The 63,498-nt window shown below is 35.1% G+C and overlaps 2 protein-coding genes and 2 pseudogenes across 2 annotated transcripts; 1 reads left to right on the top strand and 3 right to left on the bottom strand.

The window, feature by feature from the left end:
- Nucleotides 1–14,446: 14,446 nt before the first annotated feature.
- Nucleotides 14,447–27,007, bottom strand: LOC120196201 (bifunctional aspartate aminotransferase and glutamate/aspartate-prephenate aminotransferase-like). Its single transcript, XM_039198062.1, has 11 exons — nt 26,951–27,007; nt 26,760–26,786; nt 19,489–19,701; nt 19,252–19,345; nt 19,009–19,112; nt 17,729–17,977; nt 17,534–17,647; nt 17,315–17,398; nt 15,251–15,421; nt 14,832–14,945; nt 14,447–14,680 (listed from the first exon to the last, which is right to left on the bottom strand). The coding sequence occupies exons 1-11, from the start codon at nt 27,005–27,007 to the stop codon at nt 14,540–14,542; spliced, it is 1,368 nt and encodes a 455-aa protein (XP_039053993.1). The 3' UTR covers nt 14,447–14,539.
- Nucleotides 27,008–40,343: 13,336 nt separating this feature from the next.
- Nucleotides 40,344–46,714, bottom strand: LOC120196192 (annotated as a pseudogene).
- Nucleotides 46,715–48,488: 1,774 nt separating this feature from the next.
- On the bottom strand, nt 48,489–56,503 carry LOC120196180 (annotated as a pseudogene).
- A 382-nt stretch (nt 56,504–56,885) lies between these two features.
- Nucleotides 56,886–62,563, top strand: LOC120196171. Its single transcript, XM_039198043.1, has 7 exons — nt 56,886–56,891; nt 57,890–58,036; nt 58,134–58,242; nt 59,049–59,172; nt 60,847–61,123; nt 61,754–61,857; nt 62,476–62,563. Exons 1-7 carry the CDS (start codon nt 56,886–56,888, stop codon nt 62,561–62,563), a joined length of 855 nt encoding a protein of 284 aa, XP_039053974.1.
- Nucleotides 62,564–63,498: the final 935 nt, after the last annotated feature.

Raw genomic sequence — 63,498 nt, 5'->3', positions numbered from 1 at the left:
AAGCTGTTTTAACATCTAGCTGCTCTAGATGGAAGTTCAATGTAGCACACATTGCCAAGACTACTCGAACTATTGTTAGTCGAACCCATGAGAAAAATTTCATTGAAATCAATATCTTCTTTTTGAGCATATCCTTTGACCACCAGTCTTGCACGATACCTCTCAACTTGATCGTTACCATTTTGCTTGATTTTAAATACCCATTTGTTACCAATTGGCTTCATTCCTTGTGGTACTGACACAAGGTCTCATGTATTATTTTTATGAAGGGCTTCAATTTCTTCTTGCATCGCCATCGTCCACAATGAAGCATCTGAGCTGTTTATTGCCTCCTGGTATGTTTATGGCTCACCGTCCTCTGTTAAAAGACAATATGCAATATTTCCTTCTATAACATAATCTGAGTGCCAATTGGGACGTCTTTTCACACGATCTGATTGACAAGTTGTTGGAGCTTCAGAACTCTCTGGTTCTTGTTCATCATGTGCTGGTTCTGCTTCAGAAGAATCTCCTTGTTCAACCTCCTTTTCCACATGTATCTGTGTAGTCTCTGACTTTTCAGCGCTATCTTCTTCTTTTTTTCTTTGTAGCTTATATTATACAAAGATAATATCCCTACTGATGATCACTTTGCGGGCAGTGGAATCCCATAAGTGATACCATTTACACCATCAGCATACCCCAAGCATTTGCATTTCATGGATTTTGAATCCAGCTTTGAAATTTCTTGCAATTTGTACATCACGTACACAACACTTCCAAATACATGGAGGTTTGAATAATCAGTTGGTTTACCAGTCCACATCTCCATTGGTGTCTTCAGCTCTATTACAGTTGATGGAGCTCGATTCACCAAATAACAACCGGTATTGACTGCTTCTACCCAAAATGATTTTTCTAGGCCTACAGCCCTCAACATTGCTCTTATTCTTTCTAACAAGGTTCTGTTCATCCGCCCTGCCACTCCATTTTGTTGAGGAGTGTTCGCCATTGTGAGCTGTCTTTTGATGCATTCTTTCCTGCAAAAGTCATCAAATTTTTCACTTGTGTATTCTCCTCCATATCTGTTCTGAAACACTTGATCTTATTTCAGAATCAAGTTCCACCCTCTCTTTGAAGTTTTTGAAAGTTGAAAACATGTTTGACTTCTTATTAATAGGGTACACCTAGCATTCCTGGAGTAGTCATTAATAAATGAGACAAAATATTTTGCTCCACCTAGGGATGTAACTGGTGCTTGCCATATGTCAGAATGAACCAAATCTAGAATACTTTTACCACTAGAATTTGAACTGTTGAATTTCAACCGGTGCTGCTTCAATGCTCACACAAAGTAAGTGATACATTTGTTAAGTCTAGAAGTTGCTTTTGCTCCACAAGGACTTTCATTCCTTGTTCTGACATGTTTCCAAGTTTCTAATGCCATATTATTGCAGAATCTAAACAACATGAGGCAACATAAGCTTCTACTTCTAGCAAAGTCTATCCCTTCAGCTTGTACAAGTTTGTTGTTATCTTTTCGCCTTTTATCACCATAAGTGCTCCACGGAACACCTTCATGATCCCTTTCCGTGTTTCAATCTTACTTGCATTATTATCCAACAATTCGTAGGATAATAAATTTTTCTTCAGGGCTTTCAAATATCACACATCTCGAACAACTTTAATTATTCCATCATACATCTTTAATTTGATGGTTCCAACGCCAACAATCTCTAAGACATGATTATTGTAACTATACACATATCCTCCTGAGACAGGTTCATAATGATGAAACCATTATCTTCTCGAGGTCATGTGATATGTTTCTCCCGAATCAATGAGCCATATATCTGCAAATCTTTTTCTGCCTTCCACGGTGGTTGACACTTCATAACATAGAGCATCTCCATCATCTGAAGTGTTTGCGGTATTGCCCTATGGATTGGAGTTTTTACTAAGACTCCAATAATCCTTCTTCAAGTGACCATTCTTTCTACAGTTGTGTCACTTTAAATTCTTTTTGCTTCTCGACTTTGATCTACCATGTTTGAGACTGCTGCTTTGGCCACGTTCTATTGATCTCCCTCTCATCGTTGTCAACGCTTCTGTTTATTACAGATTTACTTATCTGTCTTCATTGTTCTTGCGCCAATTTTCTTCTTGTAGAACATCAACTGCAACGTCATCGAAGACTAGACTGGTGACATTACTGTTTGTGAAGTTGATGATGAGTTGATCATACGAATCAGGTAGACTTTGAAGTAGAAGTTCAACACATTCTTGTTCTCTTATTGTACATCTAAAGGATGTAAGATGAGAAAATAAAGTGTTCAGCGTGTTTAAGTGCTTTGTCACTAAAGTAGATTATGGCATCCGGCGAGTGTACAATTTCCTCTTAAGGAAAATTTTATTGTACAACGATGTGGCATCGTAAAGTTTAGTGAGATAATCCCATATCTCCTTAGTTGTATTCTTCTCCTTGATGCTTGACAATACTTTATCTGCTAATGCTAGATGAAAGTTTGCCATAGTATTCCTTTCCATTTCGATCCATTTGTTGTTATCTGTGAAATCTATCGGCCTTTCACTGATAGCTGCTAGACAACCGTCTTTCCTTAGGATGACATTCATCTTTAATTTCCACAATGATAAATTTCTCCCATTGAATTTTTCAATATCAAATTTCGTTGTCATAGCTTCTATTACGGATAGCTCCCACTATTTCACTATCGTAAATAGTTCTCTGGAACCTTAAAAGAATGAGTAATACCTTCTTACTTTCTTATGTTGGAGGATCCACCTTTTGGTGGCAATCTGTTGAATTATGTTTCGATATAACAAATTTAAGGCAAAATGTTTTTAGACTTGAATTGAATTTATTCAAAGTTTTAAAAAAGTTTCAATAATAATTCAAAGTCCATTAAATTCGGATTTGAGCAAAAATGTTAAAGGGTGTCAAAGTGCATCTATGCGCCCTGTAGTACATCCATGCACCTGTAGTGCATCTATGCACTCCATTTCGAATGCAATTAGTGCATCGATGCACCCTGGCTACAACGGCTAGTAACGACAAGTTTATTTGAATTTAATAAAGGAGTACCGATGCACCTTTATGGTTTACCTATGCACCATGTTATGTGCAACCTTTTTTAGTAGAAAAATCATCCCCAAACGACTCTAAAACATCCCCAACGGCTATATATGACTTCAAACACATTCCAAGCTATAAATACAAGCTAAGGACACTTGAAAAAGCAAGAGAGCAACTATCCAAGCAATCAAACACAAGAAAAGAGTTTTTCATTCTTATTTCATCTTTCTCTTGTAAATATTTTGTTCTTGTGAGCTCAATCTTGTAAACACCTACCTTAGAGATGTTTTCTTGTTTATGTTTCTTATCCTTTGTAAAGAGGAAAGGTTCTAGCTAAGCCCGTGTAAAAGCTAGGGAAATGTTATAGTTTAACCCGTAAAAAACTAGGGAGTTGTAAATATTATCTCTTTGTCCTTTAAAAAGAAAGAACAAATTAGTGAATTTGTTAAAAAATCCTTGGTGAGGAGCTAAGGTAGTGGATGTAGACTTGGTTGAGAAGTCGAACCACTATAAATCGTTGTGTAATTCATTATCTTTCAAGCTCCTTACTCCCTAAACACAAAATCGTTTCGACCCCTCTTTACAAACCGTTTCGGTTGTCAATTCGAGCTTCCGAAAATCTCAACAATTAGTATCAGAGTCTAACTCGTTAAGAAGGATTAACCACCTTGAAACGATCCTTGAAGATGCTCTACCAATTCCCGACGCAACCGACTCAACCTCTGGCGATTATTACCTTGAAGATATACCTATTATGGACTCGTGACAGCTCAACAAGCCACCATTCTTCTTTGGAGCAAATTATGCTCATTGGAAGAATAAGATGATGTACTTTATTCAAGCCTATGATATAGGAGCTTGGAACTCAATCATGAACGATTACTCCTCTCTACCTGGCAAGTACAACGATTGGAGTAAAGAAGGGCAAAAAAATTTCCAACTTAATTCTAAGGCTATACATATTCTCTTGTGTACTTTAGGCCCGAATGAATATGGAAGAATATAATCTTGTTCTAGTGCCAAAGAGATTTGGGATAAGCTCCAAGTCACTCATGAAGAAACCGACGAAGTGAGGGAATCAAAGAAAAGTCTTCTCAACCATAGCTACGAGAACTTCAAGATGAAACCCGATGAAGACATCAAAGCTATGACAGATAGATTTTCTGTGATTGTCAACGATCTCAAGGGATATGGAGAAGTAATCCCTAATGAGAAGCTTGTGAGGAAGATGATATACTCTCTTCCAAAGGAGTGACAATCGAAGAAGATGTCCATTATCGAAGCAAGAAACCTAAAGTCTCTCACTCTCGACGAGCTAATTTGTTCCCTTCTCACTCATGAGATGATGGTGAAGGAAGATGAAGAAAGGGAAGATGAAGAAAGGGAAGAGAAGAAAAACAAGAAGAAGAAAATGAATAAGGTAGGCATTGCCTTCAAATCCACCAATGAAAGATATCAAGATTCAAGTGATGAGGTGGATGAAGACGATGATGAACAATAAGATGAGATGGTCAAGCTCTTAAAAGAGTTAAAGAGATTCATGACTTCCAAGGAAGTAAAGTATGAATCTACCAAGAAGAAGAGTCCCCCGATGTGCTTCAATTGTCAAAGAAAGAGGCATGCCAAGTATGAATGTCCCCTTCTAAGAAAGAATGGATCTTCCAAGAAGAACGCATATGTTGCAGCTTGGAGTGATGAAGATGACTCCAATGATGATGAAGTAGTCAACCTATGCCTAATGGCCACTCATAAAGAATTATAGGTATCTTCTAACTCAAATGAATTTAATTCTTTTACTTTTAATGAGTTACAAGATGCTTATAATAGGTTGTATATGGGATTTGAGACCATGAATTCCAAATATACGAAATTAATTTCAAAACTCAAAATTGAAAATAAATCGATTTTGAAAGCTAGAGTTGATTTTGAAAATCAAAATGAAATTTTGAAAATTGATTTAGAGATTTCACAAATCAAAATAAATGATTTAGAAAAGAGAAATTTTGAGTTAAGAGTTAAGCTTGAAAGCTTAACAAAAGAAAAATAATCAATTTCTAAAAATAGCCTATTATGTTTAAAAATGGCAAAATGCTCACATTGCCATTATCATGGTCATTTAGAACATACTTGTCATTTGAAGAAAGGAAAACATTTTAAAATTAGGCAAATATAGGTTCCGAAAGAAACAAGGGACATTCACTACAAGAAAATATACCTTTAATGACACACTAACGATGATACACGGTAATTTATGACTTGCAAAACATGTGTGTCATTAAAAAATGTCATGTTTTTAAAATCTGAACGATTTATATCTTACAATAATGTGTGTCATATTTAATAGTCATAATCCAAAAAATTTACAAAAAACGGAGTATAGTTTTAATTGTGTGTCATCTTTAGGAGTCGTATTTTAATTTCCCCCCCATTATTTTCATCCTTCCGCTTCTTCCCCCCTCAATAATCAGTTTAACCTTGAAATTATTTCAGGTTTAAAAAATGACTCAAGATGTGGAGATGAAAGAACAACCAGCTCCTTCCAATTCCGTTACTTCCTCTTCTCCATCCACTTTGCACCGTAAGCTCACTCCATCTATACATCTATAACACCCATATTCCCCCTCTCGTACGCATATTTTTTACGCTTGGTGGTAGAACTTTGATTTGCTACTTTCTAATGTTTCTGAACTGGGAACTTGTGGGATTTCTTGGATTTGAAAAAATTCTTCTGGGTTTATGTTAGATTTGAAGGAAATTGCGTTTTAGACTAGCCAATCAGGATGGTTTCAATCCTGGAGCCATCTAAGGCTGTAAGTTTCCCTTTTTTTTCAAGTCAATCTGTTTAGGGTTTTCGGTTTTCCAGGGAATCTGATCGGATCCTGGTAGATTTGGAAACTAATTCGTTCGTATTCTTTACAAAGTTTTTTCCCAGTAATGACCAAGATAGTGGGAACTTTAGGTCCAAGGTCTCGATCTGTTGATGTTATTTCTGGTTGTCTTAAAGCTGGAAAGTCTGGTACTGTATTTTCGGACTCACTTCTTTTTAGTTACTACTGAGTTATTGGAAGCAATATTTATTTGTTCATTTATTTTTGTTTTTCTTCAGTGGCTAGGTTCAATTTCTCGTGGCATGATCCGAAGTGTCATCAGAAAACTTTAGAAAATTTAAAGGCCATCGTTAAGCTAACTAAAAAGCTTTGTGCCATAGGTTATTTATATCTGGATTGATTTTTGTTCGTTTTTGAACTTACGTTTGTTTCCTTGAAAATTTTATCTGTCTGAATGTTTCCTTGAACCAATGTCCCCTGCCCTTACCTCTATTTGTTCTGAACCTTTTACGATTCGATCCCCCGGTCTGTTTTCTGGTATGGTTATTTGCGTCACTAGCTTATCTAAAGGTTGGTTATTTTTGGTTTCGTTGTTTTGGGGTACTTTTTACAGTGTACTGCTGTCTGAGTTTGATAAAAACTCGTATGATTTTGAGTATGGGTACTTTGAATTTTGATTGAACTCATCATGTTTTTCCATTACATGTCGATGTTTCTCTTTTGCTTGCAGAAGCAAAGAGACAAGTCATGGAGGCAACGAAGAGAGTAGGTGGTTAATACAGTACTAGTTTACATCCTCAATGCACCCATTTGGTGGTCCATATATCCTTTCTCGTATTGTTTGGTTTTAAATCACTTAGATTTTAGCTTAATGTGAGACTTGGCTGGCTTGGGATAAAGAGAATGCAAATGGATATTATGTGTATTGTGATGATAATAAGGTTTCCTATTGTCTTGTCTTTGTATTGTCTCTGTTGCTGCAAGTGCAACTGTTATGATGAACCTTAATATTAGTTACATCGTTAGTGGACGCCCTAACAAAATCACGAATGCGGTGGATACCAGAACTTCATGAAGCCTTTGTTGAAGCTGTCAACCAATTGGGAGGCAGTGAAAGTGTGTTACTTTCATTTCTCATGAAACTTTTTCCAAAATATGTTATGTTTTAATTTGTTTGATATTTTCAACTTACAGGAGCTACTCCAAAGGGCATGTTGAAGCTTATGAAAGTTGAAGGCTTGGCAATTTATCATGTTAAAAGTCATTTGCAGGTGCATAGACTTTTCTATTAGTTATATATATATATATATATATATATATATATATATATATATATTAAATGTGCGCACAAAGCCTTGGATTTGATTACCCTTTAATCGATCTCTTCACTGCAGAAATACAGAACAACTAGATACAGACCAGAGCCATCCGAAGGTATATGTTAATCTCCCTTTAAGTTTCTTCCTTTTCCTTAGCTGTGTTACTTCTCTGCAAGCATGCATCTATTGCCTTTGTTTCTTTATTGGAACATATATATTTTTTAAAAGGGTGTTCATTCCTTGATATTTGTTCAATGTTTTCTCTTTGTGACTTATATTGGGGTTGAGATGGATAGTTTGGAGCTATATAGTCCAACTTGGCCTCATCAATGAAGTGGATATCAGTTTTTAAAATCAGTTAATTGGTTCTAGAATCTTTAGCTATCCAGTGAAGATTTATGATGCATGTTTAGCTTGCACTCGATAATCTCCCATCCCATACTGATATAATGAAAGTTATTGCAGTCTATGTGAATGTTGATATTTAAAAAGGAGTTTATTTTTTGGCTTTTTGCTGGACTGTACATGGATGCTTAAGTTATCAAGATATGTGCGCTATTTTTTAGAGATGGGATTTATCTAAATTCAATTAGACCAGGAAAGTTTAGCTGAATGCTCTCCTCTGTTTGATTGATTAAGGATGTTCAGAGTTCAGACCCACTATGTTACTCCTTATAATCATTGGAATCTATAACTAATTTTGGTAAATGGATATCAATCACCTTTTCCTCTGAGCGAAATAAAATTTAGTAGCACGTTTGTTGCAAGTTTGAATGAAAATCATCATTATAACCGAGGAGGATGGGTGAATTACCCATATGTAAATAGAAGTATCCCCTTAAATAACAGTGTTACTGTGAGAAATGAAAAGTAAAGCTTTTAAAGCTTAAGAAACCTTTACCACAAATTTACTTGATTTTTCGTTCTTTTCATATTCCTTAGTGATGAGTGATGACTTGATAACCATAAATAAAAATGTTTGCTCTTTACAAATGTTTGGACTACTTTATGTTTTCACCTGAAGATAGTTGATGCTTGATTAATATATGCAAAGTATTAATTCCTATATGTTATCAGCAGTTGGTTCAAATAAGGAGTGGAAACCAAAGGTGATCAGCTCTAATTTTGGGAAGGGTTCGGGAATAGCTGGTGCATCTGATGTTCCTACTAGTTCAGTTGAAGCCAATGCTCATTCGCAGCATGTTTCAAGAGTTCTCGACTCTAAATAAGCAACTTCAAAATTGCAGAAGAAGCTAGAGGAGTTGCATCTCCCGGAACGTCGACATGTTTGATATTCGCAAAGAATGGGTATCTTATGTGAAAAACTTTATTATGCCGTGATATTTTGTATCGACATATGATTACAATATTTTTGATAACTTAATGTTAATCTATTGTATGCAAATGGATTGCTTATATATATTTAATATTATGAGGCATTAAATGTGATTTAGTTTGATTATTTGTCAATCTACAATATATATATATATATAATTTACGACATACAATCACGACACACGAATATGTGTCATCTTTTCTAATGATGTGTGCTTCAATGACACGCAATGTAAGTCATAAATGCGTGTCATAAATTTATGACACACAAATGTGTGTTGTCTTCATTTATGACGGGGGCTTCAATGACGCGCAATGAGCGTCATAAATGCGTGTCATAAATGTGCATCATAAATTTATGATGCACAGTTGCACGTCATCTTAAATTCATGTCGGTGGCTTCAACGACAGGCAAATATGTGTCATCTGCACCCATAAATGACGCGTAATGCGCGTCATTAAAGGGATTTTTTCTACTAGTGATTGAAACTAACGTTCAAGGATCCAAAGCAATTTGGATACCAAAATCTACTTAAATGTGTCTTGTAGGTGTGTCGGAGCAATGGTGATGAAAGTGATGATATTCAAGATGCTATAACCACACATGAAAAGGAATGTATAACCTCTAAGCTTAATGTTTTTTTAATTTTAGTTATTTGGTTGCTCATTTGATTTTAAGCATGCATGAGTTTTGTTTTTAAATGATTATACATTATTGTTTTAATCTCATGTATGTTAAAATGATTATGATGAACATTTTAATTTTTTAATGATTTTTCATATTTTTAGTTCATCATAATAAATTTTGGTCAAAATTGGTTTTAAATGCAAATGATATCTCTCTAACAATTGATATCAATTTTTCAAATACTTTGATTTTATAAATTTTTAAAATTTTTGACCTAAATTTAAATGTTTATGCATGTGGTTTAAATGAAAATGACATCTCTCTAACAATTGATATAATTTTTTTTTCAAATGCTTAACATTTTTATAAAACTTTATGCATATGCACTTAATTTCAATAATTAATATTGCATAAAGTATTTTAGACTTGAATGTATTAAATTTCATGTGCTACTAACATATTTGTTATTCCTTGTTGAAATTCAATTTTGTTTAAGTGTCATGATCTTAAAAGCTAAATTTTGTTTGGAAAGCTATTATTGAGGGGGAGCTTTGATTTTTCAAATTTTTTTAAATGTCAAATTTACTACTTACTCTCCAAAGTTATTTTGAACTTCAAAGATTGAATTATTTTTGATATAACAAAAAGGGGGAGAAGTTTGTTTTGAAAAATTCAATTTCTTAATGAAAAAGGATAGCTTAACATTTTCATATATTTTCTAACAATTGGTAACAACTGATATCATTTTGTTAACAATATGTATCTTTTTCATTAAAAATTTTATTAAAAGAGAGTTTTGCCAAAAACATTTTTTCAAATGTTTTGTTATATCAGAAAAGGGGAGATTTTTGAATTATGTTTCGATATAACAAATTTAAGGCAAAATGTTTTTGGACTTGAATTGAATTTATTCAAAGTTTTAAAAAGGTTTCAAAATTAATTCAAAGTCCATTAAATTCGGATTTGAGCAAAAATGCTAAAGGGTGTCAAAGTGCATCGATGCACCCTGAGTGCATCCATGCACTCCATTTCGAATGCAATTAGTGCATCGATGCACTCTGTTGTGCATCGATGCACCCTAGCTGCAACGGCTAGTAACAACTAGTTTATTTGAATTTAATGAAGGGGTATCGATGCACCTTAATGATGTACTGATTCACCCTGTAATGGGCAAACTTTTTGAGTAGAAAAATCATCCCCAAACGGTTCCAAAACATCCCCAACGGCTATATATGACTTCAAACACATTCCAAGCTATAAATACAAGCTAAGGACACTTGAAGAAGCAAGAGAACAACTATCCAAGCAATCAAACACAAGAAAATAATTTTTTATTCTTATTTCATCTTTCTCTTGTAAATATTTTGTTCTTGTGAGCTCAATCTTGTAAACACCTACCTTAGAGAGGTTTCCTTGTTTACGTTTTTTATCCTTTGTAAAGGGGAAAGGTTCTAGCTATGCCTGTGTAAAAGCTAGGGAAATGTTATAGTTTAACCCGTAAAAACCTAGGGAGTTGTAAATGTTATCTCTTTGTCCTTTAAAAAGAAAAGAACAAATTAGCGAATTTGTTGGAAAATTCTTGGTGAGGAGCTAAGATAGTGGATGTAGACTTGGTTGAGAAGTCGAACAACTATAAATCGCTGTGCAATTCTCTATCTTTCAATCTCCTTACTCCCTAAACACAAAAACCGTTTCGACCCCTCTTTGCAAACCGTTCCGGTTGTCGATTCGAGCTTCTGAAAATCCCAACACAATCACAAAGACAATAAGTAGATATTACACACTCTAATCTGACTCTTGATACCAATTGTTGAGGAATACGGCTATCGGATAGAGCAAAATCATAACTGATAATTTGAGAAAATAAAAATGAAGATAAAGAAGACACAAATTTTACATGGAAAGCCCCTAAATAATATATGGTAAAAACCATGGGCAATAGTAGAATAATTTCACTATGAGAAAATAGGAATTACAATTTCTCTCGATCTAACAAGGAGAAAATAATAACAATTCTCTCTTGATAAAAAGGAAAAAACAACTCTCAAGAAAACTCTATAAATTCTCTAGTATTGGGAGAAAACTAGAATGATTTGAGATGATTTTTGAAGCAAAATGGGTTAGGATATTTATAGTTGAAACTTAAGGACTAATCTTATAAATATTCTAAAATACAGGAACTAAATTTGAGATTTTAGTATTTCCAATTTTCAACAATTTCGATGCCAATTGTCAATCATTTGCATCGAAAGTAATTTCCATAGAAAGTTTAACAACTTTTGCTTGACTTTTCAACACTCTTGGCCCTTTACGTGACCACACGCTTCATCCTCAAGTTGAAAATCTTAATCTCGGTTTCAACAGTTTACTTGATATTAACAGAAGATGGGATATTGAAGCTCTTGGCACCCTGTTTCCCAGCTAATATCATCTCACATATCCTCGGCATTGTTCCCCATCTAATGATGGCGATGAGAACCGCTGTGTGTGGAAATGGGACGCTATCTATAAATTTCGGATCAGCACTGCCTATAACCTTTTGATAGGTGCTACCTGGGAGAATATTGATCCTTTATGGAAGAGAATTTGGAACCTTCGAATTCCTCAGCGGATCCGTGTTTTCCTGTGGATTACCCTTCGGAACTGTCTCATGACAAACCTTGAGCGTGTTCGTCGTGGACTGGCTTCAAATTCGCTGTGCCCTCTCTGCAACGCCCATCCAGAGTCAACTATCCATGTCCTTCGGGACTGTCAAATAGTTTCAACCTTCTGGAGGCAAAAGTTGTTGTCCTCACATGTTCAGTCGTTCTTCTCGTGGGATCTCCCTGACTGGATTCAATTCAACCTCGGATCCAAGGAGATGGTCCCAAACATGACACTCTCGTGGGGCTCAATTTTCCCTTCCTCTTATGGTACATATGGAAACACAGGAACTCCTTTTTGTTTTTTGATCATTGTTTACAGATTGAGGATGTTCTCTGCCAGAGCCTCGCCTGGACTGCTCATATTACTGCCACCAATCCAAGCTCGGATGCTCCCTCAGCCCGATGTTCCACTGCCATCATGTGGACTCCGCCTCCTATAACGTGGGTGTGCTTGAACACGGATGCCATAGTGGGTGCAAACACTGGACTTAGTTGTGCAGGAGGAGTAATCCGTAACAGGGAAGGTGGCTGGCTTACCGGTTTCAACAAACTAATTGGCATAGTTTCGCCCACTCATGCTGAGCTTTGGGCAATCTATTATGGACTCCAAGTAGCCTGGGATCATGGCTTCGAATCTCTTAAGATTCAATCGAACAATCTGCAAGAAGTCCACCTCCTTAATGATCCTGCTGCTGCAAATGCTGACCTCCCGATCGTCCAAGCCATTTCTTCGCTTCGAAATTGCTGTTGGATGATTGAGCTTATCTGGATCCACTGTGAAGGCAACCTGGTTGCTGACAGTATAGCGAAGATGACACCCGCCGTGAACTACATGCTTCAAGTTTTCCCTGAAGCCCCCACTGCCATCGTGTACTTTCTGGAGGTCCCCCATACACCAAGTCTCGTGCAGAAGTACAAGGCTTTAGGCTTCTTTTCAATTAAAAAAAAGCTTACCTTTTTTTAATAAAATTATTAAACCACTTACTACCCACATTTACTGGATCGAAGACAACTGCGTTTAGTGAACTCGAATCTATAACATTTTAGATTGTTATAAAAAATAATAATATTTTTATTTAAATTAGGTTTAATATAAAAATAAGTGTCCGAACTATATCTTAAGTTGACTTTAGGCGTCTAAATAATTTTTCGTTAAAAATAAGTGTCTAATGTTTTCTTCATTACACTTTTAGGTATATACGCAATAATAATTGTTAAAAAACCGTTAAATAATACATGTCATGTATATATTTTGGCTTAATACAAAAATAAGTGTCTAAACTATACCCTAAGTTAACTTTATATGCCTAAAGAGTTTTTCGCTAAGAATGTGTGTCTAAAGAATTTTTCGATAAGAATACGTGTCTAACGTTTTCGACGTTACATTTTAGGTACCTAGATTGTAACGATAGTTAAATTCAATTATTTTCTAACCCATATCACATTTATTTATATATTTTTTAAAAAATTATTTTAAAAAATAAAATATTATTTAAAAATATTTTTTAATGAAAAAAATTCTTTCCTCCCGCCTGCGCAACCCCCTCGACTGCACAAAATATTTCCCTCCTCCCCAATTGTATTCAAAACCCCCTATATTATCTCATAAATCCCTAAAGTTAATCCTAGGATGAGAATGGTAAATTTAAAATTGGGAATTTGGGTATTAGTTTTAGGGATTTAAATTTGGATGTGTGGGTTTAGAGGAATTAGGATGATAATAAGAGGGATGGTCAGTAGTGGAGGTTGAATGAATAGTAAGTGGTCATTCGATGATGCTCGAAGACAACTAATAATAGGTTAAAATAAGAGATTTTAAGGTTGTAGGTTTTTTGTAATTTTAGAGAAATTTATTTTTTTTTCAAAAAAAAATATAATCATAACACGTGTCACTTAATGGTTTTTTAATGATCATTACTGCGTAGACATATAAAAGTGTAACGTCAGAAACATTAGACACGTTTTTAACAAAAAATTCTTTAGGCCCCTCAAGTTAACTTAGAGTATAGTTTGGACACTTTTTTACATTAAGTCAAAATATAAACATGACACATATCACTTAACGGTCTTTTTTAATAGTCGTTATTGGGTAGGTACCTAAAAGTATAACGTCAAAAATGTTAGACACCTAAAAGTGTAACATCAAAATGTTATACCCCTAAAAGTGTAATATCAAAAATGTTAGACACCTAAAAGTGTAACATCAAAAATGTTAAACACTTATTTTTTACGAAATATTCTTTAAATATCTAAAATGAACTTAGAATATAATTTAGACACATTTTTGTATTAATCCTTTGAATTATTTTTAAATTCAAATACCAATTGGTATAATAGATACTAACATTCAGGCTGTAGATTAAAAGTGATGGTGATATTTTGTAATAAAAGTTTGTTATAGTGGCAGATCCTTTCGTATATTTGATTGGCACATTACCAGTTATGTTACAAGCCCAAGCAAAGATGGCAATTGTATGAAGTGGCCAGAAATAACAAAATCGTTTAGCATTCAATTTCAACATTACATATTCAACATTGGAGTTATGGAGTATAAGCGCATGAGACTAAAATCATATTTCCTTTCTCACAACCACTGGAGATTGGGTTCGACGGGAAAATGAAGGACGAACAACCCAGAATTCTATTGAAAATTCCAATCCCAGATAAAGTACAACAACAACGATTACAGGCAAATGATGATAATTCATGTGTTAAACAGCGACAGCAGGCCGGAGGAAAATGATTGCTTTCTTAATCCTCTCAAAAGCAGCTTGTAAGGTTGTGTGGGATGCTGCATATGATATCCGAATGCAGCTATCGTCCCCAAAAGCATCTCCAGGGACTAGTGCAACCTGTCCATCATTACAAGCAGTCTTTAATATTTTGATCTTCCATATTCATCAGTGGATTCGATCACTTCCATAAATATCAACATAACACACCCTAGCACTTCCTAGTCTCTCTAAATAGAAGAGCTTTGAAACAGCATTCAATGACGCGTACCTGAGCATTGTCCAGGAAGTAACGACAAAGTGATTCTGAATTTTCAATTTTACCGAAACCTTCAGCTTCTACTCCGTAGTAAGAACTGAAATCAATGAAGAGATAGAAAGCTCCCTGCAGCCAAAAGGAAGTGCAAGCAAGTAGGTTAAACGAAGATCTAAAATCTTGAGAAATTGAAGAAACTTGGACATGCATGCACCAATTTATCTAGCAAGATGAGGGGCTAGGTCCTTAAGTAAAGTCAAGAGTTTGAATCATGGCATTGTGAATAGAGCAAATTGAGTTGGGAGGGTCACCCCATAATGAGTCTTTATAGTACTCGATTCGGATTAGTGGCCAATGGGTTAAATACCGGTGGTTATATCAAAAATAAAAATATGGTTTGTCCAATAAGAGATTCTGCGACCAATATGAGGTACCTGAGGTTCTGATATCTTAACACCTTCCAGTTCCCCAAAGCTTTTAACCAAGAAATCTCGCCGTTCCCTGAATGCTTTCACCATGGTGGAAATTGCTTCCCCACCAGCATAGCCCAAACCTAATGCGGCAACTCCAGCTTTTTGTGCTATACTGCTGGCTCCTGAAGTGGACTGAAATATATATACCAAATTTAGGTTTAGATTTCTGTATATAAACTTAAACTACCAAAGCTACAGATTTAACTAGTACATTAATCTCTGAATATGCATAACATACATAAGTGCATTATTGCCACTAATTGACATATTGGTACTCCGCCCCCTTATATTGTACCATGAGATCAGCAAAAAGAGTCCTCAATGTATCAGTTTCAATTGGTTAGTCATCTACAGCCGCTTACTCTGAATTACTCTTCATAAACATTCACAAACCAGGATAAGCAAAATGTGGTCATTATGTTAATGACACAAGTTCCGATTTTCAGCAAACAAAAGGAATTTTAGTTTTTCAAGCACAGTCCAACTATCTTATTCCCATGAAATCCCAGGACGTTTCTAACCCCCACCTCCCACCCTAATCTGGCTCAAATTTTCTCTTCATTCATTGCTTTATGGCTCAAAATTATATATTTCAAAACATGATAATACTTTGCTAACATTTGGTCAACAGATGGTTCAGTATTTTATTGAATCCTACAATCACAATTACATGCAAGTTCATCCAATTGCAGCATCAACCCTCAAGCAAAATACGGTGCATCAAACTTGTCATGTATGAATAAATGTGCACAATGTTCTAAACTGTTGCAATGAGTCTCACCAGCAAATCCACAAAATCCTATATTGTTCATTTTAAAGAACCACATTAACTGCTACATAGCGTGAACTTTAAGTACAAAGAGAATGAATCAAACTAAAGGGTATGTGAGTAAACTTTGGTTCAAAACTCTAGAGCAGCTTGGAGTAGTATTAAAGGTATGAACACTGAACAAACTTGAACAAGTATTGGAGTTAGGATGTTCAAAAGATGCTAACTCGAGATGACTAAGAAAGTACCGCAAAACATTTTAAACCTAAAGTGCACGTCATGTTCTAAGATATACAGTGAGCCTTACCAAGGAAATTAACTATATCCCAAATTGTCCGTTCTTGTAGACAACATTGAAACTAACCACGATATTTAACTTTCAGAATGATGTAGAATTGATTTAGGAAAGATTTAGATTAAACCTTTCCAGAACAGTAGAAATACCACAAGTACTAATGTTGACTAGCTTGTCTAAAATAGGTGTTTCAAAGAAGGATGCTGAGAAATGACAAAAAAAATCTCAAACAAGGTATAAGCCCCAACAAAGAACGTTAGTCCAAGCTAATTCAGATACTTGACCAGAATATTTCAAAGATTAGTACTGGCCAAGGTAGTCAGTACCAATGGACATACTGTTTTTTCTCTAGTACTGGTACATACCACTACCAGTGTGTTCCGTTGTACCTTTTCGAGTTTATCAGTATGCTTTCAATATTGTTCATATGTAATATATACATGCAAATATACCTCAATTAGATACATATAAATATATTTATATGAAATATATATTTTAAAATTACTAATTCAGTTCAATAACTTAATTAAATAATTATATTTGATTTAAAATAAATGTAATTATAAAAATAGAAATAGTTAAGAGAATAAATTAAATCTTGTACTACTCGGTAGAGTTTGTTGGTACACCATTACAACCCGGTATTGACCAAAATGGACCAAACACACTGAAATTTTGTGAAGGAACTTAAACTACTTGGAACCAGTTTAAGAATGGAACGGCCGGTACTGTACCAACTACCATGCTGGTAGCCGGCCGCATCTGGTCCCCAATATACCACACAGCCAATCCAAGAAAAAAGTGCCAAATCTTCTGATCATTCCCCATATCAGACTAGCAGCAAATTCCAATTGATCTCCAATGAAGTATTATAGGCAAAGTCCATAGCATTGCTGCACCAGTGCATGCAGGACACAGTTTTCTTGGACAAAAATGAAAATGGTAACTAAATGCAACATACCTGACTCTGGATTTTATTACATGCCGCAACAAAGTGCTTAGGTCCGGCAATGTATCCAAGTCGCCAACCAGTCATTGCAAAAGCCTACAAATATCATCTTCAAAATGTCAATCCTCAAAATGACCACCACTAAAAGAACTATACCAATGTTGAGCATGGAAAATCCATCAATTGTGTAGAGAAGACTACTTAAACAAGGTTTAAATGCAATTGAGTTACCTTGGAAAAGCCATTGACTGTTAGAGTCCGCTCCCACATACCTGGCAATGATGCAAAACTTGTGTGAGTTGCTGGTGCGTAAATTATATGTTCGTATGTTTCATCAGATAGCACCTGAATAAGTCAATAACAAAAGTCTCAGTGTTGGAGCATCAGCATAGTATATTTCTGAGATTTCAGGTTATGTAATAAGACCAGAAGCCTTGGATGCTTAGCTACAATTTCTGCAATTTTTTCAAGCAGTTTCTTAGGGTAAACAGATCCAGTTGGATTAGATGGAGAGCATAGAATCAGCAATCTTGTCTTTTCAGTGATTTTAGACTCAAGGAGCTCTGGATCCAATAGAAAATCATCAGAGATAAGTGTGGGAAGAATAACAGGTGCTGCATCAGCCAGCCTTGCCATTTCCGGGTAACTCACCCAATATGGAGCAGGAATTATTACCTGAAATAAATTATGTAGTCATAATCAAGCCACCTCTCATAACTTTACTTACTGGAAGCATGACGTTGAGTACCTAATTAATGCTACTAACAGATAATACATTTGGAAGGAAGATCTAACAACATGAACAGGAAATAACCATTCTACCATGCAGGAAAATATTGTATAATATTTACAAACTTATATTATGTTCTAATTTATAGGTTATTTTAATTCATTTGGTTTTCTATCCCCACTTTCTTGACAAAGCTAGGCTAATACTTGATCTATTTTATGCCGAGCATTTCAAATCCATATGGTATTCTCATTACCTAAATTTGTACCCTGGCAACTGGAAGTTAAATATGTATGGTGTAACTGAAATTCAGTCTATAACTACCACTACAAGGTAGCATATAAAAAAATCTCTTGTTTGAGACCAGATACTGTAATCAACTCAACAGATAATCACACACAACCACATGTTATTGTAAAAGAAAACTGTAGTTTTAACAAAGGTTGAGTTTGGGAACATGAGCTCATTGGGTATTTGAATTTGATTAATTCTGCAAATAGCTGATGGGTGCATTAAATATACAAAAAAGTAAATAAGTTCTCAAGTAGAAGAAGGCACCTTTGATATTCTTAGACGGGTATAGTTTTTAGACTCACCTCAATATGCAATCAGAAACAATGGTATTTGAATGTAAACTTTTCTTACATAATAAAAACTAATTCATGAAATTTGTGTCCACATTTTATTCTTGTTTTGATAGAATAATCAATCAATGGAAAGGGTTCCATAATCCAAAGAATATTCACTAAATTCAAAGGTAAACATGCCATCACTAGAAAGTCTCCAGTTCTAGGAACTTAAGTGATTTGTTCAAAGATATAGGAAGGAAGAAAGACAACGTGTAGCATTGGGTGAAGAAAGGAAATGCATCTGCAACAACATGTTCACGACTAGGTCAAAAAAGGGTGGGGAGGATTTCTTAAAGCATATTCTTAGCATGCTCTATGGTAAAGATTGTCAAATAGAAAAACTATACCTCATCCTCGGGAGAACAAACAGCAAGAACTGCTTGAAGGATACTCTGTTTAGCACTATTACTGACAACAATTTGATCAGGCGTATAAGAGACTCCATTCTCCTCTGCAACAATTTAAAGGAAATACGTAAAATGAACTAGAAAAACATGATCAAACATGCCTCATCCTACTCCAAAGGTAAACATGCATCAAATTTACACTTTTCTATATCAGAAAAGCACTGGCATTAAATATACACTTACCTTTTAGCTTATGACAGATTGCAGTACGAAGTTCCAAAGTACCAGCATTGGGTGTGTACCTTGTGTAACCTTCACGAATAGCATTTATCCCAGCCTTATTTTTCCAGAAACAACAGAAGTACACTAAATTAAATTACAAGTTATGGGAAGAACAGAGTCTAAACTAAAAGATGCCACACAACTTAAACAGAGAAAACAACAAGAAGGACCCAAAATGAACAAGAAAAAGAAAAGAACCTCCACTATAATGGTAGGCGTATCAAAATCAGGCTCTCCGGCAGCCAATCGAATAACAGGGACACCAGCTTGTGCAAGAGCAGTTGCATGATCAGCTATAGCCACTGTCTTTGAAGGTTTCACAGAGTTAACCCTGGGGCTCAAAGAGATATCAACTTTCACTTGATCAGAGCTGCTACTCTCTGCCTTGGACATTGCATTTATTTTAGATGACTGTTGCTCAGAAGCCCCAATCAATCTGCCAAGAAGTACATATAACTAACAATGAAATTCTCCAGTATATCTAGCCCTTCCACCCCTTGGGGGATAATAAGAATTTTGAGACAACTTGTCTGCAATTTTAACACAAATGAGAAAATGCTTGCACTATATTTATTTTAATCTTTAAGTTGATAGATATCATTGCTTGTGATAGTGTCACAACAAAAGTAAGTTTCTTAAACTAAAATAGCTCTACAACTTCAATGAATCAGCTTAAGGAATGAAGTAACTAAGAGTAACGATGTTTTTCTTTACACTGCCATAAAAGAGACAATACTAAATGAAATCACTTCCAATTTGTCCGTACATAATGTCAACCTACTCGTTTAACTCTGATCTGAACTCTCCTATCGCAGAGAATGAATCTTATATTCATTTCCAGCTGCAACTCAAAAGGATTGAAAAAGATGCCTGTAGACACTAATTTCCGTCCATTTTTTTTTATTTTATACATATATACACATATATATTATATAGTTTGCAAATTGTGATTGAAAATACATATATAATATATAGTTTAAAACATTTTTTGAAAATATGTATATTATATAGTTTTTAAAATATTTTTGAAAATTATATAATATATAGTTTTTGAAAACGTTTTTAAAATATATATAATGTATACTTTTGAAAACGTTATGAAAACATTTATATAATATATAATTTTTTAAAAACCATTTTGAAAATATATTTTTTTGAAAATATATAATACATAGTTTTGAAAACGTTTTTAAAATATATAATAGATACTTTTGAAAACATTATAAAAACATTTATATATATAATTTTTAAAAATCATTTTGAAAATATATATAATATAGTTTTTAAAAACATTTTAAAAAATTTATATATTATATGTTTTTGAAAACGTTATATATATATTATTATTATTATCATTTATTATTATTTTTTATCACTTATTTTTTTTTTTTTTCCCATGTCAGGTCCAAATGGGTCAACTGTCCAATCCAACAAGTCACGGTCAGAGTCCAAACACAGATGGGCCTGATCCAGTATGGTAAGTTTAGGGTTTGGAAACCCTGAATGATATCAGTTTCAACGGCGCCGCAAAACCGGGGAGATGAACGGTCAACAGTGCCAACAACCGGCCGAAATCCCCGGGACTGACCCATCCCGGGGTGACCGGCCACAACGGCCACGAGCACCCTTATTTCGGAACCGACAGGCCTCCGATGGGGGGGTATAAATACCCCCACCAAGCCTGTCACAGGGGAGGAGAGGATCATCGGTACCACAACAGATCATCCACAGAAAACCAGAATCATTAAACCACATGACCAGCACGGTCAAAAACATCAACCATCACTGAACTCACGAGAGAACCAACAAGCATAGTAACAAAACAAGACTCCATCGAGTCAACAGCACATAAAAAACCTGAAAACAACCCAAAATAACCAAACACAAAACCAACCAAACCCAAGTCATACACACAACAGCCATCACACAAACGACACCATCAAATCGACCAACAACAAGGTCGAAACAACCAAATACACAAAGCCGAAGTACCAACCAAAGGCCTCGGAGAAGCTATCGGAAAACCAGAAGGCGTAGGTTTTAAGGTAAAAAAAAAAAAAAAAAAACCCGAACTTTAGGCGTAGATCTACGCCGTTTGGGGTCCCTTTAGGGGAAACAAGCTTCGGATCGGGGTTTAGAGTGACAGGCGAGTGTTTCGGGCTAAATGGTTTTTTTCGGCCACCGCCGGCGGTGGCCGGCATGGTGGCCGGTGCGACGGGGAGACCACCGGAGCTGTGGCCTGATATCTCCCATTTGAGAGAGTTTGAGAGACGAGAGAGAGCGCAGAGAGAGAGCGCAGAGAGACCAAATGAGAGAAATGAAGAAATAGAACCCTATTTTCGGCTTTAAATACGAAATTCAAAACGGCGTCGTTTTACTAAGGATTGATCTGCAATAGAAGATTTTTAATCCTCTCCGCAGTCCCTGGTATTTTGGATCGGTTTTCATTTTGGTCACTATTGTAATTTTGACCCCGAATTTGCAATTTAATCAATTTGGTCCCTATTTATATTTTTTATATTCTGTGAATTGGTCCCCTAACTTTTTATTTGTTCTTTTGCAGTTCATTTTCTAATTCATTAAGCTCAATTTGTTCCAATTTGATCCTAAATTTTATCTTTATTTTTTATTTTACTTTTTAAATATTTTTTTAAATTTAACCTTTTATTATTATTTATTATTTCTTTCTTTCATTATTATTATTTTTTATATTTTTTTATTTATTAGCATTGTTTTCGCTTTTATCTAACGTATTTTGTTTCAGTCATGATTTCAGCCGATCAAATGGTAGTAATTCGGATCGAATGAATTTAATTTTAATTTAAATTAATTTTCGCAATTAAAGACAACCGACAAATTATTGGTACCGAAAGGGCGGTTCAAGGGTCTAATCCTTCCTTGACCGTAACCGACTCCCGAACCCGACGTTTCTGGTACGACGCAGATCAGGTAAATGGTATCCGGCCCACCTAAATTCGTTTTAAAGTGGTCGGTGGCGACTCCAATTCATTTAATCCAAGTCGAAGCCCAATTCCGGGGCACAACCGAAAGACGGTTCCGACAGCTTGGCGACTCCGCTGGGGACAGGTAAGTGAGTCAGGCCAGAATTAATTTCTGGTTGTCTTTTTATGCGAAAATTGTAAATTTAAATTTTAATTTATTTATTCAGTTCCGATTATTTACCTTTGATTCTTTTTCAAATAAATAGTTGTACTAATATTTTTTCAATGATTTCAGATTTTTGAAAAGTTTCTATCTCAGGCTCTATACCCGAGCTCCGAACCCTTTTAAGTGGGGGCGAAAGCGACGCCTTCGTGTGAATTTATTCTCCGTATGGGCCTAGCAAGTAACCTTCGGGATTCATATACCTTATGCCTTCGTGTGAATTTATTCTCCGTATGGGCATAAGGGAATGTTTCCTCTCGAGTTTAACTTAGTCCACACAAGCCTGTGATGGGTTTAGGACTAAGGGTCTGGCAAGCCCAAGGGGGCACCAGCAAGGAGAACTCGAGTACCTTTTTAGAACCTAAACCGGGAGAGTACAGGGAATTAGAGCCCACCCCGAAACCTCATTCCAAACCCTAGGCTGTTTTATTTCCTGCTTTATTTTCTGTTCAAAGCATGCGAACTAGACAAATGCGGCTAGGATTTGTTTGAAATTAGCATGCGGGATAGAAATCATGTCTGTGTAGGAATATTAAGCATGTTAGGGTGATATCATGTGGGGTAGGATTTTTTTCATTTATTATTGTTTGATTTACCTCACCTCTTTTATTTTTTGTCTTCTTTATTATGTTTTATCACTCGCATCATTTAAAACGGGGTGTTGATCCACCAAAAATGTGTTTGTTAACGTAAATAATCTGCATTAATAGGCAAAGGGTTATAATACAAGAGATAAAAGCTCAGAAGTCCAACCGTGATCAAAGAATACTCAAAGGCAAAGTTGCAGGGGCAATACGAGGAAAAGGTCACTGACTCGGTCGCTCATTTCGAAAATACAAGAACAAGATAGTGAAATACTAGCTGAGCTAGATGCCATTACTGATGAATTCAAGAAGCAAGCTTTGGATAGTTTCTCTCGATGGAGGGCTCCAATGACACTTTCGTTAGAAACAAGCTCGGTAGAAAGTGAAAGTCGAAGATGCAGTCCTTCGAGATCTTTTTTGGGGCAAGCATCTCATTATTTGCACATTTTAGCCAAAGGAGCCGGAATGGTTCGACAGGATATTCAACTAGTGGAAAAGACGAATCAACTTGTCAGAAGCTGTACAGGATTCGTACCATCAAAAAGAGTTTTTTGTCTCTTCAGACGTAACACTTTTGTCACCAATAAGGGTTATTCAGAATAACAGGCACATTTTTGGATCAATGTCGAACATTCATGCATCATATTTAGACATTTTACATTTTTTATTTTCTTTGCATCTTATTATTTTCTCTCATTCACATTAACTAACATAAACATGTCTCATCAAAGGAGCAAATACTGGATACACCGCCTCAAGTATTGGACACACCCCATCCACATAACACTCGTTTGAAGAAGAAGAGGATGGAAGCCAGAATTACACAAATCGAGGAGAATATGTTAAAACTACAGAAAGAGCTAGAAGACAAGATAAGCCAGAACAGTCGAAATACTCTAGAAAAACAATCACAAAGAACCAAGAGTCCTTGGTTGATCAGATCGTTGCCAAGTTAATTGGCCTACAACAGACCAGTGTGCCTGGGGCAGGTTCATCGGAAGGGGTAACTATACAACCTACCCCACGAGTGGTTATCTCACCTGAAATCTTACCAGAACTTCGAGGGGACTCATCTGCTGCAAAAGCAAAGCCCTCGTCCTCTGTATTTAACCCTAAGAACAATCCGGGTTATTATCATACCGGATTTGGACGAAGAGGAAAAGCGAGGAAGATGGAAGAAAAATCAAACAATTGGAGGACCAAATGAATATAGTCAAAGGAGACCGTGACTACCATGAAATCGATGCAACAGAACTTAGTCTAGTCCCGGACTTGGTTCTTCCCCCGAAATTTAAGTCCCCGGAGTTCGAGAAGTTTGACGGGAACAGTTGCCCATCCGCTCACATCACCATGTTTTGCCGAAAGATGACAGGATATGGAGGAAATGACCAACTCCTGATCCACTGTTTTCAGGATAGTCTGTCGGGTTCAGCCATTCGGTGGTACAACCAGCTAAGCCGATCAAATATCAAGACCTGGAAGGACCTGGCAAAGTCATTTCTGGAACAATACAAGCATAACAATGACATAAGGCCAGATCGAGTTATGCTACAAAACATGGAAAAGAAGCATAACGAGAGTTTCAGGCAGTACGCACAAAAATGGAGGACTTGGCTGTGCAAGTTCATCCACCGTTAGATGAAAAGGAAACCCGGAAATTTTCGTGCAGACTCTGAAGGCTCCATACTTCGGGCATTTGGTGGCGATCACATCAGAAGCTTTTCAGACTTGGTTATGGCCGGAGAAATGATTGAGTCGGCCATAAAGCAAGGCAAGATTAAGGATGGGGAAGCCAGTAAAAGCCTCCTATGAGGGAGAGGGATGGAGAGGTTAACAACATCAAACCACTCCAGCAAAGGTGTTACAATCTCCAGCCCAAAATCAACTGCAGCTGTACCGTTAGGTACTTCTAAACAAGATTCCAGGAGGGAAAGGGAACATTTCGACCCAATTCCCATACCTACAAAGAGCTTTACCAGCAACTCTTGACACCCATGTGGTGTCACCATATCCAAGAACCCATGAAGCCCCCATACCCCAAATGGTATGACGAGAATGCGTATTGTGAATATCACGGCGGAGTCCCAGGGCACACAATTGAGAACTGTTACGCATTTAAGAGGGTCGTACAAAAGATGCGTAACCAGAACTGGATCGACTTCAACAACTTGGGGGCATCCAAGTGATCATTTGAGGCATTCTGTTTGACTTTGTTTTTCTTCCATTTTTTCTCAAAGTTCTTGTAAGAACATTTTAATCAATTTATGTTACTTTAAAAGATGTCAAGCAATGGATCATATTTGCAAATTTGTATTCTTTGAATATCATTTGAGTTAAGAACTCTGTAAACGGTTCAAAGTTACGAATCTTTGACAAAGTAACATGATTTAAAACAAGGACTTTGACCTTATCCAAATATACCCTCAAACACCATACCCTCCTCTTGTAATTAACCAATATACCCTTTTCCTTTCATAAGGTGCGGACAACACGGGGCATCATTTGCATATGACAATTACTATGTTTTTTAAAGACGTTCAATGACGATGATGATCTTTCAAATGAAAGAGTCGAGTAGGTGAATCCAGTTTAGGTCATTTGCTTGAAAATTGAACTATAAAGATGAGATTCCTTGACTTTCAAAAACACTAGGCTATAACAGGTTCTTCTTGACAATCTTAGGAAATTAAATCCGTAAAACTGAGCTATTCCGCTAAGGCAATTGGTTATAGAGGAAACTTGAAAGCCCTGGCCTTATGAGTAGATTACGTTCAAACCATGACATTGCTCGGACACTTGGCAATTCGGTGTTTGCTCACTGCTCTGTCAGGCTGAAGACTCCGTGATGAGATGAACCTTTCAGTTAACTTGATAACTGTGATTATAATATTAAGTTGTCCCTCTAAGCAATTGGTTAAAAGCCCCGGCTTTATGGATTCAGCTAGTCAGATAATGCCAATTAAATCAAATTTATCTAAGCAAGATATTTCGGTAAAATGGACTAAGGGAGTTAAGGAAACACCTGTTATAGTTGACTACACACAAGCACTCTAGAATTTCATTTTTAGACCGTATTTTTTCGCGCTGCCTTTGTTGGAAGAGCCTACAAAGCTTAAACAAATGAAAGATTTCAGAGGACTGAGATAAAAGGTCTAGTAATTGATAAAGTGCCAAAGCATGTTGCGATATTTAAAAAAGAATGACATTTTTTACCAAAAAAAAACCTTAGAAAGGAGGCCAACCTAAAGCCGACTCGTCCCTTTGAACATTTGTCAAAGATTTGTAACTCTGAAAGCATTAAAAGAGCTCTTGATTCCTTTGATATTTTTGAACTCACATTTGCAATTTGATTCAGGTACGAACAATACTTTACAACATTTTATCATTTCTCTCTCCTGAAACAAGAAAAAGGAGAAAAAACGTTTTCAAACGGAATAATCTCAGATATGAAATGTCTGTAAAGCCAAGCTCGAGAAGCAAATGGGGCACGATCGATTCCATGGACCTGATTGACAGACAAAGCACGAGACTCCATCCAAGAAATAACACATAATTTATTCATGTTGCATGCATCTTAGACATACTTAGGTGCATCACATCCATTTTAGCATGCATAATTTTGCAGCTTTCAGAGTCAAGCTTCGACTTCAGGATGAAGGCTACTCGACTTGCAAGCACCTTTAAAGAACGATGGTGTAACTCAGCAGCAAGAAGCTACACCTCAACCGACTTAACATATCTACGGATCTCAGAACCAATTTCAGATGGGTTCGAGAACCAATTCAGATCAAATTCAGTTCAGCTCAACTCAACAATGAGCAACATGTTTCCAGTTAACACTTTCAAGCCAGATTTCAATTCCACGACGGAAGATATCCGGCTGTCAGAATTATCAGTAGGTTTTCCCAGACCAGCTTAGGGGAACCACTTGAAGAATCATGACGTTTCGACCCGTAAAGGGAAGCCATTTTAAACAAACTATTTGCAGCTTAGCTCAAGGCCATAAGGGCTATCTGCCCACCAAGACCTTCGAGTTCGACTATGCTCAGCTTCGAGGGCACATCATTTGCAGCATAACTTAAGCGAGAAGGGTTATCTGCCAACCAAAGACCTTCGAGTTCGACTACGCTCAGCTCCAAGGCACATCATTTGCAGCATAGCTTAAGTCGAGAAGGGCTATCTGCCAAAGACCCCCAAGTTCGATTACACTCAGCTTCGAGGGCACATCATTTGCAGCATAACTTAAGTCGAGAAGGGTTATCTGCCAACCAAAGACCTTCGAGTTCGACTACGCTCAGCTCCAAGGCATATCATTTGCAATACAACTTAAGTCTAGAAGGGTTGTTTGCCAACAAAGACCTTTGAGTTCGACTACGCTCAGCTCAACGGCACATCATTTACAGCATACTCAAGGCTAGAAGGGTTATCTGTGACCAAAGACCTTCGAGTTCGACTCCGCTCAGCTCCAAGGCACATCAATTGCAGCATAGCTTAAGTCAAGAAGGGTTATCTGCCAAAGACTCACGAGTTCGATTACACTCAACTTCGAGGTCATATCATTTACAACATAACTCATGGCAAGAAAGGTTATTTGTCAATAAAATTGTCGAGTTCGACTCTATTCAGCTCGACGATACCTCAATCACTACTGTTCGGCTGCAATCAAGGTTTTCAAATCGAGAGAAGACATGGGTCAGCCGTGACTTAGTGACAGTCAATCGTTTTCCAGCAGCATAGTTTAAGTCGAGAAAACTATATGTCAGTGAAGACCTTTCGAGTTCGTTTCGTTCAGCTCAAGGGCATGGTGGAATCAAAGAACTACTTTCCAGTCAATTTTTAACCAAGGTCCTTAAACTGAGGAAAAGACCGAGGTTGACTACAATTGGGCAACAAGAAGTCGCATTCTGATTCAATTCCATATCATTTCAAGATTGACTTGACTTCACGACGGAGGGGTCATCCGCAGCTCAATCCGACAGGGGGTTTTTCTTCAACCCCACTGAACGAAAAATTGTGTCTTTTTATCTTTGTCCTATTTTTCGTTCCACGAAAAAGGACAAAGAGGGCAGCTGTAGACACTAATTTCGTCCATTTTTTTTTATTTTACATATATACACATATATATTATATAGTTTGCAAATTGTGATTGAAAATACATATATAATATAGTTTAAAACATTTTTGAAAATATGTATATTATATAGTTTTTAAAATATTTTTGAAAATTATATATATATAGTTTTTGAAAACGTTTTTAAAATATATATAATGTATACTTTGAAAACGTTATGAAACATTTATATATATATAATTTTTTAAAAACCATTTTGAAAATATATTTTTGAAAATTATATAATACATAGTTTTTGAAAACGTTTTAAAATATATAATAGATACTTTTGAAAACATTAAAAACATTTATAATATATAATTTTTAAAAATCATTTTGAAATATATATAATATATAGTTTTTTAAAAACATTTAAAAAATTTATATATTATATGTTTTGAAAACGTTTATATATATATTATTATATTTATCATTATTTATTATTATTTTATCACTTATTTATTTTATTTTTTCCCATGTCAGGTCCAAATGGGTCAACTGTCCAATCCAACAAGTCACGGTCAGATCCAAACACAGATGGGCTGATCCAGTATATAATGTATAGGTAGTTGTAAAGTATCTATCATTTTTATAAAAGTGTCCATACTTTTTTCACTGTGGAAAACATTAATTTAAGGTTATCTTTTGAGTGAGTTTTAAGATATTAATTTAGTAATTATAGGCGTCTAATGATTTATTTTTTACGTTACGATATATATTATATTAAATTAAAAACAATAAACATATATCATTTTATTATCTTTGGTTAATATTGTTAAATTTAAATTCTAAATATTATTTTATAAAAGATCAAAACAATCAAAATAATTTTGTGTAAATGAAATATTAAATTAATATTGTAGGTGGAAAAACATGAAACACTATTAAAAAAATTGAAACATAAATTAAATAACTTTAAAAAAGTATCGATCTTTTTTTTATAAAAATATGGACACTTTCAATATAATAGGTAAAAATATAATAGGTAGCGTTTATATAATGTAATATGTATCGTTATATAATGTAATAGGTAGTTGTAAAGTATCTATCCTTTTATAAAAGTGTCCATACTTTTTTCACTGTGGAAACATTAATTTAAGGTTATCTTTTGAGTGAGTTTAAGATATTAATTTAGTAATTATAGGCGTCTAATGATTTATTTTTACGTTACAATATATTATTATTAAATTAAAAACAATAAACATGTATTACATATTATTATATCTTTGGTTAATATTATTAAATTTAAATTCTAAATATTATTTTATAAAATATCAAAACATCAAATAATTTTTTGTGTAAATAAAATTATTAATATTGTAGGTGGAAAACATGAAACATTATTAAAAAAAATTGAAACATAAATTACATAACTTTAAAAAAGTATCGATCATTTTTATAAAAAGTATGAACACTTTCAATATAATAGGTAAAAATATGATGTAATAGGTAGCGCTTATATAATGTAGGTATCGTTTATAATGTAATAGGTAGTTGTAAAGTATCTATCCTTTTTATAAAAGTGTCCATACTTTTTTCACTGTAGAAAACATTAATTCAAGGTTCTTTTGAGTGAGTTTAATATATTAATTTAGTAATTATAGGCGTCTAATGATTTATTTTTACGTTACGATATATATTATTATTAAATAAAACAATAAACATATATATTACATATTTATTATTATCTTTGGTTAATATGTTAAATTTAAATTCTAAATATTATTATAAAAGATCAAAACAATCAAATAATTTTTGTGTAAATGAAATTATTAAATTAATATTGTAGGTGGAAAACATGAAACACTATTAAAAAAATTGAAACATAATTACATAACTTTAAAAAAAGTATCGATCCTTTTTATAAAAAGTATGGATACTTTCAATATAATAGGTAAAAATATGATGTAATAGGTAGCCTTATATAATGTAATAGGTATCGTTTATATAATGTAATAGGTAGTTGTAAAGTATCTATCCTTTTTATAAAAGTGTCCATACTTTTTCACTGTGGAAACATTAATTTAAGGTTATCTTTTGAGTGAGTTTTAAGATATTAATTTAGTAATTATAGGCGTCTAATGATTTATTTTTTACGTTACGATATATTATTATTAAATTAAAACAATAACATATATTACATATTATTATTATCTTTGGGTTAATATTGTTAAATTTAAATTCTAAATATTATTTTATAAAATATCAAAACAATTAAATAATTTTTTGTGCAAATGAAATTATTAAATAATATTGTAGGTGGAAAACATGAAACACTATTAAAAAAAATGAAACATAAATTACATAACTTTAAAAAAATTATCGATCCTTTTTATAAAAAGTATGGACACTTTCAACATTATAATGTAATAGGTAATTTGCAATGTTATAGGTATAAATATACCGATTTACTTATAAAATAGGTAAATATAAGCCTACTATTACATTATATAAGCGCTACCTAGTATGTTATTGTACTTTATATTTTCGGGTAAATAATATAACATAACCGGTCTAAATTTTAACCGGTCACTTGTTTAACCGGTCACGCCTTATTAGCCATTTTTTAGGCGCCGCACCGCAGAACTACCCGCTTTATGTTGGTTCTTGGGGCGCTAGGATGTTAGTTTATACAAGTTGTTGCCTAAAAATAGCAATATAAATCACTAATCAGGGGAACTTTGGAGTACTTAGTCAAATATTTTAATTAATTAATCATAAACTTTAATATTTAGATCCATTTAAATTTTATGTTAGGGATAATTATATTTAGATTCCAGTTACGAGTTCACATTTATATTAAAACAAACAAACAAAATACTAAAGATTATTTATACTTTGTTCAAGTTTTATGTTTTGATGGAGTGGATTAATCCAATACAAGGGAGTCAAAGGTCACAGCCATGGAAAATCATTCAACTATTATAAAATTAGGGGGCAAGACTTAGTTTGTCTATCTTCAAAACAAAGTAAGAATCTAAAAAAATAATGGATAAAGTATACAAATGAAGCAGATGATGTAATAGAATCAAGCGAAGAATTTTTCATCTTAAGTGATTTCTTAGGTTAATATTTTGTTTTTACTAGTGAACAATGGTCAATTACATTACATTTCAATTGAATGTTTGTAAACTTTGTTTTATTCATATTTTTATATATTTTTATTTGAATGGAATCGTAATTACATTTGGGTAACACATTTAGATTGTTATTGGATATTGTTACAGGTTAAATTTAGGTAATACAGAGTAGGAGAAAAATATTTTTAAAATAAGTTGTCATTAGCGGCGTTTTAGGATTAAAAATGTCACTAAAGGAATACATAAATTCACGACGTTTGTGCATAGAAAACGCCGCTACAGATCATGACATTTTGCGGCGTTTGAATGCAAACGCCGTTAAAGATCAGATTTTTGTGGCGTTTTTTCTTCATAAAACACCGTTAACACTTGCAGCGTTCGTTTAGCCAACACTTATGGCAGTTTTTTTCTCGTTAGGAGTGTTTTTTGCGGCATTTTAAAACGCCACTATAGGACTAAAAACGTCACTATAGACCTATTCTGTTATAGTGTGGGTAACCTTTGTAACGTTATGAACCTGAATGAGCCGAAAAATACTGTAGATACCTATTCGTGAAAATAGGTATAGTATGAGCACTTTTTTATACTTAAGCCTAAATATAAGGATCTTATTGTGTTGGAGTCTAATCTTTGGTTAAAAAAATACTGTCAATGAAAAACTAAAAAAATTTATTGTATCAAAAATTATTTTTCTCTATCTTATTGATGTGATTTTAGATTTTGGTCTAAATCTATGTTTTTCATTTAATATTTTTTTTATTGTTAATTCTATCCATTTATTTTCACTTATTTAATTATTGTAAATTTACATAAAATTAAAAGGTTTTATTTTGTATAATTAAATCTCAATCAATATACTTACAAGGATGGATTGAAGGGCTATGTGTGGATAATCGTCTATTAAAAATTTAAAATTATTATATATTTTATATTTAATTAAAGTGATTATAAAATAGTATATGTTCTGGGAGTATTCTAGATACTCTCAATTATTTGACAATGAACACTCAATCACTCTGTTGCAGTCATCGGTGCTCAAAGTCATGAGTTCTAGAAACAATAATGATTCTTTAACCACTAAAATAAATTAATTCATGTTAAATTTATCACTATAAAATTTTAAATCCGTGCCTTTAATATAAAATTATATGTGCGTTCGTGTAGGGATTGGTGGGAGAACAAGAAATGGTTGTTGGAAAGTGAGGGGTGGACTGGAGTGGTGTTAATGTTTGAAGGTGGATTTACATGAAGGGCGATTATTGGAGCATATGTAGGACTTTACCTAATTTTCTCCATTCCGTCCTCCTTACTTATCAATATCTACCCCTTTGTATAACCTAAACTGGGTTAAAAAATATAATAACATTTGAATTCATTTCAACAAATGGCAATTGCAAATCTGCTAAGCGATGAAACAAAGCACACGAGATTTTCCAGTAAAAAAATCAAATAAATTTGATTTGATATTTTTTCGACTAATGATTACCTGAAAAGGGAATATTATTGTAATATTGTATTCCTTTAAACTAGTTTTCAAAATATATAAGTATTTCGACATATAAATTTAATTTATATTGATTTGATTATCAAAACCCTTTCAATTCATAAACTAAGGTTTAATTCATTCCAAAGAAAAACGTAACTCATACAAACATAATTAAACCATTTTTTTATTGATTTCATTCCTTGGGGACTTGCTAGCTACTGGATGACATAAACACAAAAAACTGGTCCCATAAACAATTGGTTTTCGGGGGTTAGCAGTGGGAGTGAAGGTATTTATGCTACTTAAGAACAATCCTACACCACACAAATAAATTAATTTAAACCATTAAAAAATTAGACATGCCTAACTCTCACCTGACTAAATTGATGTAAGCAATGACATCTTCACCTAATTGATGTAAGCAATGACATCTTCACCTAATTGATGTAAGTAATGACATCAACTTAGTTTGAGTTTAGGCTCTCATAATGGATCAAGTTTATGATCCAACACCCCCTTTAAACTTGATCTTGTGACCCCTAGTAAGTTCCTTAATCTTATGAAGTCTTCGCTTGTCAGTGGCTTGGTAAAAATATCGGCAAATTGATCTTGTGACTTCACGTATTCAACTTCCACATCTTTTCTTGCAACACACTCCCTTATAAAGTGGTAGCGAATATCGATGTGCTTGCTTCGATCATGGAATACTAGATTCTCTGCTAAGGCAATGGCTGAATTGTTGTTGACACAAACCTTGGTAGGCTCTTCTTGTATCAAACCTATCTCCTTCAATAGATTTATAAGCCAAATTGCATGACAAACGCATGAGGTAGCAGCAACATATTCCGCTTCATAAGTGGACAATGTGACAATTGGTTGTTTCTTTGACATCCATGTGAAAGCAATATCTCCTATGAAAAATACGAATCCAGTAATGCTCATTCGATTATCTATGTCTCCACCCCAATCACTATCGCTATACCCATAAGCTTGTAATCATTAGAAACTGAATAGAACAAGCCAAAGTCAATTGTACCTTTCAGATAGTGAAGAATTCTCTTTGCGATTTTAAAATGGGTGGTTGTTGGAGATTCCATGTAGCGACTAACCAATCCAACAGCGTGAAAAATATCAGACCTCGTGCAAGTTAGATGGCGTAGATTTCCCACCAAAATTTTAAAGAATGTTGGATCTACACTTTCGCCTTCTTCATGTTTGGACATCTTGATCCCGTATTCTGTCGGTGTGCTTATTGACTTACAGTTCTCCATCTTGAACTTTTTCAGTATCTCCTTTGCATAGCTTTCCTGTGAAATGAAAATTCCACGCTTTTGTTGCTTAACTTCAATGCCAAGGTAGTACGTCATGAGCCCATGTCTGTCATCTCGAATTCCTTCATCATCATATCCTTGAATTCATTAAACATGCTTGGGTTACTTCCGGTAAAGATCAAATAGTCCACGTAGAGGTACACGATCAAAATATCTCCATATTTGATCTTGATATATAGAGCGTGCTCATAGGGACATTTTTTGAAGCTATTCTCTTAGAAGTACTTGTCGATTCGGCTATTCCATGCCCTTGGTGCTTGTTTTAGCCCGTAAAGAGCCTTCTTCAACTTCAACACCTTGTCTTCGTGCCCTTTGACTTTGTAGCCTAATGGTTGCTGAATGTAGACTTCCTCTTCAAGAACTCCATTTAGGAAAGCAGACTTTACATCCATCTGATGTATCTTCCATTTATTTTGAGCTGCCAAAGAAATGATTAGTCTGATAGTATCCAATCGAGCAACAGGAGCAAATACCTCATCATAGTCAATTGCAGCCTTTTGACTATAGCCTTTAGCAACTAGCCTCGTCTCGTGCCTTTGAATCTCTCCTTTGGCATTTTGCTTTGTTTTGTACACCCATTTGACACCTATCACCTTATGTCCCTTGGGAAGTGAGGTAAGTTCCCATGTGTTATTCTTCTCGATGGCCTTGATTTCTTCGTCCATCGCATTTCTCCATTTCTTTTCTTGTACTGCTTCTTGAAAGCTCACTGGTTCACAATCGACAAACAAATAAAATAATGTAAGATTATCTTGTCTTTCAGTTACCTCATAGAGATCTCTAAGGCTTCTTGTACGTTGTACAAATCTTTCACTTTGACTTGCACTTGACGATGACGAATGTGATGAGTCTTCTTGAGTGGTTGATGTTGGTGAAGTGGTTGGAGTTTCAAGTTTTTGTTGAAGTTCACCTAGTTGTTCCCACATTGCCTGCTCATCTTCTTCAAACTGAGGAAAAAAATTGAAGTCATCTACATGAGAATTAAAATCCCATTCTCCTTCTTCATTGAAGACCACATCTTGACTAATCACAATCTTCTTATTGTCTGGATTGTACAACTTGTAGCCCTTCAAATTTGCATTATAGCCGATGAAGATAAAACTCTCATTTTTATCATCAAGCTTCATTCTTCCACTCCATGCCTCTTGCGGTGTCTTTCCCTTATACACTTTTTATTGGAGATCGGTTTATCAAGTATACTACACACGCTACTGCTTCTGCCCAAAATTCCTTGGGTAGTTTCTTGCTTTTGAGCATGCTTCATGCATGTCGAGGATTGTTCTATTCTTTCTTTTTGCCACACCATTTTACTAGGGGATCTAGGAACTGTCATTGGTCGACGAATTCCATTGCTTCACAGAAATCTTGAAACTCCTGGAAGTAAATTCTCCACCTCGGTTGGATCTCATGGCTTTGATCTTTCTATAGCTTTCTCTCTCCACTGCTGCTTTAAACTTCTTGAAGACTTCGAAAACTTTTGACTTTTGTTTCAAGAAATATACTCAGGTTTTTCTTGAAAAATCATAAATGAAGAGAACAAAATAGTTATTTTTACTGAGAGAGCTTGGCTTGATCGGTCCACACATCGGTATGGATGAGCTCAAGCAGTTTCTTGGCTCTTATCTCTGACTCCTTTGGAAAGCTTTTCCTGAATTATTTCCCGACTAGAAACCCTTCACAAAGCTAATCAGGATGGTTGATGCGAGGTAGTCCATTCACCATCTCCTTCTTAGATAGCAGCTCTAGACCTCCAAAATTGAGATGCCCAAATCGAAGATGCCAAAGCCATGATGCATCTTTGTAGCAAGCTGTCATGCACTTTGCAACATCATTTTGTATGTTGATCAAGAACATTTATTCTTTGACATCGACATTTAGCAATGAAGTTATTCTTATAATCTTTTATAGAAAGATTATAATTATTTATATGAATATCATAACCTTTCTCTACCAGTTGCCCTAAACTTAAGATGTTACTTTTCATATTGGGCACATAGTAGACATTTGAAATAAATTGATGTCTCCCATCTTTCAAACGAATAAGAATGTTACCTCTCCCTTTCACTGCTATTGTGGAATCATCTCCAAATGAAACATTTCCGCTTACTGACTCGTCTAGCTCCACGAACATGTTTTTCCTTCCACACATGCGATTAGTTGCACCACTGTCAAGATACTATGAATTTGCTTGGCCACCATAAGTTTCTTTTCGTGCTAGAAGAAGAGTTCTTTACCATCTGTCTTTTCCTCCACGTAGTTGGCTTCTCCTCAATTTTTTTGTTGTGAGCTCTACATTCTGAAGCATAATGCCCAAATTTTTGACAATTATAACATCGAACTTGAGATTTGTCATACTTTGAGTTTGGATTGCTTCTTCCACGACCTCGTGTTGAGCTTTCTCCTTTCTCATAGTTGTTGTTGGAATTGTTATTGTTGTAATTCCAGCCTCGTCCACGACATCGACTTCCACCTCATCCATGGCCTCTACCTCTACTTAGGCCACGTTGGTTTCTATCATTGCGTTGACTTTCATGCATATCCTTGAGTTGCAGCTTGAGAAGTTGCTCAATAAACCCATTCTTCTTCTTATGCTTCTTTTCGTATTCTTGCAATAATCCTTGGAGTTGCTCGATCGTCTTTTCTTCCAAGTCTTTAGTTTCTTCAATCGATACGATGATGTGCTCAAATTTGGGATCCAACGAACGAAGTGTCTTCTCTATTATCCTCACATCTTCTAACTTTTCACAATTTCTTTTTAATTGATTAGAAACAACTACTACTCTTTATAAGTAATTTAAAATAGACTTAGATGCTTTCATGTGTAAGGATTTGAATTCACCTCTTAATGTTTGGAGACGAACCTTCTTCTCTTGCTTGGATCTTTTGTAAAAGGTTTGCAGCTTCTCCCACGCTTCCTTGCCAGAGCTTGCACTCGATATATTTTCAAAACCATCATTATCTAATGCTTGATAGATGAGGTAGAGAGCCTCCTTGTCTCTATTTCTTGAATCCTTCAAAGTTGTCTTTTGATCTGGTGTAAGAGTAGCAAAAGCATCATCATCTGCAGGCTCGTTATTGCCTTTCTCTATGATATCCCGCACATATTGTGATCCAAGAAGTGCCTTCATTTTGATACTCTAATTGTCATAGTTGTTGTTGAGTGTCGGGACTTGGAATGGTGTCATATCATTTGTCATATCTCTCAATATAATGAGAATTTGCAAAATCCATTTGCACGGATGAATCCAGAACGTCGAAAAACCTTGGGAGGGACTTGGACAACTCGATCAAGGGGCTCGAACTCGGCTGACTCGGCTCAAATCAACTCGGTGAGTCAACTTGATTTTCTGGCAGCAGTCTTCCGACGATGCGTGGCGGTGCATCAGAACTCAGATTGTGAAGATTATGACGGCGTCAGATTCCTCTCGTCGAGACCTTCGATCTTTCCAACTCGCTCTGATACCACTTTGTTGGAAATAAAACACTCACACAAACAACTTTTATTAAAACTCAAATAAATATTACAAGAGCACTCTCACTCAAAAACAAGAACTACAACTCACTTTTATAAGACTTTGCTTCTTCACTCACTTAGAAGCTCTTAATTTTTCTTGATGTTTAAACTAAAATGGGGAAGGGTATTTATACTACTTAAGAACAATCCTACACAACACAAATAAACTAATTTAAACCATTAAAAAATGAGACATGCCTAACTCTCACCTAACTAAATTGATGTAAGCAATGACATCTTCACCTAATTGATGTAAGCAATGACATCAACTTAGTTTGGGTTTAGGCTCTCATAATGGATCAAGTTTATGATCCAACACTCCTCTCCTTGGACTGTAGTTCTCGTATCTCAGCATCGTAACTCCTTCAAGGCCTTCAATGGACTCTACGATACTTCATAGTCCCACCAGGTCCCCGTTCTCTTTGAGAGACCTCTTGCATGTTGTCGTGCTGGTGGTGGTGGTAATTTTCGAAGTAGCGGCAAAGGTTGTGGTTAAGACGTTGAACTTCTTTAATTTTTTTCTTTGATAAAGTCTCGTGGGTCAACTTCAGACGAATGATGGCGTTTAGTCACCTGAGAGTCTCCTCCACCGGGAGAGCAAGTGAAAAAGTAGTTGAGAAATCAAAAACAAAAAAGAAGAAAGATTGAAGTATCTAGAAGCGGAAGCGAGGATGTCGATAGTTAGTGACTAAAATGAAAAACAATTTAAGTTTAGTGTTGATTTTGAAAGAAAAAATAATTGACTGTCCAAAATAGAATTACAAGAATAATTGAGTGACTAAATATATAATTTTATCTCGTGTTTTTTAACGGATTGGAATAAATAAGATAACGGTTTAAACTTCAATAGATAAAACATCCTAAAAATTTTGAAGGACAACTTTGTACAAATAATATAGTTTAAGGGCCAATAGTGTATTTAAGCCTATTTTTAATTCGAATGAAGTCTGTGTTATGGGCCCTTGGTACAAATAATATAGTTTAAGGGCCAATAGTGTGTTTAAGCCTATTTTTAAATCGAATGAAGTCTGTGTTATGGGCCCTTGGAAGGTGCACTGTTCCGGAAGAACAAAACCCAGATGGAATACTGTGCAACGTATGTAGTGCACTAATATAAAATAAAAGTAACAAGATTGGAAATATGTATAGAGAATATACCTTCCAAAATTTCAAGCATACTTCCATTTTTTATAAAATAAAATATATAAGAAAATAAATAGAGAATATATAAGAAAATTATGCTACAACAATAATAATTATGATGAAATTTTCGCAATGATCATTTGCTTTAAATATCCCCCAGAAACAAAAACAATTTGAAAGCTTTTGTGGGTTCATTATCGTCAATAATAATATGAAGGTCGCTCATTTGATCTATGTGTACCGTATTAATGACGGTAATCAACAATTTACCTCTTTTAATATAGGTGGAGCGCGGTTAGTGTGAAGACATAATATCCCTACTTGGAGATTATTTTAAAAGCGTGTATGGGTGCTCTCGTGTAGGGGGACAAAGAAGAAAATGGTTCATCCAGCCTCCAATATCAGAAAAGGGAAGTTTTTTTTTTGTTGGGAAAGGAGAGAGAAGTAACTAGGGGTGCTTAACGAGTTGAGCAGCTCGAACTCGACTAGGTCAAAATTCGGTAAACGCTCGACTCGAACTCGACTCGAGACCTTAACGAGCTGAACTGAGCAAAGTTTAACTCAATTCGATAAGTTCGCGAGCAGCTCATTAATTTTTTTAAATATATTTTTAGTAATTACTTCAAATTTATTTCATTCAAAAAATAAATATAAATAATAATTATTAATTTATTAATAAAAAATAATAAATTAACTAATCTATTTTTTTAATAAATAATAAAATTAATATTATTATTTTAATACAAAAAATCCAATCCTAATATCCTCATGTAATATTAGTAAATTTTATTTTTAGTTTAAAAAATAAGGTAAACTTTTTAGTGAGCTTAAAGAGCAACGAGTTGAGTTTAGAAGTAAATTTTTTTAACGAGCACGAGTCGAGTACAATTTCAACGAGCTTAACGAGCAACGAGTTGTGTCGATCAATAAATTTTTTTAACGAACACGACCCAACTCACGATCGACTCACTCGATAAGCACCCTAGAAGTAACCATTTATCCCTGAAATTATAAGATGACATAGAATGTCTGGTGAAAGCTGTTCATATGAGGACAATATATATTTATTATTTATTTATTAGAAATGTAATAATATTGTATAAAATAAATAACCTTTATATATTTATTACTTAAAAACCAAATTTAATTATTAGTACATATTTTAATAAGAAAAAGAGTAATCAAAAGGATTAGAATAGTAAAGTGAGATTAAGAGGGGACCTAAATGATGGGGGAAATCCCCTGTCAGATTCTGTTAAGCTTCTTTTAGCATGACAGAAATTTTAACAACTAATATAAAACTACTCTACTCGGTCTTCCCCCTTTGTGAATACTTTGATTTCAAAAGATTCGACTCACCTTAGCTGTGGCTGTGCTTGAACAAAAAGAAAATACTACATTGAAAACAAACGAATCATACTCATTTATTTGCATGCAACCGTTCACAAAGCGATGATCGTCTCTTCTACAACATTAACCTAAAATTAACAACCACACTTACCTAAGTACATTCCACAACATTTGTTAGCGAAAAAGAAAACTACAGATTATCATGCTAAACACACATAATAAACGTGAACCAAAGCTAGGAAACAACAGGACAAACCGGCACTTCACTCCACACACATCAGCAAAACCCTTCAAAGTCCACGGTCATGGTGGTCTTCAAATTCCAGCAAGTAGGGGTGGGGATTGAGCTGAGTCGCCACGTGATTCACCTTGCTCAATCCGCAACCACCTTGCTCATTCGTAGCTTCACAACCCCCTTTTGTTCCTGCCACAGTCCACCTCTGATCTCCACCTACAGTGCCATCCATCACCGCCGTCACTGAATGAAGATGAGGAAACGGCAAGTAAATGCTATGCACTATAACATTCAATCAGCCACTTTAATCCCCACATAATTAATCCTTAGCTGATTTGGAATAGCCCCTCCGGCCGTCGTCACCACCAAACTTTGCCCTCTGTCCAACGTCGGCAGCGTGGTCCCCGCTAGAAGTCAATAGTCAAAAATTGGTTTGGCATGATATGGAACCTTACACTGTTGATGTAAGAGTAGGATCCAGAGAAGATTGACACGTCATTAAGAGTGAAGATCGTGACATTGACGAGAGTGTTGAAAAGTCAAGGGAAAAAAACGGTGCATTAATGCACCAAATCCATTCGGTGCAATTGTCAACATTGGGTGCAGAGAATGTTGAAAAAGAGAATGGTAGGCACCGAATTATGTGTTTAATATTTTGCATGGGAAAATTGTTTTTAGTCCCTGACTTTAGGGTATTTATAAGATTAGTCCTTAAACTTCAACTATAAATACCCTAACTCATTTAGCTTCAAAACCATCCCAAAACATTCTAGTTTTCTCCTAATACTAGAGAATTTAGAGAGTTTCTTGAGAGTTGTTTTTCTCTTTTTTATCAAGAGAGAATTATCATTGTTTTCTTCTTGTTAGATCGAGAGAGGTTGTAATTCCTATTTTCTCATAGTGAATTTCTTCTACCATTGCTCGTGGTTTTTACCCTATATTATTTAGGGGTTTTCCACGTAAATTTTATGTCCTCTTTATCTCTATTTTTTTATTTTATCAAATTATCAGTTGCGATTTTGCTATATTCGATAGCCGTCTTCAGAAACAATTGGCATCAGAGCCAGATTATAGTGTGTAATATCTACTTATTGTCTTTGTGGTTGCCACCAAAAGGTGGATCCTCCAACATAAGAAAGTAAGAAGGTATTACCCATTCTTTGAAGGTTCCAGAGAACTATTCACGATAGTGAAATAGTGAGAGCTATCCGTAATAGAAGCTATGTCAACAAAATTTGATATTGAAAAGTTCAGTAGGAGAAATTTCTCATTATGGAAATTGAAGATAAAGACCATCCTGAGGAAAGACGGTTGTCTAGCAGCTATCAGTGAAAGGCCGATAGATTTCATAGATGACAACAAATGAATCAAAATGGACAGGAATGCTATGGCAAACTTTCATCTAGCATTAGCAGATGAAGTATTGTCAAGCATCGAGGAGAAGAAGACAACTAAGGAGATATAAAATCATCTCACCAAATTGTATGAGGCCACATCGTTGCACAATAAAATTTTCCATAAGAGGAAATTGTACACTCTCCGGATGCCAAAATCTACTTCAGTGACAGGGCACTTAAACATACTGAACGCTTTATTTTCTCAGCTTACATCCTTAAGATGTACAATAGGAGAACAAGAACGTGTTGAACTTCTACTTCAAAGTCTACCTGATTCGTATGATTAACTCGTCATCAACTTGACAAACAGTAATGTCATCAGTCTAGTCTTCGATGACGTTGCAGCTGCTGTTCTACAAGAAGAAAATCGGCGCAAGAACAAGGAAGACAGACAAGTAAATCTGCAACAAGCAGAAGCGTTGACAACGATGAGAGGGAGATCAACAGAACGTGGCCAAAGCAGCAGTCATAAACATGGTAGATCGAAGTCGAGGAGCAAGAAGAATTTAAAGTGCTACAACTATGGAAAGAAGGGTCACTTGAAGAAGGATTGTTGAAGTCTAAATAAAAACTCCAATCCACAAGGCAATACCGCAAACACTTCATATGATGGAGATGGTCTATGCTGTAAAGCGTCAACCACCGTGGAAGGTAGAAAGAGATTTGCAGATATATGGCTCATTGATTTAGGAGCAACATATCACATGACTTCAAGAAGATAATGGTTCCATCATTATGAACCTGTCTCAGGAGGATCTGTGTATAGTTGTAATGATCATGCCTTAGAGATCGTTGGCGTTGGAACTATCAAATTGAAGATGAATGATGGAACAATTAAAGTAGTTCGAGATGTGCGGCACGTAAAAGGCCAGAAGAAAAATTTATTATCCTACGGATTGTTGGATAATAATGCTAGCAAGATTGAAACACGGAAAGGAATCATGAAGGTGTTCCATGGAGTGCTTGTGGTGATGAAAGGCGAAAAGATAGCTGTAAACTTGTCATGTAGTTTAGATTCTTCAATGCTATGGCATCAGAAACTTGGACACATGTCAGAACAAGGAATAAAAGTCCTTGTAGAGAAAAATATACTTCCAGGCTTAACAAATGTATCACTTACTTTGTATGAGCATTGCATAACAAGTAAGCAACACCGGTTAAAATTTAACACGTCAAATTCTAGAGGTAAAAGTGTTCTAGAATTGGTTCATTTTGACGTATGGTAAGCACCAATTATATCCCTAGGTGGAGCAAAATACTTTGTCTCATTTATTGATGATTATTCCAGGAGATGTTGGGTGTACCCTATTAAGAAGAAGTCAGATGTGTTTTCAACTTTCAAAAACTTCAAAGCGCGGGTGAAACTTGATTCTTGAAATAAGATCAAGTGTTTCAGAACAGATAATGGAGGAGAATACACAAGTGAAGAATTTGATGACTTTTGCATGAAAAAAGGTATCAAAAGACAGTTCACAGTGGCAAACACTCCTCAACAAAATGGAGTGGCAGAGCGGATGAACATAACCTTGTTATAAAGAACAAGAGCAATGTTGAGGGATGCAAGCCTAGAAAAATCATTCTGGGCAGAAGCAATCAATACCACCTGTTATTTGGTGAATCGAGCTCTATCAACTGCAATAGAGCTGAAGACACCAATGGAGATGTGGATTGGTTAACCAGCTGATTATTCAAACCTCCATGTATTTGGAAATATTGTGTACGTGATGTACAACTCCCAAGAAATTTCAAAGTTGGATAAAAAATCCAGGAAATGCAAATTCTTGGGATATGGTGATGGTATAAAGGGGTATCGCTTGTGGGATCCCACTACCGCAAAGTGATCATCAACAGGGATGTTAACTTTGTAGAAGATAAACTACAAAGAAAAGAAGACGATGACAGCGCTGAAAAGTCAGACTACACACATACATGTGGAAAATAAGCTTAAACAATGAGATTCTTCTAAAAAAGAACCAGCACATGATGAACAAGAACAAGAGAGTTCTGAAGCTCCAACAACTCGTCAATCAGATCGTGTGAGAAGATGTCCCAATTGGTACTCAGATTATGTTATAGAAGGAAATATTGCATACTGCCTTTTAACAGAGTACAGTGAGTCATCAACATACTAGGAGGCAATAAACAACTCAGATGCTTCACTGTGGATGATGACGATACAAGAAGAAATTGAAGCCCTTCATAAAAATAATACATGGGACTTTGTGCCACTACCACAAGGAAGGAAACCAATTGGTAACAAATCTGTCTTCAAAATCAAGCGAAATGGTGATGATCAAGTTGAGAGGTATTGTGTAAGACTGGTGGTCAAAAGATATGCTCAAAAAGAAGGTATTGATTTCAATGAAATATTTTCTCTTGTAGTTCAACTAACAACAGTTCGAGTAGTTTTGGCAATGTGTGCTACATTGAACTTACATCTAGAGCAACTAGATGTTAAAATAGCTTTTCTTCATGGAAATCTTGAAGAAGAAATTTATATGCTCCAGCCTGAAGGTTTTGAAGAAGAATAAAAGAAGAACTTGGTTTGCAGATTGAACAAATCTCTGTACTGTCTAAAGTAGGCGTCGAGGTGTTGGTATAAGATATTTAATTCCTTCATTATGTGCCTTGGATAAAACAGACTTAACGCAGACCATTGTGCTTATTTCAAGAGGTTTGGTGATAACGATTTTGTTATATTGCTGTTGTATGTGGATGGCATGTTGGTTGCAGGACCCAACAAAGATCATATTGAAGAATTGAAGGCACAACTGGCTAGGGAGTTTGAAATGAAGAACTTGGGATCAACAAACAAGATTCTAGGGATGCAAATTCACCGAGACAGAAGTAATAGGAAAATTTGGCTTTCATAAAAGAATTACTTGAAGAAGATCTTGTCACGATTCAACATGCAAGATTGTAAGCCAATTTCTACTCTTCTTCCTATTAACTTCAAATTATCCTTCAGTGCCGTATGCATCGGCAGTAGGAAGTTTAATGTTCACTATGATATGCACAAGACCAGACATTGAGCAAGCAGTGGGAGTGATTAGTCGATACATGGAGAATCTAGGCAAAGAGCATTGGAATACAATAAATAGGATCATGAGATACATCAAAGGGACCTCAAATGTTGCATTATGTTAAGGAGGATCAAATTTACTTATCAATGGGTATGTCGATTCTAACTATGCAGGGGATTTGGATAAAAACAAATCTACTACAGAATATGTGTTCAAAATTGCTGGTGGAGCTGTAAATTGAGTTTTAAAATTACAGTCAGATGTGGCTACGTCAACAACAGAAGCAGAATATGTAGCAGCTACACAAGCCAATAAAGAAGCAATTTGGTTGAAGATGCTATTAGAGGAGCTTGGGCACAATCAATAGTATGTCTTTCCTGTTTTGTGATAATCAAAGCGCCTTGCATTTAGCAAGGAATCTAGCATTTTATTCAAGGAAAAAATTCATACGAGTTCAGTACCACTTCATTTGTGAAAAGGTCGCAGAAAGGATGATAGATATGTAGAAAATCCATACCAAAGACAACATAGTAGATTTCATGACGAAGGCAATCAATGCTGATAAATTTATCTGGTGTCGATCCTCTTGTGGTTTATCAGAGACGTAAGCAACAAGATGGTATAAGGTAGAAAGAATGGTGTGAAGATATGATTGTTCCAATAAAATCTTCAAGTGGGAGATTATTGAAAAGTCAAGGGAAAAAACAGTGCATTAATGCACCAGATCCATTCGGTGCAATTGTCAAAATTGGGTGCAGAGAATGTTGAAAAAGGGAATGGTAGGCACCGAATTAGGTGTTGAATATTTTGCATGTGAAAATTGTTTTTAGTCCCTGGACTTTAGGTTATTTACAAGATTAGTCCTTAAGCTTCAACTATAAATACTCTAACCCATTTAGCTTCAAAACCATCCCAAATCATTCTAGCTTTCTCCCAATACTAGAGAATTTAGAGAGTTTCTTGAGAGTTGTTTTTCTCTTTTTTATCAAGAGAGAATTATCATTGTTTTCTCCTTGTTAGATCGAGAAAGTTTGTAATTCCTATTTTCTCATAGTGAATTTCTTTTACCTTTGCCCGTGGTTTTTACCCTATATTATTTAGGGGTTTTCACGTAAATTTTGTGTCCTCTTTATCTCTATTTTTTTATTTTCTCAAATTATCAGTTGCGATTTTGCTCTATCCGATAGCCGTCTTCCACAACAGAGAGGAATGAGATCGGGATACTTTATTTTCATAGCGAGTGAGAGAACGGAGAAGTCGTTGTTCCTCAGCCGTAGCATGGCGTCTCGGATCATAAATCGCATCAGAGCGACGATTTGTTGCGGCTTAAACTGGTTGTTGTGGATACTACGATCATGGTGGCCGAAGGGGAATGAGATTGACTTCATCTGTTCTACGTCACAAGAGAAAGGCGAGAGATGTGAGATGTAGCCTTGAAGGCCATGGATTATGAGTAGCCCGTTGTTGAAGAGATCCGGTTGAGTTATTTGGACTCTACCGATGAAGATCTTATGAACGGTGAAGTTTTTCTGGTTGTTCGCAGTGGAGGTAACGCAACGGCCGGGGCTGAGAGTTTCGATTTTGGTACTGAAGGTGATTTTCCGGAGGTAATCGTTAGTGAAGAGGCCAGGGACCATGTGTTCGCGGAGGAGGGAAGGAATGAAGCAAGAAATACAAGAACGGACAGAGAAATCAGAGGGAGCAAAGATAGTGTAGTGACCGGACCAAGTAGCGGCGGTGGAGGAGTCGCTAAAGAGAGAAGGAGCAGCGGTGGCAAGCTCGTTGAAGCCGAGATGAGAGAGGATTGGTGCGAGGAATGAAGTGTGATGAGAGAGGATGACGTGCTCCGCGTGATCATGAGGTGGCTGAGGCGACAGTGAGATTGTGAAGAAGGGGGACTATTGTGGAGCGCTGATGGTAGCGGTGGAGGAGGTGAAATCAAAGGTGGCGAAAGTGGAGTGGGAGATAACGAGGAAGATGACGAGTTTCAGAGAAAGAATAGCCATTTCAGAGTAAAAATGACTGATTAATTGACGACTGAGAGAAAGTGTTTTTTTTTATAAAGTTGGGTGAAAAGAGGCGTGTGAGATCGCCGTTACTGGAATTGAAGATCTTACACTGACGATTTTTGGGGTTTGTTACTTATTTATGTTATTTTTGGTGGGAATCCAAGAAATGAGGGAAATCATTTTTGTTTTTGTTATTTCAACCTTAGTTATTTATTTTTTGATTTAATGGTATTTAGTCTTCAGAATTGAAATAATAACAATATGGTATTTATTTATCTATAAATTATATTTATCTTTATTTTAAATTTTATATTTATCATCGTATACATTTATACTATAAATAATATGAGAGATACAACTTCGTTAATTGCATTCTTTATTTATTTTTATACATTCTTTATTCTCCTTTTTCTCTTATAAGAAATATGTGAAGTATACCACTTAATAAAACATTTAATTTTTTTTATCAAATTAATAATTTTTTGAAATTCTTTCTTTAATAGAATATTTTAAAAATCATTTATTAAATAAGTAATCGTTTTTGAAAAGTTCTTTGATGATAACAATATTAGCAATAAATGTTACTGTCACTTAGTTTATTTTATATCTTCCTCTAAATAATTATGATTTTCGATTTAATTCCTAAAAAAAAACTTTGATGTGTAATTGCATATGTAAAAAAATAAACGTAAAATGTAATATGCTAATGATAGTGTTTTATTTTATTTTTGAAGCATCAATAATAACATTAATATTGTATAAAAATCAATTAATTAAAATTTATATATTATAGTAAACATTTATCAAATTCAAATAATTTTTTAAAAAATTTCTTTTTAAAATAAATTATGTCGTTTAAATTCAAGATTTTATATTTGAAACACTATCACAAGAATACCCTAATTAAAAAATAATAAAAAGGAAATCCTTATCTTACTATCTGGATTAACCCTTATGGTGTGTTTGGTTGGGGGAATGTGAGATTCCCATGGGAATAGAATCCACATTCCCCGTTTGGTTGGCCGGAAATGTCATTCCCGGTAATATTACATTATTAATAGTGATTTTTTAAGGTATATTACCGGGAATATCATTACCTCCATTTCCTTAGGTATTGTTGGATTACCGGCGTTTTGGACTAAAATGCCCTTAAAAAATTTCTTTCAAAAATATCATTATTTTTGTCCTTGAATAATAAAAATTCTACGAATGTTAAATTACAAATTTATCCTTAAACTATTTTAGATTTACAAAAAAAATCTATAATTAAAATTTTATATGAAGTTCAGGGGTTAAAATAAAATTTTACCCTTTCATTAAACCTTTTTATATTTTCAATTTTGTAAAAAATATATATAAATTTTATGAATTTAAATTTTTTAAATAAAATATATAAATATTTTCCAACTTGTTAAAAAAACAAATATATAATAAGGACAATTTGATCAAATATACATTCTAATAATCTTTTATTCCTTTAACCAAACACTATAATCTTATATTCTTGCTAAACCAACCAAACACAAAATACAACATTCCCAGTAATCTTATTCCCTGATAATCTTTTATTTCCACTGGTAATCTTACATTCCGTGAACCAAACGCACCCTTATGAGTTTACTCATTTACCATTTTAGTCATCTCATCCAGAATCTTTAATAGATCTGAAAATTGATTTGAAGAAAAATGGAATACAATTTTAAGTATAGATAAGAAAAAATTACAGAAGTGCCAGGCCACCCCAAATGAACTAATCTAGGGTGCAATTGAATTAATCTACATTAAGATGTGGAAGGTTGGTTGCACCTTCATCGCACCACGCCATTTGACTCTCAACCTGCTGCCCCTGCTTTGATACTACAGCTTCGGAAATACTTGGATCTGCAATATCCTGTCAGATCATGATCCATTTAATAACAAATCTATAAATAAAATCTTAAGGTAAGTACAATCTCTTATATAACAAAATTCGGATTTTATGATAAATACTTGGAGGAGTTATTTGAATCCACCATAGATCCATTGATGGCAAATTATGATTTATTTGGAGGAGTTAAGGTTTAGAATTTAACGACCTTGATCAGAGGGAACGATGTGGGGGAGGACATGAAGGCGGAGAGGAGCTCGGGGGAAGTGTAGCTGTGGCGCCAAGGTGGAAGACCATCGTTGCTTGAAGTGGTGACTTGGATGTCACTCATGTTTGCTCCGTGTGGCATCGGACAAAAACGGGTTGTTGTTGGGTTTTGTGATTGTCCATTGTTTGGCAACCAACCCATCACCTCATTGCCAAAAGAGCTTGGCATCCCTTCTTGTGCATCCAAGTACATCTACATTTTATGTACCATAATAATAGATTAAAGTCATTTTGATTTTATATAAATCGATATTATTCCGTGTATCGACAGTGAAAAGATATATCATAGAATATTACCATGTATCTTATATAAGGACTTCAAACTCTAAATCCTATGAAAGGGAATCTCAAATCTCAAATATTGTACAAGACACAAGTCCAAAACTTAAAACTTGAAATCTATAATTTTTTTTAAAAGGCACGTGTTCATTTTGAAATCGAATTTTATTGATAATGTTCGTCCTGAAATTTTACCGGTGTTTCAAAAATTTTATGTTGTTAATATATATATATACTCACTCTAAAAAGTATTTTTAAATCCGTCACTAACTTCAAACCCTATATAAAAACACTAAACCTCAAGCCTTATAAATGACTTAAACCCCAAGTTAAACTTATACAAGGACCCAAACCCTAAACTTTATACAAAGACCGTAAATTCACGCCCTAAACTATATTTAAGGATCACAAACCCTATATAAAGACCCAAACCCTAAACTCTATGTAAAAACACTAAATCTTAAATAACACGCATAATAATGTTAAATTTTTACTTGTAGAATATTTTTTGCAAGATAATATTAGAAATAAATCTAAAAACATATTAGTCAATTACCTATACATTGGATGGGTCAGTGAAAGAGGATATATGATTAGTTATGAGATAATTCTGCAACGCCAATAATTCAAAGTCCTACTTAATAAATTAGTCTGAAAAAACCAGTATAAATGAAGTATAGATATGGACCTTTCTCTGAGTAATACGTGTTAAACTCTGTTCAAGGTTTTTCTCGCATGATTCAAACTCGGCCATGGATGTGAGTGTTAAAGGCTCCGGTTCATACACCCTTAACTGTTCTTCTGCCAGTTGAATCTGTTGTTGTAACTCACTGATTTCGCGTTGGAGCTCCCGAGTACAATGCACCTTAAAAACTCAGGTCTAGAATTTTCAAAACAAAATACCATCAAGCTTGGCTTTGCATTGAAATTTTGTACCTCAACATTTGAGTTAATGCTGGTGGTACAAGAGGTAGAACTGCATGCAAACAGCGATTTCAATTAGAGATTTCATATGTCACACCCCAAAGATCTGCTTCACGCAAATGTATTCAGTTCGATTTTTAATAAAACATAAAACCCAACTATATTATGCAGTTTCTAAAATTATGAAACCAAATGGCAGAAATCAATTTTTTTTTTCATGTTTTGCGCATAATTTTTTAAATTCAACCTCTAAAAAAGTAAATTTTAAGTTTAAATCAAAGGTAAGCACACAAGTTTTAATTAATAAAAATAATATTATTATCTTAGGAGTTTATTTATTTAAATGCGTACTTGTGATAAATTTAAAATAAATTTGGTTTAGATCATTTTTTGTTTAACCATCAATGTCTAATCTATTGACCAACTATCATGGATCAGATTTTGTAAAGGCATATTATGAGTATAACACTTCCAACCCAATTTGTTTCATCACAAATGTCAGGATTTGAACTCCTAATATTACTTAAGAGATCTAGTGTCTCAACCCATTAAGTTGACTAGTTGTTGGTATTTTTTATTTTAATTATGTTTGAATTGGAACAATTAACAAGCCTAATTTATAGAGAAAAAATCGTAACCGAATCATGAAATTGTATATCCAAACCGAACCTAAACCAAACCGTAAAAAGAACTCAAACCAAATTAAACCATTTGTCAATTTTTCCGATATAGTTGCTCAACCCTATGCAAGTTGAAGAGCATAATCATTTTCAGCTTGGAGTTTCTTGAGGGTGTTGAGCAAAAACTGAAACAAAAAAGGTACAAGTAGCTTATAATATGCGTCGGTGAACATATTTACTCATTCACTAAAGGTCAAGTTACCTCTTTATTCCGCACCAAGCTGCACTCAAAACAGAAAACACTAGTAAATATGTTCAACTTCTGCAATACCTTCCAGTTTGCATCTGGAAAAAAAGTTAATCATTCGAATCAAATAGCATGTTGAAAGTCCAAGTTAATTGTCAAACTTGGGGGCACCGAAAGTGCACAATTAATGGCACCAAAAAAGTAGCCAGCAATTGTGGAAAATTTGCAAGGGTAAAATTGCACTTTTAGCCCCCTAAACTTTAGGGTATTTACAAATTAGTTCTTATGATTCAACTATAAATACCCTAGCTTATTTAGCTTCAAAACCATCCCAAAGCATTCTAGCTTTCTTCCAATACTAGAGAGATTTTAGAGAGTTTATTGAGAGTTGTTTCCTCCTTTTTATCTAGAGAGAATTATCATTGTTTTCTCCTTGGTAGATCGAGAGAGGTTGTAATTCCTATTTTCTCATAGTGAAATTCTTCTACCGTTGCTCGTGGTTTTTACCCTAAATATTTTAGGGGTTTTCCACGTAAATTTTGTGTCTCTTTTATCTTCATTTTTATTTTCTCAAATTATCAGTTGCAATTTTGCTTTATCCGATAGCCGTCTTTCGCAACAATTGGTATCCAAGCCAGATTGGAGTGTGTAATATCTGCTTATTGTCTTTGTGGTTGCCACCAAAAGGTGGATCCTCCAACATAAGAAAGTAAGAAGGTATTACCCATTCTTTGAAGGTTCCAGAGAACTATTCACGATAGTGAAATAGTGGGAGCTATTCGTAATAGAAGCTATGGCAACGAAATTTGATATTGAAAAGTTCAATGGGAGAAATTTCTCATTGTGGAAATTAAAGATGAAGGCCATCCTGAGGAAAGACGGGTGTCTAGCGGCTATCAATGAAAAGTCGGTGGATTTCACAGATGACATCAAATGGAACGAGATGGACGGGAATGCTATGGTAAACTTTCATCTAGCATTAGCAGATGAAGTATTGTCAAGCATCGAGGAGAAGAAGACAGCTAAGGAGATATGGGATCATCTCACAAAACTGTACGAGGCCACATCGTTGCACAATAAAATTTTCCTTAAGAGGAAATTGTACACTCTCCGTATGCCAGAATCTACTTCAGTGACGGAGCACTTAAATACACTGAACACCTTATTTTCTCAGCTTACATCCTTAAGCTGTAAAATAGGAGAACAAGAACGTGCTGAACTTCTACTTCAAAGTCTACCGGATTCGTATGATCAACTCATCATCAACTTGACAAAAAATAATGTCACTAGTCTAGTCTTCGATGACGTTGCAGCTGCTGTTCTACAAGAAGAAAATTGGCGCAAGAACAAGGAAGACATACAAGTAAATCTGCAACAAGCAGAAGCGTTGACAACGATGAGAGGGAGATCAACAGAACGTGGCCAAAGCAGCAGTCATAAACATGGTAGATCGAAGTCGAGGAGCAAGAAGAATTTAAAGTGCTACCACTGTGGAAATAAGGGTCACTTGAAGAAGGATTGTTGGAGTCTAAATAAAAACTCCAATCCACAAGGCAATACCGCAAACACTTCAGATGATGGAGATGCTCTATGTTGTGAAGCGTCAACCACCGTGGAAGGCAGAAAACATTTTGCAGATATATGGCTCATTGATTCTTGAGCAACATATCACATGACCTCAAGAAGAGAATGGTTTCATCATTATGAATCTGTCTCAGGAGGATCTGTGTATAGTTGCAATGATCATGCCTTAGAGATCGTTGGCGTGGGAACCATCAAATTAAAGATGTATGATGGAACAATTAAAGTTGTTCGAGATGTGCGGCACGTGAAAGGTCTGAAGAAAAATTTATTATCCTACGGATTGTTGGATAATAATGAAAGCAAGATTGAAACATAGAAAGGAATCATGAAGGTGTTCCGTGGAGCGCTTGTGGTGCTGAAAGGCGAAAAGATAGCTGCAAACTTGTACATGCTGAAGGGAGAGACTTTGCTAGAAGCATAAGCCTCTGTTGCCTCATGTAGTTCTGATTCTGCAATGCTATGGCATAAGAAACTTGGACACATGTCAGAACAAGGAATGAAAGTCCTTGTGGAGCAGAAGCTACTTCCCAGCTTAACAAAGGTATCACTTCCTTTGTGTGAGCATTGTATAACAAGTAAGCAACACCGGTTGAAATTCAACACATCAAATTCTAGAGGCAAAAGTGTTCTAGAATTGGTTCACTCTGACGTATGGCAAGCACCGGTCACATCCCTAGGCGGAGCAAAATACTTTGTCTCATTTATTGATGACTACTCCAGGAGATGTTGGGTGTACCCTATTAAGAAGAAGTCAGATGTGTTTGCAACTTTCAAAAACTTCAAAGCGCGGGTGGAACTTGATTCTAGAAATAAGATCAAGTGTTTCAGAACAGATAATGGAGGAGAATACACAAGCGAAGAATTTGATGACTTTTGCAAGAGAGAAGGCATCAAAAGACAGTTCACAGTGGCGAACACTCCTCAACAAAATGGAGTGGCAGAGCGGATGAACAGAACCTTGTTAGAAAGAACACGAGCAATGTTGAGGGATGCATGCCTAGAAAAATCATTCTGGGCAGAAGCAGTCAATACCGCCTGTTATTTGGTGAATCGAGCTCCATCAACTGCAATAGAGCTGAAGACACCAATGGAGATGTGGACTGGTAAACCAGTTGATTATTCAAACCTCCATCTATTTGGAAGTATTGTGTACGTGATGTACAACTCCCAAGAAATTTCGAAGTTGGATCCAAAATCCAGGAAATGCAAATTCTTGGGGTATGCTGATGGAGTAAAGGGGTATCGCTTGTGGGATCCCACTACCCGCAAAGTGATCATTAGCAGGGATGTTATATTTGTAGAAGATAAGCTACAAAGAAAAGAAGACGATGCTAGCACTGAAAAGTCAGAGACTACTCATATACATATGGAAAAGGAGGTTGAACAAGGAGATTCTTCTGAAGCAGAACCAGCTCATGATGAACAAGAACTAGAGAGTTCTGAAGCTCCAATAACTCGTCAATCAGATCGTGTGAGAAGACGTCCCAATTGGCACTCAGATTATGTTATAGAAGGTAATATTGCATATTGCCTTTTAACAGAGGACGGTGAGCCATCAACATACCAGGAGGCAATAAACAGCTCAGATGCTTCATTATGGATGATGGCGATGCAAGAAGAAATCGAAGCCCTTCATAAAAATAATGCATGGGACCTTGTGCCACTACCACAAGGAAGGAAGCCAATAGGTAACAAATGGGTCTTCAAAATCAAGCGAAATATTGACGATCAAGTGGAGAGGTACCGTGCAAGACTGGTGGTCAAAGGATATGCTCAAAAAGAAGGTATTGATTTCAATGAAATTTTTTCTCATGTGGTTCGACTAACAACAGTTCGAGTTCTCTTGGCAATGTGTGCTACATTGAACTTACATCTAGAGCAGCTAGATGTTAAAACAGATTTTCTTCATGGAAATCTTGAAGAAGAGATTTATATGCTCCAGCCTGAAGGTTTTGAAGAAAAAGAAAAGAAGAACTTGGTTTGCAGGTTGAACAAATCTCTGTACGGTCTAAAGCAGGCACCGAGGTGTTGGTATAAGAGATTTGATTCCTTCATTATGTGCCTTGGATACAACAGACTTAATGCAGACCCTTGTGCTTATTTCAAGAGGTCTGAATGATAACGATTTTGTTATATTGCTGTTGTATGTGGATGACATGTTGGTTGCAGGACCCAACAAAGATCATATTGAAGAATTAAAGGCACAATTGGCTAGGGAATTTGAAATGAAGGACTTGGGATCAGAAAACAAGATTCTAGGGATGCAAATTCACCGAGACAGAAGTAATAGGAAGATTTGGCTTTCACAAAAGAATTACTTGAAGAAGATCTTGTCACGATTCAACATGCAAGATTATAAGCCAATTTCTACCCCTCTTCCTATTAACTTCAAATTATCCTCCAGTATGAGTCCTAGCAGTGAAGAAGAGAGGATGAAGATGTCTCGAGTACCGTATGCATCAGCAGTGGGAAGTTTAATGTTCGCTATGATATGCACAAGACCAGACATTGCACAAGCAGTGGGAGTGGTTAGTCGGTACATGGCGAATCCAGGCAAAGAGCATTGGAATACAGTAAAGAGGATCCTGAGATACATCAAAGGGACCTCAAATGTTGCATTATATTACGGAGGATCAAACTTACTAATCAATGGGTATGTAGATTCTGACTATGCAGGGGATTTGGATAAAAGCAAATCTACTACAGGATATGTGTTCAAAATTGCTAGTGGAGCTGTAAGCTGGGTTTCAAAATTGCAGTCAGTTGTGGCTACGTCAACAACAGAAGTAGAATATGTAGCAGCTACACAAGCCAGTAAAGAAGCAATTTGGTTGAAGATGTTATTGGAGGAGCTTGGGCACAATCAAGAGCATGTTTCTCTTTTCTGTGACAGTTCAAAGCGCCTTGCATCTAGCAAGGAATCCAACATTTCATTCAAGGACAAAACACATACGAGTTCAGTACCACTTCATTCGTGAAAAGGTGGAAGAAGGAACAGTAGATATCCAGAAGATCCATACCAAAGACAATATAGCAGATTTCATGACAAAGGCGATTAACGTTGATAAATTTACTTGGTGTCGATCCTCTTGTGGCCTGTCAGAAACGTAAGCAACATGATGATATAAGGTAGAAAGAATGGTGTGAAGATATGATTGTTCCAATCAAATCTTCAAGTGGGAGATTGTTGAAAGTTCAAGTTAATTGTCAAACTTGGGGGCACCGAAAGTGCACAATTAATGGCACCAAAAAAGTAGCCAGCAATTGTGGAAAAATTTGCAAGGGTAAAATTTCACTTTTAGCCCCCTAGACTTTAGGGTATTTACAAATTAGTCCTTATGATTCAACTATAAATACCCTAGCTTATTTAGCTTCAAAACCATCCCAAAGCATTCTAGCTTTCTTCCAATACTGGAGAGATTTTAGAGAGTTTATTGAGAGTTGTTTTCTCCTTTTTATCTAGAGAGAATTATCATTGTTTTCTCCTTGGTAGATCGAGAGAGGTTGTAATTCCTATTTTCTCATAGTGAAATTCTTCTACCGTTGCCCGTGGTTTTTACCCTAAATATTTTAGGGGTTTTCCACGTAAATTTTGTGTCTCTTTTATCTTCATTTTTATTTTCTCAAATTATCAGTTGCAATTTTTGCTTTATCCGATAGCCGTCTTTCGCAACATAGCATACCTTCCTCGATCTCGATCCGGCATATTTATGTATCGACTAAGCACATCTTCGATTCTACAAGGAGACGGTAAAACAAAATTACAAACATGAACACGAACACGACAACTGTGATTCAACTGCATACCTTTTCTTGCCTGAAAAATGGCTGACACGACCAGATGGCGAGAACATGATGAGAGCAATTTCGATGTCGCAAAGGATGGAAAGCTCATAAGCTTTCTTGATCAGTCCATTCCTACGCTTGGAGAAGGTGACTTGTCGATTCGTATCGTTCTCTATCCTTTTGATCTGAAGTTTAACACGACCCATGATTTCTATTTTTTCAAAAACAAAAGAGGGTGATGCTAATGTTTTCGTATATTAAATTGAGGCCTTTGCTTTGATATGTTTAGTTTTAAAGGGTAATTTTTCTTTTTGAAGAGGTCAAAACGGACTTGGCGCAAAGAGAGGGTTGTTGGGGTTAATTTCAAAAGGTTATAGTCATAGTCTTTTACCTTGAAGAGTGGAAGAGTTTGTTTTCGAGATATTTAGTGAACGAACCTGACTCCCACTTTTCATATCCTTTATTGATCAAAACTCATTTTTCTTAGGCTTCTCGTAGGGAATTGTTAGAGTTAGCAATCTAAATACATAGTCTCTTATAAGTGGAGAAGGTTTGTCTTAACTATCGAAACAAGATTTATTTCCAAATAAAGATATGGATGTATTACTCTGATATTATATTTGACTGGATGCAAGATGTATTAAATTTAAATTTATCCATATATTAATACACTTGCGACTTTATTGTGTGTTCATCTTCAAAAAAAGTAAAAGAGAATTGTGCATAAGGAAATCATGCATATTGGCCAACAAGAGTAAAAGGGAATTGTGCATGTTTATAAAGATAAGCTGGCCATTTTATAGAGTTTTTTTAATCATAATTATATATCTGAAGCCTATTTTATACACATGCATAGAGGGACACATATGAAAAAGCATGCATACATTTGTGCCTTACTTCACTTAGGCAATCACGTTTTTGCATCTTAGGCAATATAAGGGTTCTAGTGCCTGGAGTGCACCTTATGCCCTCAACAACATTGGCTGGTTATGCATGCCTGTGACCACACTTGAATAGGATGATGATAAGCTATCAGATAGGAATTAGATATCATTTTTAGTTTATCTATGTGTGCTTTCATCTAGGGGTGAGTATGTGGTTGAGTCGAATTGACTACAAAAAATCTGGAGTTAGTTGTTTTAACAAGTCTTATTTTGTCAACCAAACTTGATTTGAAATTGTATTGATGAATCATATAAAAAGAAAATTCGAGTTGAGTTGAACAAATCTATTTGAGTTGGAACAAATATTCAATTAGACTTAAGCATGATAAAACAAGTCATAAAATTTTATGCAACTTTAAGAGTCCACTAAAAATTTCAAATCGCTAATAATCCAAGACACATTTTAAGTGGAAAATTGGTTAATAAAAAATATAAAAACCTCGGAACCTTAAAGTCCACTTAAAAAGTTTCACCGTAATCACAAAATCACAAGCATAACTCTAGTCTTAGCAATGAACAGTGATATGAAAAAGAATTAGAGAAAGTTCAAAATTTTCACAAATAATATGACTTTTGTTTAGGCTATATATCGTCATCACATTGGTCTCCTTTTTCTAGCTACTATATCTCGTAATGTCATTTTTTTTTTGGCAGGAAGGGTTTGCATTTGCTCATTGCACAACTTGTAAAGCTCCTTATCATTTGAGAGTTCATGTTGCTGCTGATAGGAAATGGCGGACTTTGAAATTTTGTTTTTTTGTGACTAGAGACATTTTATCCATATTTATGGCGGTTCAACTAGTATGTAGTCTGTTCTTGATAGTCTCCTGTTGTTATTCATCTATTGTAAATATTTTGCTTATTTATGATACTTGGTTCTTTTGTTAATTGTGTTCAGGTCATTGCTTCACTTGCATATTTGGTTTATCTAATTGATGGTTACCAGAAGTCATGTCTCCGTCTTGCTTGGGGTTTTGATAATGAGCTTAGTTTCTATTGCATATGTGGTAAAATCTCAAGAATCTGAAGTGACATTTTGATTACGTGTCTTAAAAATAATAAATGTTTAACCTATGAAGCTTTTCCTTGGTTAAAAAATTCACGTATAAAGAGTTCATTGATTGAAAACACTGAACATACTTTTTCTTGGTTAGAAACCACAACCTATAAAGCTTTCCATCTTGCTCAATCTATAAAGGTTCTTCTTTGGTTGAGACATAAACTTATAAAATTTCTTTGGTCTAAATACTTGACCTATAACGTTTCCTTTTTTTGTTAAATTGTCTAACCAAGGACAAAGATTAACTGGTTTTGACACCACCTCACTACATTAATCAAAGATTTGAACTAACTCCATGTTATTTTAATCAAACCTTATAGATGAAAGTATAATTCAACTTTAAAATTCACAACTTATATTATATAGATTGGTTTTATGTCGTAACCGATTAAAATTTTAACTGATTAATTTTCTCCATCTTGATATTGGTACTCAACACCATGTTAAATCACTGTAGTCATGATGTATAGTGCTGAAAACTTTGAGTTCAGTGCATACATGGAAAAATCACTGTAGTCCCGTGCATGTTGTTTTCATTGTCTTTCATGTTACACAAGTTATTTCCCAAATTTACTCTGTATTTGTTTCTTTGAATTTTACCAAACATCGATGGATAAATTGACTAGATTGCTTGAAGAAAACTTTTATGTATCTGGTTTTTTTTTGTATTTTTTTGCTTGTGCAAAATATTCATTATCCCACTTGGATACTGTCACATTTGTTGTTTGTTAACAAAATGTTTGTTTTATACAGGAGCATTACTATCTTTTGCCTTGCTGGGGCTATCAGGGTGCTTTATCACATGCTATGATCGGCAAGTGCGTGATGATTTGGCTCAGCCTTGTCGAGAATTATGCCTCTGTTGCTGTCAGCCTGGGTATAAATCTACTAGTACTTGCAAACTACGATGCATATTGAATGTTACTGTCATTTTGATTTTAGTATTCATCATTACTCTGCTAAAACTTTGTCCTTTACGAATTGATGAGTAGAATGGGTTTATTACTTGTACAGGTCTGTTGCACTGATTTGTCGTCTTCATCTTCTCTTTCTCCCCCGCCCCCTGAAATTTTAATAGCGAGTACATTTATGTTTATCTCTATTGTTGTACCTCCATATATTTCCATCTACGCTTGTGTGCATACGCTAACCTAAAACATGCACAAATATGTGAAAAGTAGGTGACATTTTGCATCTAATTCTTCATAATCGTCACAGTGTGCCAGACTTTTTGTATGTTTTGTACCACTCCCCATCTTTTTACTGAATTCCGTGCATTGTGCAATTTACATGCTCATTACATAGGAACTGCTGATCTTTCTTCAATCTGAAATGAAATGTACACTCAAATTGTCAATCTTCGTGTATATGGAGGCATCAAGACTTTTTAAACACCCCCTTCCCCTTTGACCTATTTTTTATTTTCTGATATGACATGTACCGTTTATATGTCCATGAATTCATAACAAAAGGGCATATTAGCAATATTTCTGAAGTTAGCAAATAGCTGTTTACTCCTATGTTACTTGGACTCTGGTGTTAGTGTCAGATATAATTACCCATTCTACATGGGTATTTTTAGAAATTATTTCATGTGCTTCGATGATCCTTGAAGGTTCATATCATCAAACCCATGTCTACATATGTTTCAGACACAGTTACTCCAAGGAAAGTGAAGAGTCAAAGCAACATAAGTTTTCTCCGCTTCAACTCACACATGATTTTATATCTGTATATATATTTATTAACATTCTCTAACTATACTCAATATTTATTGTGCTTCTGTATACATGTTCTGTTGGAGGCTTGGAGCTCCAAAGGATATCTCTAGCTGATGATGTCTTTGAATGTTCTGTAGCTATTACTGTCTATCTGATGCATCTGCACTTGTCACATTTTTGCATCTTTGGGTTGACTTCCTTTTCCTTTTACCAGTGCTATTTGTTTATCATGAACCGTCTGCATAGTTTAGAAGAGTCTCTCCTGTGTTGCACTTCGAGTTTGCAGAATCTATTGGCTTCATATCTGCTCATTCTATTGATTTTACTTCATTTTAAACCTTCCGCCTCTCCTTCTCCTTCCATTCCCAGTGCTCCTCTTATCAGTTAATCCTTGTGTTATAGGGTGCCATTGTCATTTCTGCTGAAACTAGGCTGGTGCTACTGGGGAATTGGAATATAACATAAAATGACCTGGATAAGTTTTCAGTACGGATGCATACTCCCATCTGATTTATTTTAGAACAGTTGTTTTCACTTCTTATTTGCTTTGATATACTAAACTATTTAAGTGGTGCTAATGCTGGGGATGAAATACACAACGTGTTACTTGGAAAATCGTATAACTTCATATCGTCTGTAAGTAGCTTCAACATTTGATGGACTGTAGACTGTAGTTGCTTCTTAAATATTTGATATATTAAGCTATTGAAGAGGTGCAAATCATGGGGATGAAGCACATCAACAGCATTCATTCATTAATCTATGGGAGTATTGGCCTATTGGGCCATACTAATCAAATTATTAATTTGTTTGTTCGTCAACTTGTGCAGAATGTGTGCTGACTGCCACTTACCTGGTACTCTTTGTATCTGGACTGACTGTACTACATGCTTTGAAAGCTGTGCTAGTGCTGCTACTGAATGTGGTTGCCTAGGAGGTGCTGGTGAAGCAGGGCTGCCATTGTTGTTCATTATGGCATTGATTGTGCTCGGATTATTTACTGTGATTGAAATATTTTACAGTGTTTTGGTCGCTACAATGGTTGGGCAAAGGATTTGGCAGCGGAACTATCACATACTGGCAAAAAGAATGTTGACAATTTTTTCAGTTTTTGTTCATGTAGCTGTGCCATTAAGTACAATTTTTCAAGGTCGACTAGGTCCAACCGAACTAGTTGAGGAAGTTAATTTCTAGGTGCTAGCTTTTAGATGAGTAAGCCACCTCTATATGACATGGAATGAAAAGGACTGAAAATTACCACCTTGTCCCTGTTTGCTTTAATGGTTAAATTTTTTCCCTTTACCTTATCAGCTTCTATGTTAGATGGGAGAAACTTTAACTTAGGTTTTATTTAAGTACTTCCAGGAAATTCAGTGTTTAAAATAAGCATGTTAATTGTGCTGATAGATGGTATATTACATGTCTATGCACCTGGCTAGGAATCTCATATAATTCAGGTGTCTTTCTACATTTGCTTGTTCCCCCATTTCATGTCCAATATGCCAACAATTCTTATAGGTCCACCTGTGGTGGTTGCTTATGTACTGTTCGTGTTGCAAAACTTAGATAAACTAGATTCTGCTAGGATGATGTTCTCCATTCAAACAAATCTCAACATATTAGCTCCCAAACTGTCGTTTGAGTATGGGGCATCACTCTTTGTTTCTTTTGGAACATGGACTTCCTTTGAATAGCTGTACGGTTTAACGTTATTCAGTTTCATGCATGCTGTAACAGGAACATGTTGTTGAGGATGTGGATGGTGAAATGATTGGATCTGATTGGTCTCCTACTCCTCTCCCGCCTGAACATGTCCATCAGCTGAAAACACTTGGCCTTCTGTGAGTTCAGAATTATATTCTGCCATTGACAAAAACAACATAATGTAAACGTGGACCGACCCCTCTCATTTTCGTAGGTCAGTCTTGAGTATAGGCTTATTATGAATCCACTTACTCCAACAAAAGTGTTTTATGCAGTTATCAAGCTAGAAAACTCACAAAAGGTTGTCAATCATTCATATATAATTTTGATAATTGTTTATAAAAATAATTATGTAATTAATTTTAATGTGTAAGTTATATCGTAGTCCAAATTAGTTACTGGAATGTGCATGATGTTTGAAAAGATAGGATATCACCACTCATAAATTGGGGACTTGAATCCCAGATTTTGTTTGATGCCTCTGGATGAAATCATGTATGAAAATGCAGAGCAGATGCCTTTTGAAGGAATTATTTAGGGTAAGCAAGCAAGGTGTTAACTCTAGTGCAACTCTCGCCATTGTTTCTACGACAACCATGGCTGGCTAATGCAATGAACAGTGGCCGGAAAGGAAGGATTACAAATAATATTAATTTTTAAACATTAATATTATTATTTTTATATAGTCTAAAATGATTATAAGATAATATTTGTTCAGAATTTCTTAATCAAATAGTAACGCATATATCTTACAGACACACAATAAAAACCAACTTTTCTTTTTTACCATCGCATGAGTTTTATATAACGCACAAGGAAAATTTTAATTATTTTGAGTTTTAAAATAATTTAATACATTAGAAATAATTTAAACTTCAAATTAGAAATAACGGTTACAAGTTATAGTGACAAATAAAACATATTTAAAATAAATAATGTATCTATATTTTTTGCTGAAGTTAAATTTATATGATTGATTGAAATATTAAATTATTTTTTGTTAACTTATATACTAAAATATAAAGAAAAATGATCTCTTACCACACGTAGCATGAAATTTTGTTTAGAGAAATCAAGATTCGAAGAGATCGGAGAATTTTCACCCTCTTCCCTTGCTAATGTCCTTGGATGTTTTCAACTCATCTCAGGTGCAACTCCCTTGGGAGTTGGGAGAATTTTGGCCATGTGAGTCCGGTGCGTGCGTGTTTTAAAAAAATTAAAAAAATTAAAAGAATAATTAATTTTGGGCAAACCATTTATCTGGCCCATTATCTTTTTCTTTTTTAGTTTGCGTTTATTATTTTTTTAAATCATACATAATATTTATTTATGTTTTGGTTATTCTTCGTTAGATTCGACTGTTGATTTTACGAAAATATTGTTATAACATAATATAATGACAATTTTAGTTCTCAAAATTTACATATTTATCAAATTATCATAATTTGAAATAATTTAATAAATCTCCGATATTTAAAAAAATATCTATTTGATCCAACATAAAACCCATCCCAAACTCTGATCTTTCGATTCTTTCAACAACTATTTCCCAACTTAGTCATTGTTACCAATATTTAATATCTCAATTGAGGTTACGGATTAAAACACCACATCTATAAAAGTGTATAATTTTTATTAGAAAACTATTGAAAGTCTTTTAAAAAATATTACTTTGTATTTAATCTAGACTAATCGAATATATATCTCACTTTTTATTCCCATTTTGGAATCAAAGACGATCAAGAAAAAAAAAACTCAGTTTCCAAAGGGAAATTCAT

This window comes from Hibiscus syriacus, unplaced genomic scaffold (assembly GCF_006381635.1).
Source record: "Hibiscus syriacus cultivar Baekdansim isolate YM2019G1 unplaced genomic scaffold, ASM638163v2 tig00004630_pilon, whole genome shotgun sequence".
NCBI classification, from domain to species: domain Eukaryota; kingdom Viridiplantae; phylum Streptophyta; class Magnoliopsida; order Malvales; family Malvaceae; genus Hibiscus; species Hibiscus syriacus.
This window is presented reverse-complemented; position numbering and strand designations above follow the sequence as displayed.

Coding starts and splice junctions, on each gene's coding strand:
- LOC120196201 (XM_039198062.1), bottom strand. CDS start 27,007: ATGGCTTCCCTTTACGGGTCGAAACGTCATGATTCTTCAAGTGGTTCC. Junction 17,648..17,728: donor CTAAGCATCCAAGGCTTCTG/GTCTTATTACAT, acceptor TGACTTATTCAG/GTGCTATCTGATGAAACATA. Junction 14,681..14,831: donor ACTTCCTGGACAATGCTCAG/GTACGCGTCATT, acceptor AATGATGGACAG/GTTGCACTAGTCCCTGGAGA.
- LOC120196171 (XM_039198043.1), top strand. Junction 58,037..58,133: donor TATTTATGGCGGTTCAACTA/GTATGTAGTCTG, acceptor AATTGTGTTCAG/GTCATTGCTTCACTTGCATA. Junction 61,858..62,475: donor CTGAAAACACTTGGCCTTCT/GTGAGTTCAGAA, acceptor TATATCTTACAG/ACACACAATAAAAACCAACT.